Source organism: Micromys minutus, assembly GCF_963924665.1.
Source record: "Micromys minutus genome assembly, chromosome: 17".
In the NCBI taxonomy this organism is placed as follows: domain Eukaryota; kingdom Metazoa; phylum Chordata; class Mammalia; order Rodentia; family Muridae; genus Micromys; species Micromys minutus.
The window spans coordinates 11,532,962-11,605,050 of NC_137952.1; the positions used below are offsets into that span (position 1 = coordinate 11,532,962).

General features: G+C 43.4%; 1 protein-coding gene across 1 annotated transcript; it reads left to right on the plus strand.

The window, feature by feature from the left end:
- Positions 1–12,927: 12,927 nt before the first annotated feature.
- SLC1A2 (solute carrier family 1 member 2) lies at positions 12,928–52,968 on the plus strand (the record flags this gene model as incomplete). The annotated part of the gene is made up of 10 exons (XM_080931229.1): positions 12,928–13,063; positions 14,468–14,620; positions 16,330–16,580; positions 20,123–20,288; positions 24,731–24,857; positions 32,144–32,377; positions 37,149–37,343; positions 42,982–43,116; positions 50,644–50,875; positions 52,897–52,968. The coding sequence occupies exons 1-10, from the start codon at positions 12,934–12,936 to the stop codon at positions 52,966–52,968; spliced, it is 1,695 nt and encodes a 564-aa protein (XP_080787355.1). The 5' UTR covers positions 12,928–12,933.
- Between the last annotated feature and the right edge of the window lie 19,121 nt (positions 52,969–72,089).

Below are 72,089 nucleotides of genomic sequence, written 5' to 3' on the forward strand. Positions count from 1 at the left end.
AGTGACTCTTGTCATTGTTCTGTATGAGTCCAGAGTGCCACTTTGGAGTTGGTAGCTTTATTTAGGAAGTCGGTGCATTCCCTTTAACTGACTTTTATGTTGTCTGTCAGTCAGGGGCTGTTCAAGGAGCATCCCCTTAATTCCTAGACGGCCATAGGAATGGAGAAGAGAAGAGAAGATGGTGCTGATGACTGCTGTGCAGCACACACTTACTAATAACCTACCCTACTCAACGGACCGCCACACTCCTATAGTGGATAAAAAGCAGGCTCTTGGGGATTAGAGTGATTTACTAAGAACTATACAGCTAGTAAGTTGTAAAACAGTCAAAGGTTGTGTGAGGGGGAAGTAGTGTATGCATGGTGTGTGTACATGGGGTGTGTGTGTGCATGTGTGCAGTTGTGTGTGAGGTGTCTGTGTGTGGATGGCATGTGTGTGTGCGTGTGTGTGTGCAAGAGAGAGAGAAACAGAGAGAGAGAGAGAGAGAGAGAGAGAGAGAGAGAGAGAGAGAGAGAGAGAGAGCGCACATATGTCAGATGGAAGACTAGTGCCTAGTTGAGCCAGACATGTGTGATATATTTCATTCTCTTGAAGTCTAAACTTTGTCCACTGACTTCAGCAAAGCAGACATGGAGATCAGGCCTTTCTGAGTACACTAGGTACACCAGAGGCCAGACTGAGGGCCAGAACTTTGATCTCTGTGCCAAGGATGCTCTGTGTTGGACCTGCTGTGCTGAGATGGACAGAGGTGGGGTCTCTGTGGCTGGACTTTTGGACTCTCATGTCATTTTTTCTCATTTGCTGCTTTGCACTGTGCTGGAATATTTTCTAAAAGAGCAGGTCACGTGTGACATGTGCCTGGCGTGAGCTGGGTCCCGTGATTCCTTCTCTCTGCTCAGGGACATGACACACAAACAGAAAGCTTGCACCAATATGAGCATCAACAATCGTGGATATCACCAAATGAATAAGGTAGAAAAGGACGCCTACCCAGATAATCTGAGGCAATGCGTTATGGTTATATAACATTTTGGACCATCGAGCAATGGTTAACCCCCAAGAAGGGTGTTTCATTAAATATATTTATGATAATTTCCTCTGAATTTTTAATCATAACATTGCAACATAATAAGCTTACATGTTAAAATGTTAGAAGCATGTGAAAGTGTAGACAGTGATCAGTGAGACCCTCTCCTCACATGTAATAACCCTGATGTTCTCCCTGACAGACAACTATCAGCTGTTCCATGACTGTCTCAGAATTAATGATCTTTGTATAGGTACAATAAGTATACCCATTATTTATTCCTTTGAATCCAGTCAGACATCCTGCCTACCAGCCATCCATCCCTCTTAAGCCTAACTCTTTGTGATAAAAAATAATGCAAGAATGCTTGAATTTAATCTCTTGCTTGGGGTTGTGTCAGGACCAGTACATTCTAATAGAGGATCTTGGATTCCTGGGATGCTTGTCTGAGGCCCTGACTTCATTATGAAGTCCTTCAGCTATGGAAGGAGTAACATAGACCCACACACCAAAGATGCCCCTGATGGTTTTTGTTTACATAAACTACACTATTCATTTCCTGAGTCCTAGCTTTTTCAATGTAGCACATAAGAAGTTACCCTTTGTCAATGATAGTTCCAGTTTGAGTGCAAGTCCATGGAGCCTGAGCTTCTGGAAGTCTGCCTTTTAGAAAATGTCAGTATATAATGCTGGTCTTCACAGGGATACAGCCTGATTGCCTATGTTAACTTGCTGGATAACCAACCACTCTACAAACAAGGAAATGAGGTTTGTCTGCTGCAGCGTTTTCCACAGTTAAGTGGCAAGAGTGAAGGACCGAAAGATAATCTGACCCCACTCTTCATAATTAACTCCAATTGCCTGCAGGAGAAGCTAGTAAGCTGCTGGGCATGATGGCCAAAGAATGCCCTCTAGAGAGTAGTTCTGTGTTTCTGAAAGGCTTTCTCTTCAAAGGCATGAAATGGCCTGTTGTATCTGTTCCTGATTCTATCTTGCTCTTCTAGAGATCTCTGAACTTGCCCCGTTGGTAGGTTCTAGCTTCTGAGACTTGATTTGATTTTTTTACAGTTAGGTCTTTATGGGGACATAATTAAATAATTATGTTTCTATCAAATGATTGTTTTACTTTAGTTTTAGCAGATGCCTAACCTCACCTGGCTTAAATGAAGGAGACTAGGTTACCAGCTGAATATTTTAGAGGTAACTTCAGGCTTCATTAGGTACAGAGTCTAACTTATCTAGAACACTGTTTATGTCATGTCTCTCTGTCTTCAAAAAGAAGCAGATGACTCCCATATGGGCTCTAGATGTTCACAACAATCTGATTTTTGCATTCTAGCAACTCAGAAACCTTATCAAAAAGCTTCTGATCCCATCCCCCACTACTTATATAAAAAAGTTGTATGACTGAATCTCTCTGGATCAACTTAATTCTAGTACTCACCTTATGCAGCTAGTTTTATGTCAACTTGATACAAGCTAGAGTAATCGAAAAGAATGGAGCCTCAGTTGAGGAAAAGTCTTTGTAAGATCCTTCTCGGAGCTCTTTTCTTAATTAGTGATCAATGGATGTGGGCCCAGCTCATTGTGGGTGGTACCATCCTTGGGCTGGTGGTTTGGGGTTCTATAAGAAAACTGTCTGAACAAGTCATGATGAGCAAGCCAGTAAGCAGCACTCCTCCCTGGCCTCTGCACCACCTCCCGCCATGGTTCCTGCCATGTTTGAGTTTCTGCCCTCACAGTTTTCATGATGAACTGTTACATGGAACTGTAGGTGAGATAAATCCTTTCTTCTCCATGTTGATTTTGATCACAGTGTTTCAGCAATAATATTCCTGAGACACTATCTTTGTATCTTTGAAGTCATGGATGGAGCATCCTAATACTCCAGGGCTGAGATGGACAGAACCTCAGCTCCTCCCAAACCACAAGAACAGGAGTGGAAGAAGGAGGGTCAAGAAGCTATAAACAAAAGTAGCATCAAGCCTTAGACAGGTTAAAGCAATAAATTTGTAATGTGAAGTCCAAGTATTTTTTCACAAAGTGCCAGTTAGCGTGTATTTTAATATTTATATTCAAACTACATAATTCTATTCATGGAATAAAACATCCAGAAGCAGTAGCTAAAGTTTGGTCTTAGGTGTATCTTAATGAAACCTTGTTTATGAGAACTGTCTGTGACTGTAGTTTACTGATACTGGTCTGTGAAATGTATAAAATCCTTTTTCCTATATAATCTAGAAAGTTCAGCAAATCCTATATGACATGTAGAAAATATTCAATGGATGTTGGTTATCAACATTATACAGAAGTTAGGATAACAATGATAGCATTGGTGGTAATTCCAACAGCACTGAACTACAAGATACGGTGTAGTTTGTAAGCGTGAGTCATATGTCAGGAATGTATGCCAGGATGCTTTCTTCTTGCTGGTTGAGCTTCTCTACCATACACAAAAGAACTGGAAGCCAGTGCCCATGTATGCTACACAAATACTGTACTTTATAGTTGAGCCCTAAAACCTGGGGAGGTGGCTCAATATGGTAAGAGTGCTTGCTGCGCAGACATGAGGATCCACGTTCAGATTCCACATATCCACCTGTCCATCTGTAATCACAGCACACAGGAGGGGAAACAGAAAGATCACTAGAGATCACTAACCAGCCAGCTTAGTTGAACAAAAATGATGAAAGTCAAGTTCAGTGAGAGACCCTGTCTCATGAGACTCAAATGCGGAATAGGAGAACAGGATGCTCAGATTCCTCCCTTGTCCTGCACATAAGCACATACAGGCATGCACCCTCACATCACCTCTAAAAAATAGATGATCCCAAGGCTCAGATAAAAATGTCACATGCACAAGTTCACATAACAAATTGGGGGGTGGCTTTGGAATTTGTGTGTTTCCTCCAGCTCCTCTGGCAGTCTTGAAGGACTCTCTTTCAGGCATCTGGTATGCTTAGTATATCAAAACACAGTATACACAGATGGATATTCTTTGATGTCTAGATTCATACAGGGAAATGTAGAAGTATTGTTAAGATTCTTGTCATGTCCTTGAGCTAGTAGAAAGTGCTTATTTGGGTTCAGGGGTTGTTCCATGACTTTGGGAAACTCCTTAGTGGTAACATGACTCAGATGTTCATCCCACACAAAGCTCATAAAATGTCCCTCAAAGAACTGAATAGAGGTCTGGTCACTGCATTAATGCCTACCCACTTTGCTGCTGTTTGAACTGGCTAAGCAGACAGGAACTGCTTAAACCACTAGTCCTCAGGTTGGCTGGTGAAAAGATTCCCCTCAAATTCCCCATGGCCAGAGAGAGAGGCCTGTGGGAACTTCTGTGTGTCCTGAAATTTACTCATCAGATTCTCTACAACTCTAGAAAACTCTCCGTGGATTTTGGTTAACCAGACACTCTACAGTGGTCATGGGAGGTTGACAACTCTTCAGCTCCAACTTCCCACCTTTTAAGTTTTTCCCCACTCTCATCACCCAAATCCACCTTAAACCCATTGCAAAAATGATTTTCATGAATCGAGAAAACAAACCCAAGAACCTTTGATCTCTAAATACTATAGAGAACTAATTAGGGTTAGGAATTTGGCTTACTCTTTCTCCAAGCCAGAGGCGAGCAAACATTTCCATGATGAGCCATGATATGCAACTCCCTCTGAGGTGAGAGTAGGGTTTAAATATAGGACCAGAGGACAGTGGAGTGTTTGAGTAGGCTGCCCAGATACTTGAGTATAGTATCAAAAGCTGAGCTCTTGAAGCTGGAGAAACATGAGTTTCTCCTGTGGTTGTGCTGTTCGGTATGTGATTTTAGGCAAGCTAAACGTTCTCAGTTTCTTCATTATAACTTGAAGGTTATAATAGCGTGTGTGACACAGTCCTGTCCCGCCAGCCCATAGAGCTCTTAGGAGGATGAAGCAGAAAATAGTCATTGTCCCCCAAAGCACTTACATGTAAATGACATCACCAGGATCACTTAACCTGCTGACTGAGTGTAGAGGTATCTGTTAAACCGCTCTGATCTCCTGGAGGACGATCAAACTTCTCACCACCCACCAGAGTTCTCTAGATTAGTGAATGAAAACACACACACACACACACACACACACACACACACACACAGCCTTTCTATTTTGATATGCCTTAACTAGCTCAATGGCTGGGCCATTCCTGAGCCTCCAGGTGGCTAACACACTCCTAACATTTCTGAGTCAAACTTGCTAAATCTATATTTCATCTCTGCTACCCCAGACCAAATTGGGGAAGTGGCCCCTGGAGTTGCTTCCCTGACTCTTCCATGGCTGGATGATTTCTCTCCTGCAGCTCTTAAGTCTCCTCTCTCTGCTTCCCTGGCATGGAGAGTCTGCTCCTTCTCGTGCTACAGTGAAAAGAATTGGGCTTTGATGGAGACAGACAGGAGATATGATTCCCAGCTCTATCCTCTCTCAGCTACTTGACAACGAGCAAGTTAGTTAACACTGCTTCTAGGAAATGACCAACAGCCGTTCCTCATAGTGTACAAAACGTAAGCCCCTGCTGTCAAGCCAGCCCTTATAGGCTGTGAGCACAGCACACAGTCTGCAGCACCTACTCCCACTATAGACTTGTAAAGAAAAGGCTGAAGTCATGGCTGTGTGTCTTAGCACACACTGAGTCATTACTCTTGAGAGATCTAATCTTAGGTCATTGATAATGAGGAGACAACAGAGAAGAAGATGAAGACCTATAACGTGCCAGTCACATGTTGGTTTTTCTTTCTGCATTGCCTCAGAAGTGAGATCAATTCTGTTTTCACATTTGTCCCTAGAGATTCTACTCAGAGTTATAAATTATGTGACATCCTTGGTAAAATCAAAGCCATTCACTCTTAAACTACCCGATACTTACTTTTGAGGATGGTCTCATCTGTACAATGATGGAACCAATTTCAGAGGAGTCAGGAAAGAGGCAATTTTTATTCTTTTAGAAAAGTAGCACAAAGTGATTGTTGATGGCGTTAACTGATACTTTGTGTTTTTATGAGGAAGGCAATAGGGACTGGTGGAGACTATGGTAGTGTACTCATCAAAAGTATTTTTTCTCATTTCTAACTGACAGCTACCACCCAGGGGTGCATTATGTAATGATTATGTTTTTCAAGTTTTAACAAATGTAAAATATAGATTTTGAAATGAAATCAATCTGCCTTTATGCATGGTTAATTCAAACATAAAATCAGCAGCCTTGGGCCAACCAGGTAAGCTACTGATTGGAGACAAAACTTTGCTGAACATCAGAAACAAAGCTTTTCCAAAGACTCTTGGGGGAAAGAAAGGCCTTTAACCTGGATACTCAGGAGTAAGTATTGATGATCCAGTGGCCAGCACAGAACCTTTACCTCTTCCAGATGGAAGTTTCTGACTTGTTAGCACAATGGAACAAGAATAGACCAAAAAGTTCTTCAAATGAAAATGTACCACATAAGTTTTCTGGGTAGGTTATGATGTAAACCTCATCTCTTTCTCCCCATAAAATACAGTATCTGCCTCTTACTAATAGACTGCAGGGTTAGGTTTGGTCCCAAGTAAGGTACAAAAGGCTGAGTGTGTGCTGAATATAGCCTCGGAGAGATTGGGAGAGTGTGGGTGGAGGAAGAAGGCAAGAATGTGGACGACACAAAAAGCTGACATTTCTGGCTTAACTCAAAGCCCCGCTCTGTTTTTGAGTCCAGAGGTCTTTTCTAAGAAACACTGCAGACCTCTTCTAACCCCATTACTGTATTTTGCCCTAATGTTTAATTCAATCTTCCTGTTTTACTCAATACCCAATAAACGCCTGCCGCTGTGCATGCCGCATTTCAGAGGATTCAACAAAGACAGATGTAATCTCTGTTTGGGTGTCATAATTTGAAGAGTTGGCCATGTAAATCATTGATGCAGGAAAAACATTTGCCACACCCCAAACTGACCATTTTATAAATTGAGCAGGACGGAAGCTTTTTCCTCAGGACACTTGGAATGAAAGCTTTTTAACCGAGATGCTCGGGAGTCAAGCACTGAAGGTTCAGTGGCCAATATGGTGCCCTTTTGCCACTTACAGCGCTGCTGGTGTGCTGTTCTCCTGGAATGACTCCATGATGTGCATAAAAGGTGGTGCCAGGACCTCCTGCTACACATAAAAGACCTAGTTGCCTTTGGCAGCATCCTTAGGTGCTACCAGGGAATCCTGATGACTTGTGGGCCAAGGGACTTCAGATATCCTTTCTCATGCTTTCCTTATGCCTCGCTCTGAAGCTATTAGTTTGACGATAGAAGGTTTCTTCCCTTGCTTCTATGGGTATCTCACAGATTCCAGAGACATAGATCACTCTGGTACTCTATAATGTCTAGTAAATGATGATTTGTTCCTACCTCACCTTGTTGTAACTATGCACCTCATACCCAATACTGATTCTATAACCATGGATTCAGCCAGCCAGAAATATTTTAAACATCCAAACAAATATATATATGCGTGTATGTTTGTCAGTATTTCTCAGCCTTACAGAATAACAATAATCAACAATTCACAGTACAGTCATGTAAGAGGGTGAGCAGGGGAAATGTTTGCTGTAGGAGTGTTAGGTATTCTCACTACCACATGACGTATGGTGCTCAGATGGGACACCACTAGCAGAAACACAAAGGGAAAAGCTGGCAACCATACATTTCTGTTATTAAGGCTCAGCCACCCAAGAAGGTGATCTGGTGACATCTGTACCCCACTGTCTTTTCCAGGCCCGGAGGCCTGGGTTTGGAGTTGGGCAATGTGCTGTAGACTTCACCAACTCCAGGAAAAAATGCACCAGTTGATTCAGGCTTCCTAGGGGAATGTTCTCTTGCCACCTCACTGATGGCGAGGGAGGGGGAAAAAGGATCGGTGTCACATGAGGCGCTGTGAGAGTGTGCCGCAGGAAATTGGAACCCAACACCACATCTAATGAGCCTGTTATTAGAGGCTCTTGGCAAGGCGAGGAGAATAAAGCACTAATGAAAAGCAGATACAGAGCAAACTTAGCATCTCTCCACTCTGTGCTCCCTTTAAGTCATGGAGCACAGTTTGCACAATAGGCTGGATTTGCCATTGAAACAGGATTTGGATGCATGTGTGTGAGAAGGAGCTGGGTAATAATTGCCACACTAACAGCTCTTTAACTAATGCTCGGAGAAGCCAAGGTTAAAAGAAGTTGTATGCTCACAGTGACAGTTTAGTTATTCCCCCATCCACAGGGGTCTTCTCAGATGGCCTTACTTTGTTGGGCAATGGATACCATAAAAGAGGGTCTGGCTAAGCCAGCTTCCGGTGTTGAGAATTCAGCACCTGCTCCTTGATTCAGGATGTACCCGAGTAGGAACATTGGTGACTAACATTCTCTAGGGTGCAACTCAGGAGTTGGGGTAAGAGTGCTGAAGAACACCTGGCACTGTGGGGTTGTGATATCCCAGTTTCCGGCCTTAGTGTTTTATTTGTGCAGTGGGTGGACCTTAACGAAAGGATGCGCTCACAGACTTGAAGTGGCCATGTTGATTCAGGGGAACAGCATAGGTAAGATTCTGCCCCTTTGTGTTCATTGTCCTGGAAGCAAACGTTTATACTCTTGAGACCTTAGATCCTCCATCTGTCCATCTTCCCTCCTATGACTAGTCACGTGTCTCAGCAGGAGCTGGGACAGTCATTGGAACTCTGTCACATTCATGGTGGCATAGGCCCCAGCAGTTATTTGACAACCATCTGAATCAGAGCTCATTTAGATATGAGGGGTTATATTTGGTGCGAGTTTTGGGCTCTAGGATATCTGTACAGGTGGCCATATCATCTTTATTCTACTTGCCTGCTAAGCCGAGAACAAGTTTCAGAATTCAAAGAGACTCTGCATCTTCTCCAGGCTGATGCTCACAAATGCCCTAATCCTGAAGCCCGTCCCGGCCACTTGATACAGAATCGTACGTTGACACTGTCTTGACGCCCGCCAGGGTCGTTGCTATTGCAGTACATGAGAGCAAGCGCTTTCTGGTCTGGGCTGGTTTCGTTTACTGCGCTGCCTTCAGTAGCTCCTGCAGAGTTGGGACTGCACTGTGAACCCAGAAGAAATTCGAGGGCTGGAGGCCAAACGTTCTGAGAGTGCTAAGACAACATGTTGCCAACATCTGGAGAAAGGAGGGCATCCTAGGAGAAAGCCGAGCAACTCTTAGGGATGCTTCTCAATTCTCAGTTTGTCTTAGCAAGTGCTTAGATGGAGGGTCACAGGCTTGCTCTCTCGGGGCTCACGGACTGTAAAAGATGCAGGGATTTAAGCTAAGACAGACCTCTAAGATCCAGGTCAGGAATCTGGCCTGGATCCAAGAGACCTTTCCTAAACACCAGCTATGCCTTCCCAAACCTGAGTTAACGTAAGCCTTATGATTCCCAGAGGCAACCGTGCAGGACATTATCACAGCCTAGATGTGAAACAGATAATTAGAGTCCACACCACTTTCTCCCCCTTTCTAGGCAGAGCCTCTCATCACAGAGTATGTCTGATAGGAGAATCGTCAATAAGTCCATACGTGTTACTTGGTATTGCTGATGTTTGTTTTGGAACCAGCACATGCATATGTTCTAGAGAGATAGAGGCTCAGAAGCAGCTCTACACAATGGAATGTAACCAACTTTGACATTAATGTTTCACATTAATATTCTGGGATCTTCTCCTTCTTAGGCTCCCCCGTGGTCTGAGAAATGCCACAATTGACTAGACCTGCGAATTTTTGCAGATAGTTTGAGGAGCTCCCTGGATCCCTGGCTGCAACTGGGGCTCCGGTTCAGTTTACAGAACTACCCACTGTGTTGGCAAGGTTGTTTACCGGGTAAAAGAGTTGTAATTCCAGCCCAGCAACCTGAAATTAATCCCCAGAGCATGTTGAGGAAGATAAGAACTGACGCCTGACCAGCGTCCCCTGCCACATGAGTGAGGTAGAGCCCCCCAATAGTGGTAATAAATACAGTTGGAGCTTCCTTCCCACACGTATATGTCAGGAGTTCTCAGAAGCCAGGAGCATCTGCTAATTCTAAGAAAGCAAGTGGGAGACCTTCTGAGTAAGCACTGTGGACTCAGGCGATCTTGATGCTGCCACTTTGATGTGGCTGTTTTGATTCAGGGCTTCCGGGACATTTTTGCCAACCAAAAAAAAAAAAAAAAAAAAAAAAAGAAAAAAGCAAATGATTAAGCAAGCTGCCGTTTTGTATAGCAAAGAAATGTGTGCAACAGGCATGCCGAGCCTCCTGGGGCCGGTGCAGATGTGAATCTAATATCTGCGTGTTTCCACTTTACCGTGGCTGTTTTGATGCCTAACACTTTCATGACATCATGTGGGACTTGTCAGAATGTTTGTTTTCAGTACTCGCTAGCCTCATTTTAATGGCAGGAGTGAGTCGGGTTCTGATTTCAATGGCAGCCGGGTCCATGTGAAGCTGAAGGCAAGAAAGAGAGTTGCTGATCTGTGGGGAGATGTGCCAGAGTTTGGGGAGGGGCTGTCTAAGAAAGTGTGTTCACCTATCTCAGCACATGAACTACCTCTGTTTCTCTTGGTAATTTTCTAACTTTGAGCTTTATTTTACTGCACCTTTCTGTCTGGAGAGTTGTTTGAAGATGGAAAAAAGTCCTGGTGCGAAACTAGAAACGTGATCTGTCCGTGCTATAAAGACGGTCCCGATCATTTCCTCTTGCTCGCTGCACAAAATCCTTTGTGTGTGTTTCACTCGGCAGTGGAGGACGTGGCCCCGGCTACACCATGATCCTTGTGAACGTGGGGAGCAGCCACACTGAACTGCTTTCCTATTGTAGGTGGTCAGAATGTCCCTAAGTGCCCACCTGCGGCTTGAAGTCAGAGGTTGCCTGCAACAGCAATTTCGTAAGGAGATCACAGGGGACACTAAGACACTTTTAGGTTTGGGCTACTCTCACCTTAGTATCCTGGCAGGCTGTGAATTACTATGCCTAAGTTATAGGGCATTTTGATAGTAAACACATTGAAATGGCTTGCTATGAAAGAGTAAGCCATTGTGTTTTGGTCCAAAGTTTGAGCTCTGAGCTAAATTCTCAATGTCTTGGAATGCTGGGGCCACTGGATAGGGCCTTTAACTTGTTGTCATCTTTGCAAGGAACCTGATAAACCTCGCCTCTTTCTCCCATTCTCTAGAGAAAGAAGCTGCCTCTGACAGGCACCACAGCACCGTATTTTGTTGAGCATTTTGTTCACGTGTGTATGTGTGTTGTGCAGGTGGATGGGTGCACACGTGTGTGCAGCTGTGTGTGTACATGTCTGCATGTGCACGTGGAGGTGAAAAGTCATTCTTCAGGTGCCATCAAACATTCTTTTCTGAAGCAAGGCCTCTCATTTATCCTGGAGCTCACTGATAAGCTAGACTAGCTAGCCAACAAGCCCCAGGCTTCTACCTGTCTGTGCCTCCCCAGTGCTGGTATTATAAATGCGTTGTCACCATGACCGGATTTTTAATGAAATTTCTAAGAATCACGCTCATGTCTCCCTGCTTGCAGGGGAAGGATTTTACTTACGGAGTCATTTTTCTACTCTTCCTTTACTAAATGTTCATGAGGAAGTAGCCGACCCTCCCCTGCCCCATAGTGTAATCTGGTGATTACAATATAACCTGTCTCCTCTCAGATTATACGCCTTTAGAGCCCTGTTCTTACCTCTGGACTCCAGTTATAAAGGAAGACACACATTAACTACTGTATCACACAGCTAGCAAGCAAAGAGTGAGGACTTAGATGCTTGAAGCCCACACTCCTCCATCATCATGAGTGATGCTGCCAGGCCATTGCTCGGCAGGAAGATGTTGCTTCCATGAAGGCTTGCCTAGTCTGGGAAGAATACCTGTGCAAGGAAGGGTACCGCCCTCCTTCCTTGGAAGGCTGACATGTCGCCTGTCAACGATGCATCCCTCCAGGTGTTACTGTCTTTTTATCTGTATTTGTTTTCACCCATCAAATGATGATATTTGTAAATATAGACTGCCAAAAAAAAAACAAAACAAAAAAACAACAACAACAAAAAAAAAAAAACCCACCCTCAATTTATCAAAGTGAAAATGAACAAGCTTTGCTCTAAAAATCTTACTGGCCTGGAGCTGATATGGTGGGGGAGGGAGAAACAAGGTTCTCTCTTCTCCAGCAAGGGTTCTACTGAGCAGATCCCCCAAAATAGTGTGTGTTTACTTGGGGTGGGACATCTGGAAAATGGCTGAGTTGCATCCAAAGGCTGCCTGCAGCCACACTGCTTTGATTGGGGAACCTTTACCTGTAGCAGTTTACCAGAGTTCGGATTATAAAAGTGACATTCTAAAACCACAATAGACTGACTTTTTAAAAAAAGCTGTACACAGTGGTTTTTTTCAGAACAGAGGGAAAGTTTGAGTTACCGGCAGATGTGACTTTCACCTATGTGGCGTGTGGATGATTTGAACTCGGGAGCATTCAAATTTGGGTGCAAACTGGGCTGTGATTTTTCTGAAAAAAATATTACATACCTCGGCCTCTTGTTATTAAAAGGATGAAAAAGCTCAAATTTCAGAATCGGACGTATCTGGATTTGAAACCTTAATGTCCTGTTGATCTTAAAGCCTACCCCAGTAAAATAGAGTAGAGATACTCTCCAGAGTCAGTGTGGGAAGGTCTCCTGGGAAACCCTACTGATTTTTATGGTGCTTTTTTTCCTACTGTGGGAATCCAGGGTAATGAGGGTAAATGTGCCCTGCTATCAACTGGAATACAGTGTGACCTCATCACTCCTCTTTGTGTAAAAGAGACCCTGATTACCTCAGCTCAGGGAGTCACTAACCAGGAGCGTCATTTCTGTTGCAGTGCCAACAATATGCCCAAGCAGGTGGAAGTGCGCATGCACGACAGCCACCTCAGCTCCGAGGAGCCGAAACACCGAAGCCTGGGCATGCGCATGTGCGACAAGCTAGGGAAGAACCTCCTGCTCTCACTGACTGTGTTCGGTAGGTGCCTGGGGTCCCTATACTCCTTTCCCCAAGATCACCCCAAGCCTTTCTTTCCAGAGCGCTCCTGATGTGTAAGGGAACTAGCCTCTCAGAGTGTGTGCTCCCCGAGAAGAGGAAGCAAGTGACCTGGGCGGGGCGGTAATTAGGCACTACTGCCCCAGTGGCAAAAAAAAAATCTATCCCTAAACCAACTCTAGCCATCTGTGCTCCTCCACAATCTGTGAGTTCTCAACTATACCCATACACAGTTCCTGTGAGTGTGAACACGCAGGTTCCCACCCATACGTGTGAAGACCATATTGAGTTGTTGGGAGGAAGGCCAAAGAATCAGCAATGCAGCAAAACTTCTGAACGACTATCAGTAGACCTCATTCGGAGGCACGCTTGAATCAAGATAAGGACAGGACAGGAGGGCCAGGAAACCCCACTAAAAAGATCAGGCCTTTGCCAGAAACATCGTCGACTTTGACTGACTGGTCGAGTTGAGGAGGGGGGCATGGGAGAGACCCATTCTGATGCTCACATGCATTCCAAGTCATCTTGAAGGAGTGCCCCCTATGTCAAGCCATTCTGGGGGCGATTCTTGTGTCTGAGCCGTCAGCGCAGTCTTGGTCTTAGGTTTCCTACGGGGTGCATTGGAAGTAGAGTAAACGACAGTTTCTTGCAATGACAGCTGCATAGTTTCTATTCCCAATTGTCTCCCTCTGCTTCAACTCCCACCCAGACTACACAGAGAAGCAACCAAAGTTCACCCTTCCACTTCCTCACCATACGCACACCCACAACTTCCCCCCATACCCTGGGCCACCCTTTGGCATCTCAGCTGCCAGTGAACCAGAATCAACACCGGGGATTGCCTCGGCTCACTTAGAAACAGGGAACCACAGACATGGCTGAGTTTTTAAAGAATCATCTACTATGTAATCCAATCTCATTCATCCTAGGGCATCAAGAAGATATCAACAGTATAGTTTTGTTTTTAAACCTGTAGAGACAGGAAGATCTGCTCTTCAGCTTCAGCCCGCACTACATATCCCTAGAATTAACGCCATAACCCACATGCCTGACAACTACTCCCCCCATTACCTGTAACCTATCAGTCTGTAACCTAGACTGTAGGTTATGCTTTTGGGGGTTATGTTGGCCAGCCAGTTTCAAGCAGTCCAAAGTGTGTTTTTGTTTTTCTGGTGAAGTGTAGGAATCTGTAAAGCAAACAGCATCCCTGACAGCATCCTTACTCAAGATGTCACAGAAAGGTGTCTTGCTACTTGTTAAAATCAGCTTTCCTTGTGTAATGTCTTTATTTTGTGGTATTCATAATCTATTAGCCAAACACATGAAAAATACCATAATCACTCACAGGAATCTTTGGAGCTGAGTTTGTCTCTTTTCTGTCAACAGGTGTCATTCTGGGAGCAGTATGTGGTGGGTTGCTTCGCTTGGCGTCTCCCATCCACCCTGATGTGGTCATGTTGATAGCCTTCCCCGGGGACATACTCATGAGGATGCTGAAGATGCTCATCCTCCCTCTCATCATCTCCAGCTTAATCACAGGTGAGAGCTCCTCCCTAGTGCCTACTCACCTACGCATAGTCCTGCGCTGGCTTCGGGGATCAAAGTAGACATTCTCTTTGGCTGAGTCAGTGGATTTGACTCTATATCACTGCATCGCTGATCATTTTCCTGTCTCTGAAATAGGAATCACTGATCCTAAGAAGAAAGACAATGCATCTGCCGCTCCCTTTATCTTTCCCCCAACAGTCAAAGATGAAAAGGAGCAGCTTTGTATTAAAAGAGACGCTATCTTGTTACTTCATTTTTAATATTTTCAGTATATTCAGAAGCTGGTAGAGATCATAAGTGAAAAAGTACAATGCCTTCATTATTTCTTTGGCATATAGGAAGATATGTGTTGAAAAGCAATTAAATGTTAAGCATGATAGCTGAAGTTTTTTTTTATAGAAAGATATACTTAATATGTGATAATATGCTTTCTTATTCTGTTTTTTTTTTTGCCTAAAATAATTAATTGCTTTGAGTTTTTCCTGTGTTTGAACTCATACTGATAATTTTCATCCTACTAGACAATATTATTGAAACAGGGTATGATGTATTGCTTAGTGACTAGTTTGGGGTTAATAGTGGGATGCTCCAAGCTAGTTGCCAGTGAGCTTGGTAGCTTTCAGAGTTGTCTTCTGCAGTGACTCCAGCTGATTAAAACACTGGCCCAGTTATCCCAGCCTTATACCAGAAACACCAGCTTTCAGGTCCAAGTGATCAGGAACCTGAATTTCTCATCAATAAGCCCTAGGTTGAGTGAATCTGTGCTTCTCTCCAGACCAGAGATGGTTTTTCAGGCCTGTTCGTTAGATTATATGCAAGCCAGCCTGGTAGAGAGTTCCAGCTTCCTTTGTCCAGAATTAGACTTTGGGTTCTACAGAGAAATGGGTCATATTGACTCAGAGACATACACACCAGCTTCCTCCCCAGCATGAAAAAAGGACAGATCTCCAGAAACGAGTTCTATCTCTCTGTTTAGTAAGGGTAGGAACTGAAACTAGGAAGTGGGCACACTGAAGAAACAACTGGAGAAAAAACCCAGTGGAGGCTGAGGTCTGTATGACTTGACTTGGAGTTTCCTCTGACTGCCCTCAGTACAGATGCTGCTCATGGTGCTACTGGCAGCTGCTTCTTACACGTGTTCTTTGATAGCCACGTGAGGTTAGACACGAGAACCACCAGGCTTCAACACAGGGAGATGGGAGGACCATGCTGGCTCTCCATTTCAGTCTCTTGTAGTCTATTCTAGAGACATTTAACCATGACCTTAATGTCCCAGCTTTTGATTCTCCCAAATAAGGGCAATAAATAGTAATAATAACATACGAGTGAAACACTATCCTCAGCTCAACCATTGTTTCAGAGAAGACAACTGAAGGTCATGAAAATGGAAAAGACATTATCTTGGAATTAAAGGCGGAGAACTCTTCAATGTTATTTTCACATATATAATAGTGATTGACAGGTAGGTTGAGATCAGCCATCTGTAAACTGTGAGTCACCAACAATGAGGTTCTCAAGAATCTCAAAAACAACCTTAGAAAATAGAAATGTAAAATGTGGAATTGGTCAGATAGTTGGAGGAGTGTCAGTTGACCACTAATAGATTTGAGTAATAGGAAGCCAGGGGGTTGCGGGTGTAGAGATGGGGACATGAGTAGAAGAGAACAGAGCTGATCTTTGTGGATTTCTTTTAACCCCAGGGTTGTCAGGCCTGGATGCTAAAGCCAGCGGCCGCCTAGGCACAAGAGCCATGGTGTATTACATGTCCACGACCATCATTGCCGCCGTGCTGGGGGTCATCCTGGTGTTGGCCATCCACCCTGGCAACCCCAAACTCAAGAAGCAGCTGGGGCCTGGGAAGAAGAACGACGAGGTGTCTAGCCTGGATGCCTTCCTGGATCTCATTAGAAATCTCTTCCCGGAGAACCTGGTGCAAGCCTGTTTCCAACAGGTAACCCAGAGCCCCGGGGTCACCCCTGTCCAATCTCCCACCTAATCCGTGATAATTTAGAGGTAGTTTCAACTCTGAATGGCATTTTCCTGAATATGTTCTGATCTTTGTCGGGATTGAGTGTTGCATGTTTTCTGGAGTATTCTAGGGCTAGAATCAGATGGCGTCATTTCTGGAATGATTGTTGCCTGCAACCTTAATATTACTCTGAGATTCACCTTTTCCTTTAATCTTTTCATTCCTGTCTCTGAGTTGCACACAAACCCACTTTTACCAGTCTTGTCCACAACCCTCTAAATCATCCAATGGTTCTCAACATTATCCCAGAGCTCTGTGTAGCCTTTAAAGAAGAGTGCCTGACTTAATCTATCCTAAAAAAAAAAAAAAAAAAAAAAAGAGAGAGAGAGAGAGAGAAAGAGAATCTGTAATCCATCCTTAAGATGAGACAGGTGAGTGAGTGTAACTTTTTAACTGTGAAAATGTCACACATCTGTGATCCTAGCAGTGGAGAGGGAGAGTCAGGAGGATCCCTGGAGGTTGCTGACCAGACAGTGAATGAATCTGCAAATTCTAGGTTCACCGGGACACCCTGTCCAGAACCTAATGGGGAGAAAGATGGGTAGACGCTGATATCGACCACTGATTGGCCTTCACATACACTTGCACACATCTGCAAGCACAACCACAGATGGGCACACACATGTTTATAACCTTTCAAAACAGAAAATCCTGCTAATTTAAGCCACCTAATTTCCAGCCACGAACCACTGCTATTTGTCCGCAGAGCCACCTAAGGTTGTCACATACCTCAGTCCCCGTTAGCTCATGCAAAGACTACGCTGGAGCTTTGAAGGATGAAATTAGAAGACAGACAGCTTAGAAGAAAAAAAAAATCCGACTTCCAGCCCTTAAAATGCAGTGCCAACTCCCACTGAGCCCATATTGTATCAGGCTGGGATGGGCTTTTCTGAGATTTTAAAAAGAAATGATGAATATTTAAAATGAAAAATTTTCTCATCACCTTGACTTTTTTGATCAGTGACAGCATGTGTGGAAATATACCATTATACACCATAAATATGTATAATTGAGTCAATAAGGACCTACATTAAGAAAACGTTCCAGACTGGAAAAGTAGGAGGAAGAGTGACTAGAGGCTGGAGAAAGGAATCTTACTGAGGCCCCTGTTCATGTGCTTGCTAGCCTGGGAATCGAGACCAGAAGGCCCCGGGCACTGGGAGCCATTGCTCTGCTGTTGTTGGATTGAGTGTCTGTAGTGTCAGCCGTATTCACACGAGGGTATTCCATAGCTGATGGTGGTCTTTGCCCCATGGCCCAACATGCTGTCTGGACTCTAGGAGTTAGAAGACTACACCAGGGTGTGTTCCATCCCTGCCATGATCCTACATCTTCCTATGACAACCTAGTTTTGTTTCCCCAGCCAAGGCCAGGGTCAAATTGGGGCAGTTTGAGGATTAGCAGTGTACAATTCTTTACCCTGACTTTAAGAGCCTTGGCCAGAGACGACTAGTTGCTAGAATCCTTTCTGGATCCCTGTGACCTGGCAAGGAGTCTTTCAAAATTGCCTGTTTGAGTGAAGGGAGATTCCTGACCAGAGTTAGAAACTGGAGAAAAAGAGAAAGGATAATTATTCCCTTTAGAGGCAGCTAAAGGGTCTTAGCTTGCTAAGTTAGACCCTGAATGTTTAAAAGCAAAATGGCCTCCCATCTGTTTTTAGGGTCCAACGAGCAAAGAAAAGCTTCCACATGTTTCATGTAACACACAGGAAGGCTGAACTCAGCTCAAATAGTCACTAGTAAGCCTAGGCCAAATCCAGGTTCTTATTCTAAGAAAGCATAAGTTAGGGAAATAATTGGTTTTTATTGAAAAAACAAACATTGTGACAGCCATTCATATAAACAAAGCTACAAGTAGCTGAAGGCAGTAGGCTGGTAAGAAGGAAGGTGTGTAGGTCAAGTAGGAGACATTTGTGGTTTTCTGACAAAGGATGCTGGTAAGTTGGACTCAGGTACCACAGCAGGTATACAGATAACGTGGTTCAAACTCAACATGTATGTATTCATGTATGGAAATCTGAGCTGAGACCTGGACAGAAGTCCTGTCCAGTGTGCTCAGTGAACTGATCTCACCTTCAACTGAAACCCCTTCAGTGTGGAAGCTAGATTTTGATTCTTGTTGAATCTGGTTTCACAGACTAACTAGAATTGAGATCTTGGGTTACTTGTAGGACACAAAAGATAAGGCACCCTTAGCAACCATCCTCCCATTGGATGCTGTTAGTCATCCTTTACCTAGGTCCATGATAACCATCTCAAATTAGTCTATGCTTTGGCTTTTTTCACCTCTCTCAGGATGAGTCTCCATCTTTGTTGCCTAGAGTCTGGTAGCTACATCCAGAAGTCATTATGGTGGCTTCTCTTCATGTTTCTATTGTTCAGAGCTTGGATCATCCTCTGCTTATGTAGCCAACCTTGGGTCTCCTTTGACCCTGCACAAGTGTGTATGGCCAGGCTAACATGGAAGGCACTGCCTCCTCCTAGAGAAGTCTGCCCATCCTTCTTTCCTGTTCTGTTATCTCAGCTCAGCATTGCTAACTGTCAAACCAAGCCACAAAGGAATCAGGTCAGGATAACTTAGTATATGGTGCAGGTAGCTGGGCCATTTGAGGTCAAGTGTCAGCTCTGCCAGTAACTATGACATTTGAAAAGCCAGTTGACTTCTTCCTGCATCTATTCAAGGTTCAGCCATCTGTCACCTCTGATGTGCCAGCACAGACATTCTAGGATTTTGAATGGTTTCTATTTTAATGCCCTTGAAAGTGGTAAATTTTGAGGCTGAGATGTGAATTTTTGCATGCAGGATGCCTGACACCTCTAAAATTAGACCCACTTCCACGGATGTCGAGGAATAGCATGGGGGATGCTTGAGGACTATTAGGCAAAAGTGAGCTGGCTTAGTTGCCCGAAAGAAGTGTTTATTTCCCACCTTGTATATGATTTACACAGTCCCAGGAAAGTGGCTATTGGGTAGCTGTCGCCCCTGATGTCCAGTGGATAGTCTCAGCAGAGCCTAGTTTTGGAAGGACCCAGGGCCTAGGACAGGCTTCTGATGACTCTGTCCAGCAGAAAGAACATCTACCTGGGTCTCACACTTTGGAAGAGCAACTAAGTTGGACTCATGATGTCATGCCCAAATCACAGAGGTGTCATCATGAGGAGGACAAAACAGTCCCCCAGCTGTAGCAACTGTGTTACTTAGGGTACTTAGGGTACAAACGAATTTCATGAACTTTGTAATAATCCTGTTAGTAGGACAGTTACACCCTACTGCATATGCAGTGAGTTAATACTCTGTTAAGAACATAAACATTAAATATTTCCCAGTTTATTAGCCTTGTTTTTGCACTTCATAGTTATAGTTAACAGCTTGGGAAGCTCCAATTATAAGCTTGGCTGGCTGGGTTGTTGTTGACCTTTTAGACGAACCCTCACCTTTATTCTTTTTCCTCCCTGCTCCGTTAGATTCAGACAGTGACAAAGAAAGTAATGGTGGCACCTCCGTCCGAGGAGGGCAATACAACCAAGGCGGTCATCTCCATGTTGAATGAGACCATGAGTGAGGCCCCTGAAGAAACGAAGATCATTATCAAGAAGGGCCTGGAGTTCAAGGACGGGATGAATGTCTTAGGTAGGCATAGTTGTTGGTGTCTACCACCTTTGACTTCCGGTCAGTGGCCAGCCTTCTCAGCAGCCTTCCCTCAGTTCTCAGCCTCCAAAGGCTTCTGCTCAGAAAACCAAGTAAACTGTCCTCTAGGTGGCGCAGATGGTTCTCTCTGGAGTCACTGAAACAAAGCTGAGCAATGAAGGAAGAGAGACAGGATCAGGATCCTGGAAAGAAGAGCCCCTAGAGGGACAGGGCAGCTAGAGATCAGGGATGGGAAAAAAGAAAGGAGCTGACATTTGTCAGAAACATTATCTAACAAGCCATTTACTGAACTGGGATATCCTTTTCTTTTAATTATTGTAACTGTTTTAGCTGTCTCTTTGCAGAAGCACCAGGCTGGTTGCCCCATCCTAGCTTCGAGTCTATAACAAATGCAGAGCTACCAGTGTTGAACAGAATTAGATTAGGAAGCAAAGAGGTATGACAAAATACTGTATGACCCCTCTCCTCAAGCTTGATGCCTTCTCTGCATTCCGTCCAGAGGTTCTCTTTAGCTGCATAGGTATCTGTTGAGGGTACACTCACTGGTGTCTGCTCCTGGGCAGGTCTTTCTACTTCTCTGAGCCTCAGCAGTAAATTGGAAATGGGATTGGCCTGGGTTTGCAGACCCACCGTTGTAAGAGTGGAATGAGGCTGTGCCTATAAAGCACCCTGGCACATGCAGCGAGCTCTGTTCCGACAAGCTCTGGTCATTATTGAAAGTGGACGAAGAGCCAGGGAGCTTAATCAGAAAACATTCCATGAAGTGCGGGGGTGAGGTTTCCCTCACAGATCGGCTCCAGATTCGCCCAGACTTACTAATCACCCAGCTATCTTAGGGCTTTAGGGTGGGCCCATTCACCCCAGTTCCATTGTTCTTCAGTTTAATGGTGTCAAGAAAATGGGCGGTTTGCCTTCACATTGGGAAAAAATGGAGAAATAGGAATCTGTAAGCAAGATCTTGCAAAGAAGTTTCTAAGGACTCAGAGGAGAACTGTTTGGAGACGGTGAGCTAAGTGGTCCCGTCTCTTTGTCATCTAAGAGATCAAATGCCTTTGTCTCCTTGGACTGTCATCAGATAAGCTTGATCAATAACTTTTAGATCAATAACGAATAACAGTAATTTAGTGTAGTATGTCTCAAGTGCATAGGCTAGTCTAAAAAATAAAAATAAATAAAAATGTTCATATGTGAGTGACAGCGCTGTTTGATTGGTTTGTGCCTTGGTTGTACTCCATGGACATGGGGTGGGGGGTCAGAGGAGGAGGGCAGCCCTGTTAGTCCTGGAAGACAGCCGGTTGGGTGAAAGGGTGGGAGGAGATAAGCTGAGGGGGTTGCCAGGCAACAAGCGATCAGTAAACACAGTTGATAATCAGTGGCAAGCCAGAGGTAGCTGGGGGGAGGAGGAGGAAGTGAGAGAGTCCCCCTGAGGAGGAGGCTTTTCTGATAACCTATAAGCCTCTTTTTCCATTGCAAAGATATCCGCAGCCCTTTCACGGCCTTCTCAATTCCCCAGGGCCCTTCTGGTGGGTCATAACTTTGGATCCCAACCTCCTTGACAAAGTAACCGCTGATACTTTGGAGTGAATAATTCAGACTCTAGTCTTTCCAGAGTCTTGATGGATTCTAGAAAGTCACATGACCTTTGGCTGGGCCTGGGAGTTTCAAAATACTGGCAACTCGCTCAGCCCCAACAACCAAGTCTAAGAGAGCTTTGTTCAAGTGAAATACCCCTGTTCCAGTGAGCAGTTTCAATTAGGCAATGTTTACCCAGGGAAATGGCAGGCTGAATCCGGCATTCCATCCAAGTACACAGCAAGGCACTGTGAAGCCAAGGGAACTTAGATTGTTGAGAAACTTCCCATTTGCCAATCACAGCTGAAATAAGGTTCTTTTCATGGCCTTGGCAGGGCAGCGTTAGTGGCTTTGTTTTTTGTTTTATTTTTCTGTATTTTTGCTCCTCAGTTTTTGGAAAACCCCAAGGTCTGAGCATCGCAATACAGGCAGATACAGTCTTGGCCCAGCCTTCCACTTCTCCAAGCACATGCTTTCCTCCTAAGTGACCTGGAGAGCTAGTTTGTGGAACAGCACACTTATGATTCCAGCACTCAGAAAACTGAGACAGGAGGATGATTATTCAAAGACCAATTTGAGCTATAAATCAAGACTGCTCTCAAAAACTAGCAGAATAGAGGAACCCCCAAACCAATTCTTGATCCCCACCTTAACTTAAGCCAAGTGCTCTTTCTGTATGTATAAAATTTAATATGTAATGATTTGATTATTTTAGATATAAATTTCTTCTCTCTGAACCTCTGACTTTATTTACACACACACACACACACACACACACACACATATATAGACACACACACATACATACATATATATATACACACACACACATAGATACTCCAGTGTTTGTTGTTTTTGAGGGGAGTCTTCATTCTAATTATTTGGGACCCTAAGACATTGTACATTATCAAATAGCATTAACTAAGTAATACTTGGGCTTCTCAGCCTGAGTCCTCACAGATAGATTCTGAGTCACCATACCCAAAAAATTGCCCTCCATGATCCTAGAGAGAGGTGGAGGAGGATCTGAGACCAGATTTTCCATGTTACTGTAGAATTGATTCTGCCCTATACCCAATCTTCACCAAGACACATCTTTTGGAGGGGGCAGTAACTCAACTGTGATGTCATTTACCAGTCCCTCTTGTCAAGAGCTAAAAGGGGGGAGCAAATTAAATTCTAAACATCAATCTGAGTACATGGGATGTATTATTTTCACTAAATCGAGATGGGATCCTACCAAGTGTAGTTAACTAGGTTGAGGAATGCTAGATATAGAAAAGAAGGGTGGCTTTGGAGTGTGAGGCCCAAAGGGTAAGTGAAGTTAGAGGTTCAGAGAGAAGGAATTTATGTCTAAGACAATCAAATTACAATGCTGTAATTTATCTGATAAAAGCCAAAATCAGGCATAACTGGATAGCATAAGGAAAGACTGGAAAGTAGCCCTACTAACCAGAGCAGGGTAGGGAAGTAGCCCTACTAAACAGAGCAGGGAAGGGGAAAATGTGGGGAGAGACATAAAGAGAGGGGGTGGGGTAGGGAGGGAAAGAGAGACAGAGACAGAGACACAGAGACAGAGAGGGAGATTAGAAGTTGCCCAGTACTTCAGGATCAGAGAACAAACCAGATGGACTAGCAGTACTCTGTAGCTGGGAGATAAACCTGACTTATACTCCACGTATGTAGTCAAAGTTAGTCACCAAGACTGGGGGTTCAGGAGCACACAGTGATCACAACTGAAAGTCTAGACAGTTCCCAGGTGGTGCTGAGAATACTCATAGCCATGTAGTGAGCTCCTGTACCTGATGTATTAAGATAAGGTACTAAAGTTGGGGGTGTTTGGGAGTGAACCTTCTCAAAAGAGAAACCAGACATGGTCTTTGAGAATCTAAACTCCAAGGGTAGATCACCAGGTCCTTAGACATAGGTGAGAAGGGTTGAGTATCGAATTTGCCTCAGGATTATAGTCAAATGAAGCTGCCATTGAGAGGGTAGGGAGTGAGCTCCTCAGATCCTTCCTGCCTCGGATTAGGAATGACACTGGAGACGGATGTGTAGTTGAACTAAGATGTCAGGAAAAGAGAGAAGACCGATAGTGGGTTAGGTATTGGCAAAATCCAACAATGAACTTTACATTCGGGTTTTTCATCCTAAAAAAAAAAAGATAATAAAAGGGAGCATATCCACTTGAGTTCTGAAAGAGTAACTGGGGCTTCTTAGCTGATTGAATTTCTTTTTAGTTCGGGTTCTGTCATTCTTCTTCCACATTTGCTGTGTAGCTGGCAGGAGTTCCCCAGGTGAGGTGTACCCCAGAACAACACCTAAATGGTCTAGACATTTCTCCAGCAAGGGCCCTATGGACTAGTTGTTTCTGCTGCTCCAATAATGGCTCCAAAGTTTGCATGATAATCCTCAAGTCCTGACAGCTCCTTCCTGTTAATCTATGAGGTAATGGGAACCTCGCACACTAGGTTTGCCAATGTGAGAAGGAAGAGAAGATAGCACCTTTCATTTGGGAATGAAAATGAAGTAAAAAAAAAAAAAAAAACTCACACCTCAACTACTTAAGAGTTTAGCTTGCTCAAGTGAAAAATGTCAAGAGAAGCAATAATTATATTATAATTATATAATAATATATTTTATTATTATTATATTATTATAATTATAATTATAATAATAATAGGATGGTGGGGGAGCAGTGTTTAGGGTGAAATGTAATGTTTTCTTTTCCTTCTAATTTCTAATTTATCCAAGGGCAGAATTGGGCCTGTACATCAGTCATGTTAAAGTGTGAGGGGAAACAAAGCAAATACTTTGCCATTTGTCCTTCTGAGTAGTGTTGTTTCCCGTAGGTCTGATCGGATTCTTCATTGCTTTCGGCATTGCCATGGGGAAGATGGGTGAGCAGGCCAAGCTGATGGTAGAGTTCTTCAACATTCTGAATGAGATTGTAATGAAGTTAGTGATCATGATCATGTGGTAAGTCTATTCATTCTGACTTCCTTGTAATGGTTCTGGATAAAGCCTTGGGGTCCCCAGAGGACAGTGGAGCCCTCCCAGTATGAAGAGTGGGTACAGACAAAAAATATGAAGAAAGGGGTGGAAGGTTCTTCCTCCTTCCCTCTTCTTACTTCTCCTTCCTCCCACATTGGGAAGTGGTCACTGGGCCAAATCTGACATACCACCTAATTCTGTGTGGCCTTTGGCTTGAGAATGGATTGTATTGGCTCATAAGTCCAGACCAAGTTGCTGTAACAATGTACCATATGCAAAATGACTTGCACACCCCAGATATTTCTCCCAGTTCAGGAGACTGGAAGTCTGAAATCAAGGTTTTGGTATAATCGACATCTGGCATATGCATCTGAGTTGTAAGAGAAATAGCTCAGAGTGGGGACACAGAGGGAAAGAGCCTCCTGGGTCTTTTTTCTAGAACAGTCTTTAAGTCTTTGTCCAGTGCCATAACAACACACTGCAGGCTAGGTAAAATTATAGACAGAGGCATTATTATTTTTAGCCACAGGTTGGGAAGCTGGGAAATCATTAGCAGATTTAGTGTCTGGTGAGAGCCTGGTCTTTGTGGATGACTCTGTGTGCTCCCACATGGTGGGCAGAGCCAACTAGCTTCACTAAGGCTCTCCTATGGAAACACTAATCACATTGAAGAGGGCTCACTGCCAAGTGGCCCATCTCCCAAACCGCTGTACGGAGGCTATGACTCATCACAAAGGAATCTGAGGGGACAAAACCATTCAAACACCAGCAGACACTAGTCCCTTTCATCAGGGTGTTACCTAATCACCCCCATCCCCACCATGGTTGCTACATATCCAGTAGTAAAACTTAAACAGTTAAGTAAGGAGGGGGAGACATACGTTCCATTCATTGAAATGTCAGTGGAAAGAAAAGAAACTGAAGAACGAGAAAAGCAACAGGATAACAACATCCCATAACACAACACTTAAAAAAGTTCACGTCATCTCCATGGAACCAAATGTGGTGATGCCTTTGTGGTTGGTTCTCATTAAAACTTTAGGAATGAGAGGCTTTGATGTTTTGGTGCAATAAGATAACCAAAATGTTATTCCTGGCATGAGCTCATCACCTCACTGAACTTTTAAAATAAAAGAGAAAAGGGATTGAGGTATGCTGGTAAAAATGCCGTGTTCCCTGCTGTTACGGTTCTGGATTTTCAGTTCCTCCGGCAATGCTATTGTTTGGATGTTTCTTTTGTGCGTGAAACGTCACCTAGCATGGGAATGCCATTTCCTTCAGGTCCATCTGAGTTTTCTGGGGACCTGGTAGACGGACAGTGACTTACAATGCAGAATCTGCCCCTTGCCTGAACAGTGTACTTCCTGTCCGTGTTGCCTGGAGTCTCCAGCAGCCCGCATGTTGTCCCCACAATGGAATGCACTTCCTCTTTCTGCTTCTGATGCAGATGGCATGAGTGACTGGGTCTTCACAGTCTTCCCTCCTTCCTTCACACTGTGCCATTTCTACAGACTCGTTGCAGAAAATTAGCATCTTCTAGGAAAGCTGAGGAGGCATTGAAATGGATTAGGATGCTCCCCATCTGGTGAAACCTTCATCCCTAAAGGTTTAGCACCTTGTGCCCTTACCGGCGGGGTGGGTAAAGAAGGTTGTGAGTCAGGCCTAGAGAAGCATTCTTTTCATATTTCTACCACCTCATCTAGAAAGGCAGATGGACTTTTATGAGAAGCCCATTCCCATTGTTATTTAGGTACCAACCAGCATCACCATTGGACAACTCAAAGCCCATATAAAGAACCTGGGTAAATCGCTAAGCACTGTTAGTTGACCTCTAGAGGCTAAAATCATAGTCTTTATGTAGTAGTAAGAATAGCAAAAATAGCCAAACCTAGCATTGAGAGGATAAGGCAATATGCATTATTATTTTTTTTTTAGTTGTTTTGAGATAGGCTCTCAGGTAGCCCAAGCTAGCACAACCAAGAATGACCTAGATTTTAATCATTCTCCTGAACACTGGTACGTACCTCCATGTCTGTATTAAAAATTAGGATCATTAAAATAAATGCAAATCAGAAAGATTTCATCTTGCCATGTGCTCAAATTTAATTATTATATTATCAAACTAACTCATCTATTAAAGAAATCATCATCATTAGATCATAATCAAGACGTAACTAATTTTTTCAGTGTGTTTAGTATTAGTCTATAAGTTTCCATGTTCACATTCATTCTTTCCAATAATACCCGACGAAATAGATGCTTTCAGCAGCCCATTTTCCAGATAATAACTCCAAGCAGAAGGTCAAGTTGCCCAGTGCTGAAGAAGACCATTGTCCTGTCTCTAACTCGGTTTCTTCCTAAGTTTGAAGTCGATGAAATCTAGGGATGTCTGGTTACAAGCTATGCGACCTTAGGCAAGTTAGACACATTTAAACCCCAATATTCTGGTTAGTAAAACAAAATGACTGTAAACCCCCTGTCATGAAGTTGCTCAGAGAATTAGGTGAAGTGGGAACCCAGTCACTAAAACTGTTCAGAAGGACCACAGCATTTCTGTCAATGGGTCTGTGGTTATGACCATCATTTCAATTCATGTCCTTGGCATCTCTGTGTACATTAGCTCCTTAAGAAGTCTGAAAACCCCATAGTTTTGCTGTGTGTTTCATATCCTCATTTAAAAAAAAATTCTTAAAACTGTGGGGTTTTTTCAAACTCTGTGAAACTTAAATAGAAAGCAAAACTTCCCACAGTCTTTCTCTATCAGAAAAAAGAAGCCTCTGCCCTTCCTTTGCTTCTATCTTTGACTACTGCCCGTCCACCATCCGTGCTATTTAAAGAAATGGCATTTAATGATATTTAGTAAAGCAAGGAAGGAAGGCTTCTGCAGGGCTGCCTCAAAGCATAAAGGGAACATAGAAACATGTTTTTACAGTGGTCAAGAGGGGCGAGGCTCATACCCAGAAGTACTGGGAAGGTGGGAATTTATAACCAACGGAGTGGGGGCACATCCAGAGTCAGGGAATTGTACTAGACCCTAGCAGGGTTCTTGTTGAAGCCAGGCCAGGGGGGCCAGATACCTCTTGGGGATGGTAAACTGTGAGGAGGGCTGGTCAGAGATGGAGAGACACACACTGAGGGTGGGCACTCTTGCTAAGCTGACTCAGTGAGATTCTTTTCTGAAACATATTTCAGAGGGGGCAAACAGAGCCTACAGAAGGAGAGATCTAACTGAAGTTTGGTAAAGCAAAAGAAAAAAATCCCCAACCACCCATTTGCTCTTTCACTCGGTAAATCAGCCCTTTTAAAGTGACCATGATGAAAAAATACCCCACAAGATTTCTGCCCTCATGAGTCTCACATTCTAGTGAAAGAAGGAAAGGGAAGACAGACAAAAGGAACCAAATATGAATTCAGGTAGTCTTTCAGACAAGAGCAGGGCTGTGGGGTAGAGAGCGGGGGAGGTAAACCCAGAGTGGCCAGGATGAGCTGTGGAGAATGAGGTGTGGTAAGGACCTGACAGAAAGGTGAAAAGTGGAGAGGAGTCATCCCAGGAAAGGAAGCAGGAAGTGAAAGGCTATTGAGGGTCTCAGAGAAGATCTGGAGCCAATGCCACGAGGGAGGTTAAAAATGGTGGAAAGGGTGGAGGTGGAGAGGCAGGCAGTAGGGGTGGGGGGTTGGGGTAGGGTGGGGATAGGGTGGGGGTTTCAGAGCCTTCAGGGCTCTCTGGATCCGTGGAGGGTTAGATTGCATTGAAGTGTGATAGGCATCCCCTGGGGGACAGCAGAACTGGAGGCCTGTGAACTGATTGTCACTGCTTCCTATCTGTCCTAATTCTCAATAGCTGAAGTAACAACTGCATCTCTAGAGCCTGGACTGGGTCAGTGTCTCTAGAAACACTTGAGAGCAAACCAGTGCAGCACTGAGAAGGTGTTGGCTTAGCTCCACCTCACACGTTCCTTTAACCATCTGCACCAAGGCTGAAAGCCCCAAGCTAGTGAGTCTGGACCTTACTGGTCTGACATCAGTGAGAGCCAAGGGAAATGATTTCCAAAGGCTTAACCAAGGAATATCTGCATTTTATCACTTGCAAATGGGAATCAGGAAAGATCAACTCTCTGTCAGGTCAGAATTATCTGGGGACACATTTAAAACATAGAAGTCCTTGTGCCAGCCTTTGGTAGGAGCGCGGGGCACACACCTTTGATGTCAGGCAGTTCAGGGCATCATGAAGCAGCAGGCTGTGGGCACAGAGACCTTGACTGGGTTCTGGGTTCTTAACTGCTGAGGGAGAGGTTGTGCTTGTGACCTGGAGAGCAGCCCTGCACAGGTCACCTTCATGGGACCCTTTGACAAAGGAGGGACGAGATTCACAGTGGGCAGAGGCTGGAACGACACATGGATGCACGAATAGTGGCCTTGTAATCAGGGCAAGGAGCTGAGAATACAGCCTACCTGTGGTGGAGACATTCCCTACTTCTGTTCCAGTCTTTCTGATTAGAAATGGATCCAATAATTACTGAATGCCATGTGGCTTTAGAACTCTTGGGTGGAGCCGTAAGCCTCTATTTATACTAACCTGTGGTCTTGTTTGTTTCATCTCACTTTTGAGTGGTAACTTTGACTTTGGGTATTTCCCTATTCTTTCCCATGGAGTCTTATCTCCAATGAGTTCATTTATTGATATAGAAGCCCAGGAATACACTCAAGTCCAGTCAAACGGCAAAGGCTCATTTATGCCCCATCAACACTCACCCATTAGGGATGGACAGTGCATTATTACTTAATATTATTTTAGATGTTCGAGTGCTACTAGGAGTAGCATTCCACATTCCCTAGCTCCTATGACTCACCTCATGGCCTTTGGCTAACTATCAACAGTGGGAAGGATGCTCTTCCCCACTGCCAAAACCCTGGTGCTCCTAAGGTAAACCCTTTATTCACCCTAGTTCATCTGGCTCTGGCTCAAATGTACCCACCTTGGGGGACTTTATAGCATATTTTCTTGGCAAATTACCTTGACAACATGTTTTGTTCATTTCAAAAATTACCTGACCTGGGGAGAGGAGGAGGGGAAATGAAGGAAAATTGAATAGCATCCTACATAGCACATAACTGTGTTTGTGGGCAGCCGGGAAGGATGACTGGTGTTTGGGAAAGAATTGATCTCTTGGTTTATGAAGATGAATCCTTCTGGGCTTTATAGGAAGGTACATTTTCTTCAGTTAGTGTACAGTCTCAACAACAAAGTGCTGGCCCCTGAGACTCCATAGCTGATTTATGAGATGTTGTGACTATGGGTACAATTGAAGGACATTGAATGGCAAGAAGTTGGCTTGGCGCCATGACAAAAAGCTTGTTTCACAGTCTTATTAATGTGTAGAGAAGTAGTCTCAGACATGGGCAGCTTGCACCCCAGGAGAGAGACAAGTGAGATCAGGGTAGGAGTCCTAGAGGAAAGAGCAGAGCCACACTAATGCTCTGCGCTGAGGTTCCGAATCAGCTCCTTCTGAACAGGCTTTGCTCACAAAAGCACCTGCCTTTGGGTAGCCAGTGAGAGGTTTTAGAAAGTCTCATTAACACAGGCTTGGATAAAAAGTCATGGACCAGGAGAGGACTTGGGGCCCAGGTATGTGCAAGCGGAAACTGTCATGAAACCCTTTAACAAGTAAGGGTTCAAGCTGAGGAGGATGGAACGGAGATTCAGCGGTGTACGCAGGTGCACACGCGAAGGCTTGACCCTCACTGCTGCCTGGTGATGTTGGCCTCAGCCTCTTTTAGCCTTGATAAAAAATGAGAATATGTCACCAAGTCGAGGTCCTGTAGCCGGGATAAAGGCTGGACAAAGTCTGTCTTTTCTGCATTTAAGAACTTGCATCTGTTGTCTGTAGCCTTTGTTTAGCTCAGGAAAGGACTGGGGCCAGTCCTGATTGCCAAAAGGAAGGAGAGAAGGAAGGAAAGAAGGAAGGGAGGGAAGGAAAGGGGAGGGAGGAGGGGCAGGAAAAGAGAAGCAGGGAAGGAGGATGAAGGAAAGGAAGGAGGGAGTAAGGGAATTTCTTTCCTGATACCCCCACCCCTCTTGGGAGCCATGCCTGGGGATTTTATTTCCTTCTTCATTATCCTCAAAATTATGTCTATATTTGCTAATGAGATGTTAAGTCTTCCTACAAATATTTCATTTCAGTCAGACACTGTGACAGTGTGAACAAATTCATACCTAGCAACACCTCCACTAGTTTCTGCTGCTGCTGGTGGTGATAAAATTATAATTAAGAATGACCCCAGACAAGCAAAAAGATAAAGTTGAGATGAGAGATTTTTCCCACAAGTGGGAGCAGGACAGTTTCCAAGGCCCTCCATAACATAACAACAGCATACAAATGCCAGTATAGGTAAACTGGTGTATAGTGATTGCTTGCTTCCAAGGAACAGGGACAGTGCACTAAAGGGAGAAAGTTTGGCTTGGTCAGGAAAGCCCCCAGCTTTTGGGCTTTTCACCAAGTGCCGTCCATGGTTCTCCTGGCTCTGTGGACTGGGGCTAGTGGCTGAACTTTTCCAAATGATGGTTTCCTTAATTACTGAGTAATTATACTGATGTTCAGCTTCACAGGCTGTGGTAGGGCTTCGTGAGGCTCTGGGTACCTGAAATACAAAGAACAGGAGCCAGTGTTTTTGTTGTTGCAGCAGGAGAAAGACTCTCAGGCTCAAGTCACAAAAGCACTTTTCTCTAAGTGTACTCCGTGACACAGATGCTTTAATGTTGTCAGCCACCTCTCTCTTATTCCTTCCCTGTCTTCCTCCCCCATCCCCCATCATTTTAAAGACACTCCTCAACTTCCAGAATTAAAAACAACGGACATTGACAAGTCTCAGTTATGTCCTAAATTCTAGGAAGGACTTAAAGAACAAGGACGTCAAAGGAGATTACAGAAACACAATCTGTGTCTCACAGACTTTAACTCGGTGTTTGCAGAAAGATAAATGAAAAGATGTCAAGGCACACCTGCTTTATTCCTAAAATTTACCTTAGCAATAAAGCTTCCCTTTGGACTTAATCATCAGAACATGCGTCACTAGATCCATAAAACAGCTAAGCCGGTCAATTCAAAGTATTGGATCTTGTGTTTTCTCAGCAAAACAGAGTGTGTGTGTGTGTGTGTGTGTGTGTGTGTGTGTGTGTGTGTGTGTGTATAGAAAAATAAATGACTGAATAAAAGGAGGGTTTTCCTCCAGGTGCAGGACCTTAAAGTTACTGTTGTCTTTGTGTTTTTCAGGTACTCCCCCCTGGGTATCGCTTGCTTGATCTGTGGGAAGATCATCGCCATCAAGGACTTAGAAGTGGTTGCTAGGCAGCTGGGGATGTACATGATCACTGTGATCGTGGGCCTCATCATTCATGGGGGCATCTTTCTCCCCTTGATTTACTTTGTAGTGACCAGAAAAAACCCGTTCTCCTTTTTTGCTGGCATTTTCCAAGCCTGGATCACCGCCCTGGGAACCGCTTCCAGGTAGAGAGCAGGAGAAAAATCCCTTTCTCCATGTTGGTGCTTTTGTTCCATTTGCTGCTTCCTGTTTATCCCCCAAATCGTCTCTACACCCGCAGCTTTTCACTACGTATGGGAATGTTGTCTACGAGGTGAACACGTTGAACCTTTGGCTTCTCCTGAACACAGCGAAGCTCCCTGTTAGCCCGTGGGTGGTCTCTAACTGTCCTAGAAACACGACTGCTTATAAAGTGTTCAGACGTTGCATGCTGTGGATTTGCACGTACAACTATAGCACAGTCATAAGTACTATCCAGAGGGTGGAGTATGATGTTGTGTTGTTGACTTAATGCCTCACCTGTGATTTAGAATTCTCCTTTTCTTAAAGAAAAACCTCTTGAGGTTTTGGTTAATAAGTTTTCAAAAGTAGGACAATCAACTTATATTTTAAAAGATATGTCTATTTTTATCTTGTGTGTGTGAATGTCTGCACGTGGATGGACTCTGTGTGCATGACTGGTGCCCTCAAAGGCTGGAGGAGAGAGTTATAAGCAATTGTGTGCTGTGTGATCTGGATGCTGAGATCCGAACCCAGGTCCTCTGTGGAACTGCTGAGCTCTCACCAGCACCAGGAGAAACAGCTTCCAGAGGGTTAATGGTGATTTCTTTCCTCCCAACAATTAGAAACCAGTTCATTCTTTGACTTGAACATAAACCCCTTAATGAACAATTCTACCCTAACCCTGCCCACCTCAGATCCAGCTTAAATGCCCTGACCCTGATAGAAGCTAGTTCCTGCTTCTTCATACATTTCCAGTGCCTAGCGAATCAAATACAGGAAACAAATATAGGGACCTCAAATATAGGAAACAAAAATACTTTTAAATATAATCTTGGACAAATGTTAGGCAAAACACAACAAAACCAAGGAAAAAATGCATCTAGATTTCTAGAATTTCTAAGACTGAAGAGTTTTTCTCTTTCATTATGTGTCTTCATGCCATGAAATTGAGCTGAGATCATAAGGCTCCAGATCAGAGCCCAGCAAATGCTAAAACCCACAGTGGGAAACCACCAGGTCCAGCTGCTGAGCCCATGACTGTTTCCTGCCAGTGACTTCTCCACTCAGTGGCACAGCATGGCTGGATGTTCCAAGGCCCCGTGCAGGCTGTCAGAGTCTTCTCAGAGTGACCTAAAAGCCAAGTGGGAAGACAAATTGTATTTGTGTATTGCAAGCCAGTGAGAATTCAATATGGATAGAATGTGAGCTTTCGGCAAAAGGCTGAAATGTGTGTAATACTGGGGACCGGATTTAATATCCTGTTTCTGGAGATTGGGAAAACACTTCAAAATTTCCCCTTTACTTCCTGATGCTTTAATTCTCTATAGATAAATGTCTATATCCATGATAATGCTTCTTTTCAGAGAAGTTAACCATATCCCTGCAAATAAAAGCCCACCTTAATTTGCTATCTGACCATAAGTGCGGTATGTCACAGTAGTGACAAGGGTCAGACAGTGAGTACAGTTTTGAGTAGGACAATGACCCTCACCAGATAAGTATTTCTTCAGCTAATAGCAGTAGACAATAATCGTGTAGTTAATCTCCATATTTACAATCTTCCATTTCTTACTATGCTACTCTGGAAGCTTCTTTTTATTTTTCTGGCTCAAGAGTCCAAGAAAACCAGAGCTATTAATATAGATCTTTGCTAATATTTTGTGAACCTCACTATAATATACAGGGCATAAAAGGCTAGAGAAATGGCTTAACAGTTAAGAGCACTTGCTGCTTTTGCAAAAGACCTGGGTTCAGTTCCCAGTACTTGAATGGCAGCTCACAACCAAATGTAACTCCAATTCCAAGGGGATCCAGCACCCTCTTTTGGCTTTCATGGGCATGAGGCATACACAAACATACACGTAGGCCAAGCATTCAAATGTGTAAAATAAAATGAAATGATAATACACTATGCTGTGCTATGCTCTGTACACAGAGGTAGGAATCTAAAGCATGTTGGTTAAATGGGACTCTGACAAATATCTGTACCAGGCTCTCTGATGATCGCCTCAGGACACATTCTAGACCTGGACTTTCTGAGTCACGGAGTGCACACTGGCTGTTTTGAAATGCACTGCCAGTTAACACTTCAGAAAGTCCAGAATGTCTTGTTCCCACCAACTGTGTTTGAGTGTCCTTTCCCACCCACTCGCCAGAGCTGGGTATTCCACATCTGTGTTTCTTTGATGGATTCCAGTCTTATTGGTGGGAAAACTACTCAGCAAATTTGCATGTATTTGATTACAGATGAGGGAAGACATGTTTTTATTTCTTACTGCCTTTTCCTCCCCATTCCTTGCCTCTTGAATCATGTGTGAGCCAGCTCATTTTCTCTTTGTGGGTACTCATTCTTTCCTGGATGGTTTTCAAGCTCGCATTATGTATATGTATTTTTAACTCTTACATCACATGCTACAGATAAGAAACTTCCCTCCTAGGGGATAAATACTATTTTTTTGGCACTGGAAGTATTTTATTTGTATATATTAAAAGCTGTGAATACTTTTTTGTTAGAAATTCAGTTTCGCTCAAATGTTTTTCTATCCACAATTATAACATAATGCTTCATGTTTTTCTAATGCTTTCATGAATTTGTCCTTAAATTTATTCAAAAATTATTAATTTCTTTCTTTTGAATAACTAGTTATTCTAGTAACTTTAAAAGATGGGACAACTTCTTCTCCATTCTTCCTAGGGAGAGGAAGAGGTGGAAATGTTAACAGGCCTCTTCACAGCCCTGGGAGCTTATGATGTTTACATCTCATGGTGACAATCAAGTAGCAGAGATGGGATTAGAAGCTGAGTCAAGGCTTAAGAGCCTCAAGGTCCATCCAAATGGCCTAGATCCTTTTAAACTGTACATCAAAAAGGTTCCAAATAGGGCTACTGTAACAACAGTAACACTGAGGGTGGCTGACTGGCTCTTCTTGATGGATGTGAAAACCACCATCAGAGAGGAATGTGTTCAAGATCTCTGGCTTCAGAGCATGCTGGGGGATGTATTATTTCATAGGAAGAATTTCAATATTGGATATTATCATTAGCAACATATTATTAGTACCATCCTTGGGCCTCGCATCTGGGAGCCAAAAAGCAATGCCAGAGTGTAAGCCTGTCGGCACAGGAAAGTACTGACGTTCTCAAGTGCTACTTTGGGTCAGTTGAGTCTATAAACATAAAACCTGGTCAGAAGAAGAATAGGGACTGTCTTCATGTTTCACAAACAGTTTTCTCAGTCTCTCTGTCCAAAGACCCTTTGATGACATTTTAGAAAAAATAGACACAACAAGAAAAATGAATACATTTTAGTGATCCTGGGAGTATGCGTTGAGCAATATGGTTGAGAATCCCAGCCACCGCCAATGACTAGGTAGCCATTTGGATCAGTTATGGTATCTAGGGAACCCTCTGAAACAGTCCCAGGAAGTGAGGGGAGGGAACAAGGGGAACACAAGGACACCAGCTCCTAATTGAAACAGCCGAGGCAGCAAGCCAGGACCACGATAGCTTCTGCAGGCAAATGCGAACAAAGCCTCTCCTTTTACTTGGAGTTAATAAGACTTTTGTAAAGGGCACCCTTCCCAACACACATAGCACCGGATCAGTTGACTTCCACTGTAAGACCAACAGGAGGTATTACAGAGCCCAGACCTGTAATCACAAAAGATGTTCTGTCTGGTAAGATAACTCCTCAGTCAGTTTAAGACACCTGGGTGTCTCTAATTTTATAGCTTCCAGATTTACTGGTCCTGAGTAGGCCCTAGAATTGGCACATCTCTAAGCTGATCTTTATCTCCCCCTCTGAGAAACTGAGACCCTTAAGAATGTGATCAGTCTTGTTGACACCCCAGTTATAACCAGTGTGAGGGAGTAACTATGACCAGGACTTACCTCCAAATGGAAACTTTCCAGTTCACACAAATAGGATAAAAGCAATCAAAGCCAGACAAACCATGAAGCAACCAGTACTGCTTGGTTCCTTTGCTTTGGGTTAACATTCTTTGAACTCTATTGTCTAAAAGGATGCAATAGTCTGACAGTGAGGAAGCCTTGTTCTGTTAGGCATCCTATGATCTGGACTCTAAGGGTGGGCCATGTGGGTGGATCACCAGCCCACTCCTGGAAGGACTGAGAGGGAAATCATTCCACACCATCTTTAGCAACAGAGCACATGATTTTCAGCCCTGTCATTGTAGAGACTTAGGATTGGCTGATGGCCATGTGTCTGGAAGTTTGACTGTATTTCAGGTTCCCCCGTGGATTGTTCAAAGCTTGGGTTCATGCTAAAGGGCGCACAGCATGTTTGTCCAGCATTTCCAAGTTAGTAAACCTCACTCACAACAATTCCCAGGGGCTGGATGCAGTCCTTGCAGTCATTTTGTTGGAATAGCATTTCTGGCATGAAACTGTGGGTCATTCAAACATCCCTCATTATGTTTTGCTGTTGACAGCTGACATAATTTTTTTGCAGCCTAATTCGTGTGCACAATCAGATGTGCTTCAAGATTTATCCTAAGATGGAAACAGGGACTGAAGGACAGAGGACTTGGCAGGCACTGAGTGGCTTTGAGAAACCTGAACCAACTAAATATTTTGTTGCCTATCAGCAGCTTAATTAAAATTGTTCCTAGTTACTGCTAATTTTGCACTGTCATTCTGGTTTGTGCTTTGTCCTGTTTTTAAAGCAGAGTCTCTCTCTCTCTCTCTCTCCCCTCCCAACCACCCCCCACCCAGTGCGGGAACTTTGCCTGTCACCTTCCGTTGCTTGGAGGATAATCTAGGGATTGACAAGCGCGTGACCAGATTTGTCCTCCCAGTCGGAGCAACCATTAACATGGATGGTACAGCCCTTTATGAAGCCGTGGCAGCCATTTTCATAGCCCAGATGAATGGAGTCATCCTGGATGGAGGTCAGATTGTTACTGTAAGGTGGGTAACATGCATGCAGAGGAAATGGAGACAACCATCTCCCTTGTTCCCACTCCACACTAGTCTCCTGTGACAGAAGCTCCTTGAGATTCAGCTTGAGTCCACAGTGAAGGGATCACTGGCAAACTTCAAAGGGAGAAGGCTGTGGCAGGGAGGAGGGAGGCTCAGTCCCGGCTGTATGTAGTGCACGTGTCCACTGGAGCCCGGGTCCCACCTGACGGTTGAGAGTCCCAAAAAGTTGACCATGCAGTTATTTCTATGCCCATTCGACACACAAGGTCGGAAGCACTGTGGTTTGTTCAAGGCTACAATGCTACGCAGGAACTGGCATGGCTGTAGCTAGAGTAACTTTTACTGATTCTGGGTCCAGTTATTCTGTTATTAAAATAGGTTCCCTTCTTAGGTAGGTGAGATAGTTCAGTGGAGAGTGCTTGCCACCACCAGACATTAATCCTGAGACATGATGGGAAAAGACAACGAACTCCTTTAAGTCGTCCTCTGATGTCCACACATGAACTGTGTCTGCACCGAAACAGGCCAAATTAAGCAAACTATGCTTCTCTCACTCTTCCAAGGCACAAGGCGAACTACAAAGATTCCTCAGTACAACAGTGTGTTTGAGTGCAAAGGGCCAAGGGTCCTGCTTCCACAACAGCTTACTTACTCTCTCTTTCTTTGTTTTTTAAATTGAGAACATTGTCCTGAGAGTTCATCTAAAATGAGCTGCTTCTCCACCAACTCAGATCTCATTCGTAGGCCGAGCCAGTGAAAGCTTCTGACTACTCAGTGTCCTGCAGACTCTATACCATGACGTCATTTTAAGCATCACCACGTCTGCTCCACCGAGGAGCAGACAGTTTCCGCCTTTAATTAAAGTAGGGGAAACAAAGAAAAACCAACAAAGAAAAACCAGTGAACTACCTTCTGGTCCCACTTATGTCTTATCCCCACTCTCAGTGTCTCAAAGTCCTCACAGACTGGCAGTTGGTGGGCTGAACCAAGCATGGGCAGAGCCTTGCTGTCTGCTTTGTAATATGCTGTAAAATAAGTAGATTGTTAATGTCCTTTAGGACAGGTGTCTCCAATTTGCTGGCCACCCCCGCTCCTTACCATCCAGAGCTGTCCTGGTCACTTACTATCTACTGCCTGCCGACTTAAAATGTTATAGCTTGGGGTGTTGTGGATTACTTTTTCTTTCTCAGATTCTATGAGATCAGCAAATACATCTAGGACTGTGATCCTATCAGGGGATCACAGTCTGTGTCATCAATGTACTCTCTGGCAAAAGAAAATCCCAAAGGACTATAATAGTCCCAACCCCACTGATTCATCCAGAGAGCAGATTAGGCTGACAGGGAATTACCTTTCAGCTTCTCCAGTGGGACCAGTTCCAGTCCGGTGGCGCCCCTGAGCTAGTATTCTCCCTAGCTCCCCTCAGACATTCCCAGGGGTCTGAAAAAGAAGGATGATCGCTGTCCCTATTTCAAGGAACAGTCATAAAAGCCTAGGAGTGTTTATAGACAAGACTTAGTTTTCAGGGTTGTTGATGCCATAGACAGGAGTCACATGATGACTCCTTCGAAGTATCTTTCCATTCTGTACTCTTTCCTTCCTGACTTTTGCTCAGAGGAAGCTCTTAGAATAGCAGTTTGTTCATCTTATCTTCAGTTCCCATGAAGAGGAGGCCATATCCTCTGTGTCCAGATTCATATAGTGACCTTTTCCTCCCATCAAACCCTCAACAACATGGTCTTTCTAGAAACCCTGGTGACAGCTGGTGTCTGTTAGACCCACAGCTTAGGTGGAAGCTCATTGTCAGGAAGGTCTTAGCTGGTCCTGGGCCACCTAAGGTACTACTCATCTGAGGTGCAGATCATTTCTTTCTGGCTACTCTACTTGTTGAGGTTATTGGAACGCTGCACTTGGAATTGGCACTGGTCACTGAGTCTTGTCCCCGTACTTTACGAGTTAATACCCCAGAGGGTCTGTCCTGTCAGGGCCGTACCTCATTTGTCCACCTGGGAGCCTTTTAAGTCAGCTTGGAGCTGGGTTACCAGTTCCTTCCTGATAGCCATTCCAGAAGATTTTAATGAGCATTCCATCCATGTCACAGCTTGGCTGAACAACTAAGTAAGAAAACAAAACAAAACAAACAAAACAAAAAAAATGAAGCCTGGCCAGATTTAACACATGATCTGGAAGTACAAATAAAGGCCCATGAAGCCACATCACCTGGTAAATGAGGAAACCGAGGCCAGCTATTTAGAGCCCAGCTATTTAGAGGCTGGCTAAAATTCAGGTTCCTAAATTTTGGTATATTCTTCTGCTTATCGAGGATCTTAATTTGTGATCTTTGGAGTGGCTTTAGGAAAATGGCTATTTCATTCCGTCTGTCTCAGCTGGTGACCAAAAGGGGGAAAAAAAGTCTTGCCCATGATCACGTCTATTAGTGGTGCAGTAGGATTCAAACCCAGGCCACCTGAATATGGACCACAGCGCCTCCACTATAGCACTATTGGCTGCTTTTGTATATTGATTTATCTGACCTTCACACACCCATCTCGTATTGTATATGCGAGAGTAGGACCTCCATCTCCCCATCTGTACCATGAGGACAGCAGTCACAGAATCAGGGTGGTTAGAAGCATCATACACGGTACACATCACATACCAGTAGATGGGGGCTATTGGACTTGTTCCCACTAGTGATATTCAATAAGAATATAACCACTGGCCTGTAATATGACATGAGAAAGCAGCCATGACACAGTTTTCCACACGTTACTCAGGGTGGAAAACTTGCTTCATATCTGTGTATGAAGCATAAATCTTATCCAAAGATCATGAGAATTCTAACTTCCCACGAGTTAAAAGTCTTGACTTTCTTGGCCAGACAATGATTGCTTTACCTCCTTTCGTTCTTGGCCTTGACAGCAACCAGTCACGTCCTCCAGGGTACACTGTGGAACTAGAATCAGAGCAGTGACTGGGGGACCGGGATTTCACTGGTATTCAATAATCTCATCTACTTGGAATTTATTTAAGATTAACAATGCTACTGTTGGGAAATTTCACTGAGCAGAGGATAAGGCTGGATATATATGTTGAAGTCTTTGCCTCTGGGCAAATTTAGCCAAATTCTCTTTGATTGTAGGCATCTGAAGGTTCTGCCTTTGTTGGCACCTACATGGCATATATACAGTTATCTGCCTGCAATGTATTTGGGGAAAACTAGCCAAGTCTAGCTGTATGTTGTGCTATTGTGTGGGTCACCATTCTCTCTTCTCCTTCATGTAATAATGTAATGACCAAGAACTTTCTGTGCATTTACTAAGTTATAGAAAGTTCAGGGTCATCCCGAGCCGCCATGTGGTAGAATCAAATCCCAGAAGACCACATTGAATTTGTGTGACCCTAAGTTACCTGGCCCATCGAATCTCTGGTTGTCTCATGGTGAAAGAAACTGTTTATATGCCTTGCATGGTTACTGTGAGGTTCTGCTTTGATGTTGTGTACATAGAACTTGGCACAGCCTCCACCAGCTTGCCTCTAGAGAAGCCAGCCAGGGGAGTGGAATACCAGACAGAAGAACGGGTCAAGGAACCAGGAGCAGCCTGAGAATCTTTCCAGATAATACTGTCCACGGGGGGGGGGGCAAAGTTATTAATATTTGACTCCCAAGAAGAATTTTCACAGTGCTTGTAAGAGTGACTCATGACCATAACAATCTATGTTGCAAACCAAACAGCCAAGGGTTAGGATGACTGGAACCTGGGAATCCCCTCTTCCTTCTGTTCTGTCAATATTGGGAAAGGGCTGAAGAGTCTCAGCTGTCTGGGACTTTAGGGTAGTTTCACTCCCGTGGCTGTCTCACCTTGTCCTTATGTTCCCGATAAGAATGACAGTTTACTTGGCTTGGGGGCTGTAATGTGCCCTATCTCTCTTAAGTGCTTTTGTACTTATTGGTTCTGAAAAGCTGCTGGCCACCACATGAAAGAGAAGCCCTCATCTATCTGTTTCACAGACAGGAAGTCAAGATACAAAGCCCAGAGTCGTAGTTGACAAGTGGTAGAGCTAGAATTTGAACCTAGGTTGTATAAGTTAAAAGAGCTGCTACACACTTTATCTTCTGTCTCAAATGGGGTTCTCTGAAGTACACCAGCTCCAGACTGCTGTGGCAGTGAGAGGGAACAGGTGTGTTCCGTGTTGCAGGTACCCTGGCATGGAATAAACCTGAAAGGGGTGCCAAAATAAACAAGCAGGCCAATCCCTTGGAGCTCTAGGGACTTTCAAGTTGTTCTCACTTATAGGCCTTGGGATTCTAGGCTGGGTCACACTGGTGGCCTGACTTGGTCAAAACCTCCTGAGAGCCTGGAGTTTGGTGTCTGAGTGCCTGCTCTAGAAATATTTTAATGTCTTAACTACAGAGTAGGCAATTCTCATTGTTTCCATAAACAAAAAGTCACATGGGAACCCAATTTTCAGAAAAAGGTTCTATTCAAAAGGCAGAGCTCCAGGTCTGAGGATATGGCTTGCTTGTCAAATACAAGAGCCCTGAGCTAGATTCCCAAAAACTCACATAAAAACACCAGGTATGGAGGCAAGTATATTTAATGCTAACATGGAGAGTGGAGAGACAGGCAGAAGCCTAAGACACAGCTGCTAGCTGGTGAACTCTAACCCACTGAGAAACCCTGCCTCAAAAGGGGTGGATGGTATCTAAAGATGGCATCAGAGATTGTCCTCTGACCTCTAAATGTGTACACTAATATGTACAGGAGCACCCCAACATACACACTCACAAATAATTAACAAGTAAAAAGAAGAAATGATTGCTTCTGGAAAATAACATGTACAAAGATGAAAAAAGTCACTGCCAGTTGGTGAGCTTCAGAAACCTCTGGTATGTTGACAGGACACTTGAACCCAAGATTAGACTCTAAACTCTGGAAAAAGAGTTCAGAATGGTACCAGATGTGCTCCTGATGTTTCTTGAAATGTTAAAAAGAGAGAAAAATTGAGGAATTTCCCTTTGTTTTATTACCATTATGTGGCATTCTCCTTCTGAGTAAAGCATTTTCCAGCCTCAAGAGAAATGTCCAGGCAAGAGAAACTAATATATCTTGGAATATGTTGTTCGCTTCTCCATGATGAGTTGGATATGGATATTTTCTATTCCAACTTCCCATATTAACATTGGAAATGACACCCTCAGACTCTTGCTATATAGTTTGAAGAACTGTGGCACCCACAGACATGGAGGCATAACCAGAAATTAATGCAGTTGTGTTCCCATAGGAGGGGTAAGGGTGATTTATTTCTTCATTTTTCAATACTTCCATGCCTCCTTTTGGAACTTCGCCAGTTTTAGTCCTGTGTTCATTAGACTAACTGGGTATCATGCCAAGGGTATGACTCCAATCTGTGAATTTATAAGTTTCCCATCATTGCTGACCTCAGTTCCTGGGTACTATTATTTCATATTTCTTTATTCCCTGGAGGAAACAAGGAAGGGATTTGTATTGACTGAAGGAAAATTGGAAGGTTTTGCTATTGTTGTTGCTGTTTTCTTATAAACATCTCTAAGATTGCCAAGACTCTTTCTCTTCCTGTGACCTGGGCTTCTCTGTCTTTGCAGCCTTACAGCCACCCTGGCGAGCATTGGTGCAGCCAGCATCCCCAGCGCCGGCTTGGTCACTATGCTTCTCATTCTAACGGCTGTGGGCCTGCCGACGGAGGATATCAGTCTGCTGGTGGCAGTGGACTGGCTGCTGTAAGTGCCTGTGGGTTGGGTTCTTCTGGGGATTGTGAGTGGGGATCCCCAGTTCTGGGGATTCCAGGGATGAACAGTTGGTAGGATTGCAATAAGACGTTAGCCAGTTCTCCCTGTGCCCCTCCTCTACCTTCCCCTACAAAGGTTACTATGTCTACCCAAGAGAACCAACAAATCCAAAAGTAATTTGAGGGCATTGTAGGCTAGTAGAGGAATCAGATAAATCATAATGCAATGATAAAATATAGCAAAGAGAAGGGTCTTGGGATACAGCTCTGTTGGTAGAGCATTTGCATAGCACTGCATAAACCAGGCAGCATGACTCATGTGTGTAATCCCAGCATTGGAGAAGTGCACTTTGACAATGAGGAACTCAAGATCCTCCTTGGCTGCACAGTGAGCATTAGGCTAGCTCTTAGGCTAGCCTGGGCTATGTGAGACCCTGTCTCAAAAAGAAATGATCCAACTAATAATACATGCAAAGAGTCTCAAAACATCCTTACTGAGTGAATGGAGCCAGATACAAAAGAATGTGTGTAAAGAGCGGTGTCTGCATGAAGTGCTAGAGAAGGACGCTATAGCCCAGCAGTAGAAATCGATCAGGGCTTCCCTGGCATCACGGTACAATGAAAACTGAGAAATGGCAGAAATGCCCCAAATTCACAGGTGTTTACAGTTGTCACATCGTGTTGCACCAGGTGTTTAAGCAAATGGGTCCATTCTAACGTACACGAACTTCCGTGAAGTAAGGTTTATTTTAAGAGAACATACAATTAATTAGAAGCACACGATGGAAAGATTGCTCTGTGTCAGCAGAAGATGAAAGGAAAAACAGGGACCATGTGACCAAGGAGGAAAGGAGGAAGCGTGGGGGCTCTTGGGTAGACAGGCAGCAGGGTTGGGTTAGGTCTGCATTGAATCGGTACTGAAGCCATTTTCTTCCCTAGAATGCTTGTTCTAGAAACAAGCATTTTCACGTGCTAAGCTCCATGACTCCGGATGCCCACTGGTGTGTATGTGGGAGTAGGGGATGGATTGAGATGTGGGTGCAAGGCGAGGCTGGCTGTTCTCTAGAAAAGTAGTTGATAATGGGAGAGCAGAGAGAAAGAGAAAGGGGTAAGCTTTTTCTTCTTCAGGCAAAGCCTGGAAGCTTTTTTATAATGCTAGCAATTTTTCTATTTTAACCCAAACAGAGGCTGCGTTGACATTTTCTTTTTTTGAGCAGGCACCTTTCACCAATGTGCCATTTTTTAACTTTATTTACAAAAAAAAAAAAAAAACCAGATACATATACAAATTAAATACATAAAAGCATTTTAGTGTAAATATATGAATATATTTTTCACAGTACTTGATTTTTTAAAGGTTTGATAATATGCATTGAAATCTTACTATTTACAAAGATCATAAAGTATATGTAAAACAAAACATAACTTAAAAATTGTCTAAGTTTTTGGTGTATAAAGATTAAATATAATGATTTTTAACTACCAAATATTTCCACAAGGCTATCTTTTTAGCTCTTGAGTTATTAATGGTTTAAGGTCTAGGTGTACCCCACTCTGAGAGGGTGCTATACACTTATTATTATTATTATTATTATAAGAAGGACTAAGGCTTCCACTTTTTGACCCCCCCCCCTTTTGAGCTTCATATAGTCTGTGAGTTGTTTTCTTGGGTATTCATTTAGCATGTCACTGTATTTACCTCATTACAGCCCGCTAAGCCCTAGATGCCCATCTGTGGGCAGACTTGTCGTGCTCTGTAAATAGCATGGTGAAAACCTAGGTTCTAGAGCGTTTCATAATGCCCAGGTCCTAAATTATGGGAAATGCAGGCCTAGCCTGTCTCCTGATGGGTTTTTCCAACAAACCCTTTGTATCAAAACTGATAAGGAGGGGAGACAAAAGGAGAACTTAAAAGCTCATACCAGAGTCAGACAATCAGCTCTTGGGCCTGTCAAGATCTAGAAAGCAAAAGCCACATACAGTGCTGCCAACATGGATGTGTGGTCTACTTCTCATATGATACTCTTAGGGAGATCTTTTCTGGACTCATGTTTGCCAAGCAAGAGTAGGTAAGATTGAGATGACATCTTAAAGGGATATGCCCAGTCCTCTCCACCCTGCAGCCACTGTGTTAGTGCCCCTTTCTGGAGGGAGCAGAGCCTTGATCCTCAAACTGAGTCTGCAAACAATCTGATGTGGATCCAGGATCCAAGTTCCCAGCTAGTGTTGGTGACAGAGTCCAGGGATCTTAATTCTGGAAAAATGAGCTGGAGAGAGTGCAGAAGGAGTTTGATCAGCCAGGATCTCCCTGGGTACGGTTATCTATTGAGTGACTATTGCCAGTTTCTACGCCCATTCAATGAAATCACCTTGTCAGTGACTTAAGTATTAGACATTGTTCTGATCACTTAGCATTGATACATTTAAAAGTTACAGCAAATTATGAGGAATCTAACAGTACATGCCCTGCGTAGTTGAAGTAAATGAGAGATGTAATTTATCATTTTGATGGCTACTAAATGACCAATATACAATTAAAATAGAGTCAACTTGGATATTTCTTAGGTACTGTAGGCGTGAGAAGATAGCTTCGCTGATCTGTATATTCTTATTTAATCCATGTGCAGAATGTTTTAAATTCTCTCTCTCTCTCTCTCTCTCTCTCTCTCTCTCTCTCTCTCTCTCTCTTCACCACCACCACCACCACCTCCACCATCACCACACCACTCCATACAAAACTTAACTTCTTTTTTACTGATGGAAAAGAAAACCAACTCCTACACACCCTCTCCCCTTCTTCCCCCCTCAAGACTCTGAAAGCTTTATGTTTCTGTCTTTCTTTGAATTTTGTTCTCCATGAGCCACGTTTCTCCTCAGATCCTTTTGACATGATTTCCAACAATGGTCAACTTCACTGTAGAATGTGATCCAAACTCCACCAAACCCTCTCTTTCCAACCCAGGGACATCTGGCCCAGGGCAAGACAATCACAGATCCAGGGGCTAGATGGATGCCTCACTCTGAATAGCAACACTGTCACAAGAGCTAAAGAGTATCAGAAAATAAAATGGAAAGTGTCTTTCACCCACAATTGAGTCTCTGAACCCTGAAATTACAGCTATGTTATATCACCATAGAAATTTAATTTTTAGAAAGGTTTTGTTTTATTTTTATTTATGTGTATGTGTCTCTGTGTAAGGAAACAGTGTGGTTTCCTGGTCTGGAATAGGGCTTCAGTTGTGAGCTACCCCATATGGATGCTGAGACTCAAACTCAGGTCCTTTGCAAAGAACAGGACAGGCAGGTAAAGGCTGAGATTGCCCCAGCAATGAAAACTTTAATCCTGAGGATATCTTTCCCTAAAACCAACTCTGTAATGTTTGATGATCACCTCTTGACATCTTTCCTGATTCAACTTGACCATTTTCAGTCTTTTTTGTGCTGCCAAGTCCTCTTGTTCTTCTCGTTGAGTCTTTTCCCAGCTCTTGGTCCATCTCTTTCAGCCTGGGTTCTGAGCCTCTGCCTCCTCTTGCATCCTTGCTCTGCACTGTGCAAGTCCTACACGGTATTTTGCTAAACAAACAACCCTTTCTTTCTCTTCAGTTTGTCTGCTTCTAATCCAAATGAAGGATCCCTTCTGTTCTTGCTCCTGTTCCCCAAGTCTCCCAGCCTGCCCCAGGCCTTGCTGAATGCTCACAACTCTCTGGTTTCTGTGTTCGCAGACTTAATCAAGTGTGATAAAAAAAATCATTTAAAAAATTGCACCTGAACCATTCATGTACAGACATTTTTTTGTGAGCCTTTTCAAAACAATACAGCACAGGTGCTTATGTAGGGCAACCCTTCCTGGCTGTATTGGGGACTGCAAGTGATCTAGAGGTGATTTAGCGAATGGGGAAATGTCTGCAGGTTCTAAGCAAATGTTAGGACATTAGATGTAAGCGACCTCAGCATCTGTGAGAAGTTCTAGAGCCAATTCTTCCATAGAAACTATAAAACATGATCTCAGTATTCAGAGAGCTTACATACAAGGAAAGAACTTTCAAAACAACAACCAGATGTGGTGTGCTCAAAAAAATCCCAGTAGTGCTAGGTGGAAAATAAGGAGTGTGCATCTGGTGGGGTAAATGAAGGAGTGAACTCCCCACTTGACTAAAAATAACAAACCCATGAGCAGCTAAGGAGATGGCACTTGTTTTGTGCCTCATCAGCCTTTCATGTGCAAAGGGTTTGGTGGAGAGCCTCTCCAGTGGTTTCAGCAGTGGTGGTTTTGGCAGCGATTATCTTCCTCATGTTGAGTATTGCTCTGATTCTGACAAATGAGAAATCCTGAATAGGAAGAGCTAATTAACTTGCCCGTTAGAGCCATGATAGCATCTGAGGCTGGAATTCAATCATATGGTAACCAGCAGTCAGGTGATTCTAGTCCTCTAATACCAGCCGGTCCCAGGTCAGGAACCCTAGGTGACCAGTTGCTTCTATGAAGAGCTCCTAAAAGACAGTCCTTCACTTTGGCACCCTGTCCTCTGAGTGATGCTTTGATTCTATTCAGCTAGGTTCTGATTCTCTGAGCATTGGGTTCCTTCACATCTGCTACAGTGATCATCTCATAGAATTCAGCACACAACAAAGACGCAGATGAGCTGTGAGTGTCCCAGACCTTCTGTGAGAACTCAGGCTAGTAGACAGTCTCATGCTTCCTTGCCAGAGGACTTGGACCAAGAGAATAAAAGAGCCAGGCTACCTTGGCAGTTAGTTTTCTTCAAAGAAGCCAGGCCCAGTGATTGGTTTGAAGGATTGTTCACTCCCCTCTTGGTTTTGGTTCCTTCCAGCCCAGAAAGAAAAGTTGAACCATTTATAGGGGATTCATTACATGCAAGATTCTGCTTCCAACTCCTTTACTTTCTTGCCATCCTGGCAGACAGAACCCAGAGGTAGCATCAGCAAGTCCATTCCTTTTTTTTTTTTTTTTTTTTTTTTTTTTTATCATTTCTTCTTTCACCTCTTTCCTTCCTTCTCCCTTCCTCTTCTTTTTCTTCCTTTTCCTCTATTCTCAATCTCCACTGCTCCCCTCCCCCACAACTCCCTGTCTCTCTCTCTCTCTTTCTCTACTACTCAGGTCATCATGAAAGTTAGACTTTCCCAAGAGGTCAGGGGTGACCATGATTGAAAGTTATTTGCTTGTGGAAAAGTTTTTACATATGAACCAGAAATTCTCATATTATTCTTGGGGTCAAAGTTGTACTTCCTTAGAGTCAGTAAGGCATTTTCCTGGTGGTTTAGAAGTTTCTCACCTTTGCAGTATTTTCTGGGGGCGGGGGAAAAAAGATACAACTAGAATAGCCATGATTGCTCTCCTGACTGTGCAACTTGGGAATTTTCTCAGGAAGCACAACGGCAGAGGAGGGCGGCAGGATGGGACTTGATCTCAGAGTCTGGCTGTTTAACCCATGTCCTTTAATTCTTGCCAACTCCTCAAGGAACCCACTTACCCTCTGTCCCTTCTCTTCTATAATGGTAGAATTGAGTCCCCCTGCTGTCACTGCACTTCAGGTGGCATCCTCTTAAATCTGTCCAGGAGACATTGCCGAAGATGATCTTTTCCTTGCCTTTTTCACCTCGTCTTCTCAATAAGCGTTTTTTCCTAGTTAATAACCTTCACAATTTCACTTTCAAAATAAATGCAACCCAGAAATCTTTTCCATATCCTCTGCCTTCATCATCAACCCTCCTTTTTCTTCGATTTTGTCCTTTGTGCTTTTCCTTCTAGAAAGAAGTGGTTTCTATCAATATCCATAGTGTTTTCCTGTTTCTTCACAACGTTTACACAACTTGCAAGACCCAGGTTCTGTTTTATCTGCTCTTAGTGGGTCAGTAACAGCCTCTTTGTTACTAAAACCTACAGTTAGATCTCTTTGTCCTATGGACTCGAGGGGATAATTGGCATTGTCTGCCGTACTGTGCCTATTATAGGAGTTGGAGTAAAAATAGAGGAGTGTTTTCAGAGAAAGACAGTAGCTTAGCCAGTCATGTTTGGATGTGTTGCCTAGAAACTGCCAAAAATACATTTGAATTGGCTGAATAAAACTCACAGTAATAGTATATATACCTCATAATCAGGTTAAATACCTTTTCAAAATGGTTTTTAGCAAATTCCTGAAACTGGGATAAGCGTTTTTGTTTATATTGTGTTACTGTCATAACAACCCTATAACCTGGCCATTTTTTGTTACTTCATTTTTGAGAAGGCCTACAAATATTAAGATGCTCAGAGCTTCCAGTAGGTAAGAAACAAGACTCAAATTTGAATCTGAGCCAGGAAAGCTCGGGAGTCCATTCCTGGATTTTCTTTTTCCTATGGTGCCAAGGGTAAAACCCAAGTCCTTGCATATTCTAGGTAAGTCCCTTTTCTCTGACCTACATCCCAGCCATTTATTTTAGCTGGTGTATATAAAATTATATATATATATATATATATATATATATATATATATATATATATATATATATATGGTACCCCATAATATCTTAATGCATGTGCAGTATCTTAATCTAGTTAAATTAGTATGTATTCTCAGAAATAATTTTTTATGATAGAAACTCCCCACATCCTTCTTTTATCTTTGAGGTGTACAGTACATTTCTTCTGTCCTGGCGATCATGATGTGCTTTCTTACTCCCATCTGACTGCTAAGGCCTTGTTTGAATGCCTGTCCTGTGCTCCTTTTGTAAACTTATGCTGGGGGTTCTTAACCATCAGCTCCAAGTCATGTGGATGTCCTCAAGCCTAATTCTTCCTCAGGTGGAGGCTCCACCACTCCTCCCCTGCCAGATTCTCAAGAGCAGAAGAGGAACCAGTGCATTCAAAATCAGTGGCACACTCAAGAGTTCAAGTTCAGCTTGGCACCCTGCCCCCCAACACCATGGGTCTGGTCTTACATGGGAGCCATACTAGGTTCCTCCTAGCGCAGCTTCAATATTCCCACTTCCTAATGTTTTATTAAAACAACTAGGCTTTATTGTTGGTCATTGTTGCAATTTTAAAATTAATGTTTCCACTTTGTTTGTGACTTAATCATAGAATTTGAATGGAAGGGCAGTGTCCTCAAGTAAGGCTTTCTTGGGGATAGCATTACCTCATCTCCTGTCCTTTATTTTCACAGTTCCTTATTTGTTTACTAACTTACTTCTCTGGTGGCTTTCCAGAACATCTCTTGATAGAGCTTTGGAGGTATGGGAAATGTCATCAAAGGCTCTTCACACAAAGCCGCTTGTGCTTCCCAATGGGAGAACACAACTACCTTTAAGAGCTCAGTTAGCCTTCCTAGTGCTGATCTTCTAAGACAGGCTTTTTATCTTATTAACAACCACTCTTTTTCCCCCAATACAGAATTTGCAGCCTAAGTCAGGAGGAGGAAAGATACTCTGGACACTTGCTGGTTCTAGCAGCACTCTGAAGTACTCTTCTTAGGTTCATAGAAAGAGCAATTTCTCACCCAGGTTTTGTTTTCATCCCTAGGGATAGAATGAGAACTTCAGTCAATGTTGTTGGCGATTCTTTTGGGGCTGGGATTGTCTACCACCTTTCCAAGTCTGAGCTGGACACCATTGACTCACAACAACGAATGCACGAAGACATCGAGATGACCAAGACACAGTCCATTTACGATGACACCAAGAACCACAGGGAAAGCAACTCCAATCAGTGTGTCTATGCTGCACACAACTCTGTCGTAATAGATGAGTGCAAGGTACCTTTCCCATTCCTGGATATTGAGACCTGCATATGAATAATGCATGCTGGACTCTTTAAAAAAAGCACCACCCCCTGCACCCATTCTTACCATGCTTTGTAAGGAATCATGTCACCCAAGCTTCTGTGGGGCCCAGACCGTCTCACCCTGCATCCAGCATGGTGGGACATCAGCAAGTCTGACTCCCAAAGGACTAGTCCTTGCTTCTTTCAAGAGAGTCCCACATCTACCCCACTCATCTAATTTGGTCAATTTCCTTCACTCTTTGGGCCAAGATTTTGTGGTGGTCAGAACTTTGATGGCCTTCAGACATTCTCTTCCTCAAAGGAAGGGTCAGAAAAAACAATGTAGACAAAATATCATTAACTTTATATAGCATGAGTATTCCTCCCTACTCTGTATTACAAATTGCTTTTTAAAAAGCTCGTATAAAAGTTTAATTGGCTGTCTTCCTTTTATTTTTTTTATTTATATTTATTTATTTATTTATTGGTAAGAGGGAAATTTTAGTCCAGCTTTTATTTTGCATCCCAAATGGGCTTGCAGTTTCAAGGACAATTATCCTCCAAAACAGTTACTCGAAAAGATATTTTTTTTTTTAAATGCGAAATATCACACACTTCAGTTCTTCTGCAGTGTGGGTGTTCTGGGTCTTCCTTCAAGATGTTGGGTGCCAAGTCTTCAGGCTCGAATGGGTTCTAGCTGGCCTTCACTGTAACTAACCTGACATCAACAAAGACAGTGTCATGACCAGAGTGATGCAAACTTGGAGAAACCCTGGCAGATGGGAGAAGGGTTAGCTTGCTAAATGATCGAGTGGAGTGGCTGAGGCCAGTCTGTCTCTGTGAGATTTTCTTGACAGTTTATTGAAGGGGAAACCAGTTTGCTGTGGCTCTGGTCAAACTTTAACTACTCTGAAGCATTGTCTTGTCATACTGGTCTCTTCATAACTGTAGTTTGGAGTTTTGCAATAGCCCGTTAATTCTCCTCTGAGTAACAACAGCATGTGAGCCATCACTGCTAATTGCATGGACTTTTTAAGTGTATGGGCCGGGTGGGGAGCATGTACTAATGTAAATTGGATGAATTTTTTTTTTTTAAATTTTCATTGCATGATTCATGAAGGGCGCCTGATTCTCTGTTCCCAGCATGCTGCATGCTTGTGATGCATGCATTACATTTCCACTTGGGTAAAAAGGAGGTCCGATTTCTTTCAAACTTTGCTGCATTTGTCATGTCTCCATATCCTAATGCTTCCATAAATCCAGTCTCTTCATTATGTGGAATATCAATCGTGGGTTTAAGTTTGCACATGACCTTGAGGACAGACAGACAGAAGGTAAGCTAGGAAACCTGTTAGAAGTGGATGGGAGAACTTCCCTCCTGCATAGAGGTTCAGTTCTCTCTGGGCCAGAAAAACCAGAAGATAATTATAGGTTCCCAAATGTCTACATTAAAATGGTTTGGAATGCGTTGCTCCTGATACCCACTTTCAAACGTTTCCCCTTTTAATTTCTAAAGCCAAGAAGACTTACTCAGTAGAGCCAAAACATCATCATTTCAGTAATTAAGACTGAACACGTATGCAATTCCTCTGGCTTCACCATGACTGAACCTTTCACATGCATGAGTAGAAGTAGCTGCCTAATTCTGGATTGCTTTCTGTATGGTTGTATGGAGTAGCACATGACACTCACTGTATTTTAAGGACTACAGTGGTATATAGTCTTTGGGTGGTGAGATATCCCACAGTCCTGAGAATATTGTTGAAGTTGTCCCTATACTGGTGAGCATCTGTGATCCTGCAGTACCCCTCAGGCAAATATGGATAATTCAGCTCTCCATTCACTGATGAACACGAAGAGGGGTTCAAAACCAATTTTGAAGGAATGCATTTAAAACAATGGTTTCAGCATTTGCTGTAAGCTTGGATCTGGTGCTTCTCCACATGACCCCATGGGTGGTGTTTTTTGTGGTTCGTGGCCTGTAAGTTGGATGTTGATGGTAATTGTTTTCAGGTAACTCTGGCGGCCAATGGGAAGTCGGCTGACTGCAGTGTTGAGGAAGAGCCTTGGAAACGTGAAAAATAATGACCTGATTCTCAGCCAATTCTTGAATAAACTCCCCAGCGTATCTTATGGTAAAAGATGCTCTAAACAGGCTTCCTTTACAAAAGGAAAAAAAATGCATATATTTCTATGTTTACTTAATCTGTTAGCTGAGGCATAGAGGAGCTGTGTACACCCATGATGATAGGCACGTGCTGTGTTTTTGCCAAATAATGCTTCATAACTGTCTAATTTTCTTACTGTGTCACTGTCTGAATGGGTGCTGCCGGAGAAACCACTTTGGATGGAAGACATGTTCATGCCAGCTTCCCTTTGTCTCAGTGCAAAACTGTGGATGCTGTTTTTCAGCGGGGACGGGATGAAAGCAGTGTGGTACCCTCCAGGGACTTGAGACAACGAGCACACGTGGTGTGGTATTCCTTAAAGTGCTCATGGCTCACCTTGTTCTGCACAAAAGATTCTGCTTGAAGCTTTTAGAAGTACTTCCCCTCCAACCTGTCGAGTCGGCACCTACATTGATTGAAAGCGTCTGTCTTGGGGAACTCTGACAACTTACCTTTTTTGTATACCGTCTAAGTAAAATGCTTCAGAGTTTCACTGGGCAGCCATGTTCTGAAATGCAGGTGACCATAGAGGCCACAGCTCTGACTTCCCATGTGGTGTGTGTGTGTGTGTGTGTGTGTGTGTGTGTGTGTGTGAGAAATGGGAAATTTCAAATTTGAAAATTATCTAGGAATTGTTATCACTGTATACCTTAAGGAATGTGAAGGGTTATAGTCAGCCTGAATCTTAGCCAGAATTAGATATTCCAACTGACTTGTTTGACTTACGCTCATAGAGCATAGTAAAGTCAAGTGTGATGATCCTGACCTATGTCCCACCTATAGATTCCCCCTTGAGTTCCTCACCAAGAGATACTTTCAACATCCAGATCATGTCTACCACTTCTTGTCTGCTTACATGGCTGAGCATTTTAGCTTCCTCACATTAAGAAACACACGGTGGCGATGACTCTTTTTCCTATCATTTTGGTATATATCTAATGTGTAGAAAGTGTTTTTTAATATGAAAGCACATGAAAACTATCACAAAACACAGAAGCACCCTTCCTCTTTGCTGAGAAAGGAACAGAAAGCAAACATCTATATAACATCCTATAAAGGTTCCTATGATAGAGTCCAGGTAGCCTCAAACTATCAAATGGGGACCAAGAATGACTCTACACAACTTTCCAGATAGAATCCTTTCCAGGGGCTGTGAAAGTCTGAAGGAAGAAATGATATAATTGGCAGAGCATGGTGGTTTGCCTGTGGTAGGCAGCCAATGAATCCTTAATGATGGGTTGTGCAAGCTAAAATTGTGAATGCTTCTATTATTATCTTCTGTTGAAGAATGCACAGTATTTTCCTAAGATCCTAGGTTTAACAGTTAGCTGGGAACTTGAACCACTGAGAAACAAAACAAATTCAACTTGCAGGAGTGACGGAACCTGAGCAATCAGTCAGGGCGTGTGTGTCTTCTGAGTCAAGTGGAGCTGGGGAAACATTCATAAGCAGTGATAGGTTCCAGTGTCTCTGAGGAAGGGCGCGGAGCCAGCACCTCTCCTTTTAGTCTCTCTTGTGACTTCTCTCTTTCAAATCAGAAAGCTTGAAAAACATACAAAAGACAAAAGAGTCCTGTTGCTTTATCTCATAAACCCTAACTAGTTTCAAACAAGGATCGCGATTGAGCAGTATTAAATGATTTATTTTGTTCTGTTTCAGGCTGTGTTCTCAGCCTCAGTTCTAGGATCACAGGTGGGCACCACTACATCGGCTGGCAGAACACTGTCTCCTTTCGCTTACTTCCGAGGGGCAGGGTAGCAGGGGAAAGTCAGGTTTGCTGGCTACACCCATTGTTCTCAAGAGGATATGCTGAGGAAATCACATTCATCTGAAAACTTAATACATTATATTAAAAATAAATAATTTATTAAATTGGAGACTATTTTAAAAATCTGGGATGTGGTGAAGTTGACATAGTACCCTGTCTTGCTTTCGTGAGGCCTCATTAACCCTTCCCATGCCGTGCCCACTGGGGAGTCGCTTGCCTAGAAAAGGTGTGGGAAGCTGAAGAAAAAACAGATTCAGTGAGTTCTAGTAGCCTTAGTCTAAATAGGGTGCCTGTCACTGTGTATGTGTGTGTGTATTAATAGAGATATCATAGATCTGAACACCCATAATGATTAATCTTTTATGTATAGTTCTCTTTCTCTCTTGTCCCCCCTCTCTCTTTCTGCACACACACACACACACACACACACACATACACACACACCACAGAGGGTGTGTGTCACATAGACTAACTCGAGGTAGGTACCAGGGAGGCTTGTCTGTTGAGGCTTTGGCAGTTTTATTCCTTTAATGAATTTCGTTACTACTGTCAGGGAATCAAAAGGACTTCAGAAGAAACCAAGTGAGCAAACGTTCATGCTTCTCTTTCTCATCCTTTCCCTATGAGAAGCACAAGAGATCATCATTTCACTGTTGAGTTAAAGTCAACAGAGCCAATTCACTGTAGGCTTCTGAGGGTGTCAGAACACTAGAGAATCCAGGCAGCCATCAGGATCTAAGCACACAAAACCTCAGTAAAGGCCTGTAGGTGATTTTTAGGACCATGAGATCACTACCAGATTTTTTTTAACTTCCTGTTGGGTGTAACAAAAGCCTGTGGCCCCATTTTCTGTAGAAGATTTCATGCTCCACAAAATACAAAGAGCCGTTTCTCTTCAGTAATCGCTAGTTTGGACAGTCACAGAGCTAAGAAAGGGTGCCAAAATGTCCCTGGATGAAAATGAAGAAGTGGGTATGAGGAATTCAGTTTATGGGTCAGTTCCTGCTGAGGGATGCTGGGATCTCAGTGGTTCTCTGATGAGGGTTTCAGCTAATTTCCAACTATGGCTGGAAAACCATGGCACGTGGAAAGTGCACACAGTCAGAGGCCCTTCAGAGACAGCTGAGAGGCCTCAGACGAAAACCCAACCCTGTCTTGCTTTTCTCCAGGGTAGTCTTATTATGTTTTTCACTTTTGTCAGAATCTAGGCTCTTGCATATACATTATTTTCCTCATGTGGCTGAGCAATTAACCCAAATAGGTGTTCACATGCTTCTGGCTCTGGATAAACAACCTTGAGCAGCCCTGGCCTAAAATGGAGGCAGTGGTTACACCCCTGAGGGTAACCTTCCCTGTTTGCTGCTCTCTACTAGGGCCAATCTGTCTGCCCTGCATTTTCTGTTTTGCTTTGCTTATCCTGCAGTTAAGCTCATCATTAGCCAAGAATTAGGACCAGATGGGATTTTCCAGTATTGGGACCCTTGCAGGGCTTCAGAGCCCAAGGGTCAGAAGAAGATAAGGTTAAAGTCTGAAGCAAGGGTTTCCTAAACCAATTTGTCACTGGAGATTCATGGGTTTGGCATCTATTGTAGTCTCTGGCTAAACCCAAAAGAAAGATTACTGAGTGCCAACCCAGCCAGGTGGCAACTGTGACAGAGTTTTCCACAGCTGGAGTAAGATAAAATCTCATCAAGAGCACCAACCAGCTCAGGATTTTCCCTAAAACTCTCTTCTCAGTTCACTGTCCTCACCCTTCCCTCCCCTCCCGTTTCATTGCTCAACACACTGCTTAGTAAATGGCCGGATGGTTATGAGGGGGTTGTCTTGGAAGCAGATAACAGGAGATCTTAACTGAATAATAGCCTGTCTCACCGCCTAACACCTTAGTCAGGCAACGGCACAGAGATGCTTAAGAACAACGTGGCCTGGGAGAGGAAGCGTTTGATTAAGACACTTGTGTGAGGCTCACACAAGGCACCATGTGCCCAGGTTTCCTACGCTTCCGTCTGAAATGAGAAGGGATTGGAACAAATGCAGTTTCCCAGTCTCTGCTTTACTTCCTTCCATCTCACGGCTTTCAAGCATGGCTTATCTTATTTATATTGTAAGTTGGAAAGACACACGATAATAAATAATCAATTTAGATGTTTCCTCGTCCATCTGGGGAAAACTCCAACTCAAGCCTACATTCTTTACAAGTTTGAAGAGTGGCCATGGTAACCCGCCATTCTCCCAGTTTTGAGACATCAGTAAATATCCTTTGGTTAAAATCCCATTTCTAAACGCACCGTTCTCACGGAAGCGGTGATTCTGCTCAGGGAGCTGTTCCGCAGCATTGCCGTGAGGACCAGGTGCCTGGCGTCTGCATTCTGAGTTCTTGCATCATGCCTGTGTAGCAACAGAGCCCACTCCAAATCCTCAGCCCACACCATTTTCCCCAAACGGTCCTAATTGCCAACCCTGTGTGGGAATTTGGGAGCCTCTGGCAAACAAGCTTGAACACTCCTGGCATTTGGCGCAAGATTTACACAACAACAGCAACTGTCTCCACACACCTTTCCCTCCACGTGCACGCAGACATGCACATCCATCTGAGCCTCCCCGCTCGAGCCCCGGAAGGATGTGCAGAAGGAGTTGATTGATTCCATTAGAAAGTTTTCCTCTTGGTATCCGTGCATAGCAGACATCATCACGGGGAGAGATGCTGTCACTTAGAAGGATGGAGTTAGTTTTCCCATTTGCCCCCGTCTCTTTCCGTGCCCACAGAATAAGTCATTACAGCAGTGAGAGGTGGTTGCACCTTACCCTCTCTGGTTCCGAGATAAAAGGCCATAGCTTGCACTTTTTGCTCTCTGATCAAATCTCAGCCAGAGTTGAGCTGATATATTTAGTGTGGTGAACATCTTCATTGCCAGCAAAGATTTCAGCTCTTCAAATTTGGGGGAGCAAGGCAGACAGACAGGTTGGAAAGGGTTAATGTTTGTTGGTGGTGATGGTGGTCGGGTTTTTCTTTCCTTTCAAGGTGACAGAACATCTACAGGGATAGCAGAAAGATATTTCTAAATTGACCCACTTTAGGTCACTGCAGAAAACCAGAAGCCCAGAAGTTCCTGGGGGATTAGGTTTACACTAACACTGATTCATTTCTCATATTTTTTTTTTCTATGCCGAATCTTGTTTTATCCTGTGATCCAGTTACCAATTTTGGTATTTTTAAGTCTTTCTGATTGTATTTTGAGGAGCTTTTAGGCTGAGAATAAAGTCTACTATTGGGACAGACCTGTGCTTTGCAGAGGCATCATGAGACCCAGACAGTGGGTGCCAGAATATCTGGGTTCCTCTGGAGACATCCCCAATCCCTGGGTGAGCTTTGAAACCTAACAACCGACTGTTATCCTTATCACCATCCTCTGGGACATGAGGATGATGCAGTCAGAGCCTTGCTACTTCTGGGCTCTGCTTCTCCCCATGGCAACCATTTATCTGCCTGGAAAAGGCCTGCTGCCTTAGGTAGGGGACCGATATACTCCTGGGCCAAGGAAGGGGTCAAACAGATCCCTATGTTTTCTCCAAGCCGTAGCAAATTCCCTAATACACACAACCAGAAACTGAGCTCCTGGGTGGCCTAGTACTCACAAAGTCACTTTCTTGTTTTTAAGACCCTTTGGCATCCAGAGTCTTCTACAAACCACCTCAACTCGTTCCTCTTTCTTCCGTCCTCTGTAAAAATCTCAGCATCCGGTTCCCACATTGCACAAGGCAGATCAGATCAGCTGGTCTCTTTAGAGATTTGTATATATTAAAACAAACCTACTTTTTGGAGAACGTTTTGTATATTCTTTTTCTATTTGTTTTCTACAGATTGAGGAGAGAGCTGGCAAACTGTGAATCTAATTTTGTCTTGACGCCAGCAGATATATTTTGGCTTCCTGGTATGAATCCGTGTTACTAGGGACAGCACATCGCCCCTCATCAGTATTGCGCTTCCTGTCTACAGAGTTACTTTGGCCCAATCTTACATTCTTTCTTCCACAAATCCCCACATTTCTTTGCTATTATTTATACAGAGAACTATTTATAGCCCTGGATATTACACGTCTGATGTTAATTTAACTTTTAATAATGTTACACATTTATAACTATTCTTCAGAAATCATAAAGACTCAGAGTAGGCTGATATAGTCTCTTTGGTATCTGTAATTTTTTTCAGACAGATATTTTCTTATGATATTTTCTATACAACCACATAGGTAGAAGTAGAGCTGATTAGAGCACACATTTCTATAGCAATTTGGGGTATCAACTGTTTCCTGAGCATACAGACACATTTGAGAAATTTCAGAACTCAGTCCTTAGTGATGCAATGAGTGGCCCGGGCCAAACTCAGAACAAGGAATTGTTTAAGCCCCTTAGGTAGTTACGATATGCATCTGAACACTTAATCCTTCAACGTCAAGGAATGGTGCTGACTGCTTCTTTCCAACACCAGCCCTTGTTTTCCCAATTGACCCCTCTAATTTTTCTTTCCCGTAAGATGAATAAAGGCTGGTGCTAATAGCGAGACAGCTTCTATATCGGAACCTCCCAGACATTGCTAGATGTTTATGTGAAATTTGGCCTAATACAATATAGAGTAGCAAAGACTGAGGATGATTGGTAAGAAAATAATTCAGGACAGGTTTTGTGCAGGTTCATGCCAAGCAAAATGATAGCTAAACCTCACATTGTTATATGAATTGAGCATATATTTTTAAGAAGGAATTAAAGACAACATATTTTTAGTACCCATTCAGAATCCATGTTGTATCACTGGGGTGGGGGTGGGGGCTGGCTCTGGGAGTTAGAATCATTCTGAGATTATTTAGAATAAACCCAAATAGTTTTATCCTCAGGTAGGCAACAAACTTATGTAACCTTCCCACAAGGTAAACCAGTAGCTATGGAAAACACAAGGTGTCTTTTCTCCACCAAACACACTCTCTGCAATGGTGGGAGGCCTGGGATTTTACTGTGTTTGAAAGAATAGCCTGTTACATAAATGGCTTACTAGGATGTATTCAAACCTGCTCCTCATTAGGTGAACAGAGTAGATGTGCCCTCGACTGACTAAGATTGTATCTGTTTTCATAGCTAGCTATCAGAGCATGACTTTCTTGTGTGTACACACTGATACTTGGTTCACGCATGAAGACAGTGCCTATGCACTTTGTGTAGCTATAATGTAGATATTTGTGTGTAATTTCAGTGACACCGTGTATAGCTGTGATTTAATTTAACTGTTGTTCTTGGCTGTTTATCTAAACGCAATAGATATGTCCATGGCCATTTGGAACCCTTTCTTTGCAGTCTTGGGTATTACCTAAGAGTTATTTCTCAATGTGATCTGAGTTAAGAACTTACCTATGAAACCTCTGTACTGATGACTGTTTGCAAATCTCCAAGTCCAGCAGCTTTGTAAATAGAGCCCGGAGCAGGGATGGGGTTGAATGTGTTTCTTGTTACTCAGTGACATGTATATTCTCACTCAATGAACCTGTGGAACTTGTGGTTACCAAGTCTGAGAGATTTAGAATGAAGACCCTCATCTCTTCTTCCTTACCAGTAGACTGGACTTAAAGAGACAAACAAAACAAAACGTCTATCTCCTCCTCATACTCAAATCATGTGTTTGAGGAAGGGTCAACCTCTCTGGTTGTCAGAACTTCTTCATGATGCTCATGGCCTATGATCATAAAAAACCTGTTACCCTTGACTTCCTGAGTTGGAGTACAAGAGTGCATTACTGATTAGCAACCATGCAGATGAGACCCCTCCCCCCCCCCGAAAGCACAGTTATGGCAGCAAATTGCACACGTGTGAGAGAATGGCAGAGTTCTAGAAGCACACCAAGGCCGGGAGCCAGCAACAGCCAGGACCAGCCAAGGCCAACGGCCAACCTTGGCATTGGCAGAGGGCCGACCTCCGATGCACTGATCCTGAGTATGTGACAGGAGACAGATTTTCTCTACCCAGTATGCTCTGCTCGCATGTGTGGAGTGTGTGGGAATGAGATTAACAATGGCAATTAGATGTGATGTCCCAAACGGCATTCTCACTAAATACTGTACTGGGAGCTTTGTTGCCCCTGTAACCCCTCTCTTCCCCACAAAGACAGAAGAAACGGAAATGTGTGGGGGAGTAACCCTCCCTTTTCTCACAGATCGTGGAGATGGGAGGTACACTCATTTTCAGGGGCTTCTTCAGATGTGTGGAGTGAGGGTACGTGGTGGCCGTGTCCTTCAAATTCTGGATAAAAACAAAGTACAGAAAGCAAAGGAGACTTTAGGCAGGATTATTTTTGAATAAAAGATAAGATTAATGGTTTCCCTCCTGTTTACAGGCCCCATTGGTCTGATGTCATGGAACATAGTGCATCTATAGTACATGGTATTTAAAGACTAATGAATGCAAAGAGACTAATTTGGGGGCTGTTTCTTATATACGGTAGTAGGAAATGCCTTCCGGGCAAAGCACACCTTGGGTAGTTGAGATCTCCTATGTTTGTCTTTAGCTTTCCCTGTGATGTGGACTCATGATTGTAACATTTCATGTATAAAATAACTGGATATTCTTCATATGATGGAAATAACCCGTGAATTCAATCTTTCACTAAGTGTTTTAACTCCTGTGTATATATATCTCTCTCATCAATAAATGTGGATTCCAATTTCTCTTTGTAGTTGCCTATTCATTATTTCGTCATTTCTCATTGTTGTCTGTTAGTTACAGAGCGTTAGTTGTATCTTTAGTGGTACTTGTGGAAAAATTATGGACTGAGTCTATGATATTTCAAATAAACGTTTTCTGGAAAACCTCAGTATACGGTAAAGTCACAGTAAAGCAAAGCTAGTGGAATGTGTGTCACGGTTATTCATCAATAAGCCAGCCATTCCAGGGAGGATTCCAAACCCTGTTCATTCCTTATCCATGTAGCACATCAATCCCCACATAGCTAGAAACACTGTCCTTTCTGTCCTCATCCAGGGAGTGTCTTACTTAGTCCGCACTGGGGAGCATCTCCCAAACACCTGACATGAAGGTTTTGTGAGAAAATGAGGTTGGTTTGTAGTCATTTTCTAGGAGGTTGAAATGTCTGAGTTCTGGTGGCCATGGTCAGCAAGGACCTCATGATGTCATAGTAGGCAGGTAACATCACATGGAAGAAATGCATACAAGAGTGGCCAGCGTGGTGGTCAGAAGAGGACAAACACATAGGCTGAAGAATTACAACCCATTGCCAGGGTCAAGTTATATGAGACCTCACCCACTCCTAATGTCCCTGGAAGCAGGCATTAATCTCTGAGTAAGATAGCCGGAATGGCCTAGCCATCTCTCATCATATCCTAACTCTTAAAGGTCCCAGACCTCTCAACATTTGCACACTTAAGACCAAGCATTTAGCACATCAACCTTTGTAGGTAGGAGAGATCTACAAACAAACCACCACAGCAGGTATAATGGAGACTGTCTATATGTTTACCAATGCATGGTAAAAGGAACACAGCCGAACCTGTACTCACCCTCAGCACTCCCTCCTGAATGCTAGGCTACCTCAGTTCCACTCATGGTTCAATGGCCAAAGCATTGCTCTGCCTAACTTCAAGGGGGCAAGGAAGTGCAACTTCATCAACTACATGGCAAGAAAAGGGAAATAAAACATCCTCTTGAATTTCTTAAACAGTTCATAAAAGACAGTCAAACAGCTTCTTGGTATTCCAACAAAGCATTCTTTTTAGCCTTGCAAGAGGATTAGAACAATTATACCTGAGTAAGTGTATGGTAAACAGTAAAATGTCGTATTAGAGAGATTTAATTCATAGCCTTCGATGGGATGATCGATGGGATGATCACCATAAACATGTTGAGATGCTTATGCAGTGGATGTCTACCCTGATGTGCAACAGGCTCCCATTTTGCAGTACAGGGCACCCGCTGATAGGTGGGATGGATCAGTTCCTTTCCATTTCTGGGAGAGGAAAGAAGCACATACCTGGTACTGAATAAACAACATCTATAGATGTGACTGACACACACAGCATATCTCTGGTCACAAATGACAACGTGCTTGAGTGTGTGTGTGTGTGTGTGTGTGCGCGCGCGCATGTGTGTGTGTGTATGTGTGTGTGTGTGTGTGTGTGTGTGTGTGTGTGTGTGTGTAACTTCACATTACAATAGGATAAATATCCCCAAATCTGAGCCATAATGCTACATGGAATGCAAACCTATACGACACCTTTTTACCCTGTGTCCTCCATGATCCATACTGTGCTTCTTAATCAACAGTTTGGGGTTAGGATAAAATACCTGCATACAAGGGCCTGAGCCTGGATCCCCAGCACCTTCATAAAGAACAAATCGTGGTCTCACACACCTGGAATTCCAGTTTTGGGGCTTTAAATACCAGAAGATTCCTGGCAGTCATTTGTGAGCCAATCTAACTCAGTTTGGTGAGCCTCAGAGTCAGGAAGGAGATACCCTGTCTCAAAAAAATAAGAGAACCATAAAAATGATATTTGATATTGACCTATGGCCATGTGCATGTGAGAGGAGGCAGGGAGGAAGGGGGGGAAAGAGAGGAGGGAGATGGGGAGGGAGAGAGGAGAAAGAGACAGAGACAGAGAGACAGAAAGACACAGAGAGAATGATTATAGCATCATGGGATGGGAAGAGAGAGAAAAGCATACCCTAGTGACCAAGCCTAAACACCTAAGGTAGCTTTGGAGGATTATAACAAAGAAATAGAGAACACATGTAGTCGCATGTGCTTTTCCCCCCTCTGCTCGGCACAGCGTTTCTCAGTCCGTCCATGCTGTTTCAAATAGCTGGCCCTTGTAATCTGATGACATGGTGACATGAGACTGTGAATATGCTGCATGCTGCTCCTTGATTGTCAGTGGATGCTGGCCTCACTTCTAGGGATTTCTTCATGTCAAGTGGGACTGATGTGAACATCTGTGTGTGTCTCCAGGACAGAGTCCATGAACTCTGAGACCTACTAACAACAGTGATGATGATGATGATGACAACGATGGTGATAACACATGTGTGCGAAGCTGAGGAGCTCTTATTCAGACCCCCCCCATGACCTCCTTACTGTGGGCCACCCTCAATGAACCTAGGATCTAAACACTGCTGCCTATTTTAGGGAGTCAGAAACTCAGCAGAGACACTGAGGTGTGCGAAGACATTAACAGGAGAGGAGTTAAGTTTAAACGCAGGGGTCTTCTTTCCTCAGACTGCACAGGAGCCCAGATGAGATTATTAAAGGCTGTGCAAACCTGGCTCCTCCTCGTTCTCATCCTATTCAGAAAACTCTCATTTTCTTTGTCTCCCTCAGATATGATAATAGCTAGATAGACCCTTCTTGATTCTTGATGTCTCCATTGAGACGTAATATGTGGGGCCTCTTGGGCTCTGCTCATTAGCAGCAGTCTGTCCACTGTCATATGGACTGGCATTTACTAGGGGATGTCACTAAGGATTCTTCCCAAGAGTCGCCCATAGCTCCTTCAGCTACACTCCAACAGAGTACTATAAATTAGGCATTGAGAGACCCATGGCTCCAGGTGCATATGCAGCAGAGGACAGCACTGTCTGTCATCAGTGTGAGAAGAGGCCTTTGGTCCAGGGAGGGACTCTCCCGGTGTAGGGGAGTGCCAAGGCACTGAGGTGGAGAGGGTGATTGGGAGCTAGTGCACCTTTGTGAAGACAAGTAGAGGCAGCGGGATGTGAGTGGGGTGGACAAAGGGGATAACATTTCAAATGTAAATACAGAGAGTATCTAATAAAAAATTTTAAAAACAAAGACAAAAACAAAACAAAACAAAAAAAACCCTTGGGATTATAATGAAGTTACTTTTTTTTAGTTTCAGAAGTATCCTTGTTAGTAAGGCTTTGGGATGGTGGTTGGCAACATTCCATTCACTCCACATTTGAAAGCTGTAAGATGCGTATTCGCTGGCGTCATGGGACAAAGAGACCCTTACAAAGTGCATGCATTACTGATGTTCTTGTAAAATGAAAAAGTCAATACTAGAGGCTGGATGGAGTCTGAGTCCAGTGGACAGCAAAGGTTTGGGGAAGAATCCCTATCAAGCTTGAAAACTGTTGTCTTCTTTTGTGTTTTTATATGGAAGATAGAGGGCAAAAGAGATCCCTGGAGTCCCGTTAACAAGGGCACTGATCTTACTTTTAAGGGTTCTGTCCTCTTTCCATTTTCCAAAGGCCCCACTTGCTAATGCCATCAGTGTATATGTTGGGTTTTTGGGGAAAGCACAACCATTAGGTTTATTGTAGCCTTACTGCCGGAGGATAGAGGATGGTTAGCCATGGTGGACAGTGCCCTAGGAGAGGCTGCACTGTGAAGTGGCTGTCCCTGCAGCATGACCCTGTAGGTATCGGAGACATGAAGAAGTGAGGCTCTGCGCCCTGAAGAACAGAGCGACCTAGGACAATGTTCAGCTAGCTCAGGGGAGCTTGGACAGTCTCATCAAATTTCTCAGCCCAGGCAAGAAGGCTGGGAGGCTGTGCTGCCGGCACAGTTTACGTGTGTTAATCAAGAATAGAAGACTGGGGAGTCCCTGGCGGAAAGAAAGTTCTAGCTTTATAGTTTCTTTCTGGTAGCTTTTTAAACATCACTCGTTTTACATGAATTGGTGCTTTGCTAGCAGGTATATCTCTGTGCGAGGGAGTTACAGACAGTTATGAGCCACTTCATGGGTGCTGATAATTGAACTTAGGTCCCGTGGAAGAGGAGCGAGTGTTCTTACCTGCTGAGCCATCTCTCCAGCTCCCTTTCCAGACGTTTTTAAAGTTTCTTTAATTCATTTTGTCACAGAGGCATGCATGTGTGCGTGTGCGTGTGCGTGTGCGTGTGTGTGTGTGTGTGTGTGTGTGTGTCAGGGGGGGGGTCATAGCTTCCCAGTCCTTGGAAGGAAAACAGCTTAAGTCAGGATCAAGATCCGTGAAACTTGTCCAAATGGTATGAAAATGATGGAGATATTCATAAATGGACACATGCACATTTGAAATCAGAATGATGTATTCCGCAAAGCAGACAAATAAAATGCTTTCCACTACTACTTCCCCCTCCTCACTATTCTGTTGTTTAGGGTAACAAGATTGTAGGTTTCCAGAATTGTCTGCAGGAACAATCTATTTGTTTTCAGTTAAAGGGGAATGCAAATATAAAGTTGCCTGCATTGGTTGCAAACAAAGCTTTGCTGAGCTTTGCAATGGCACCGGCTCACAGGTGGAGCATCCACAGTTCCCCACTGGCCTCCAGATAAACTCTTTTTTGTGTTTTGGAACCTAGCCTTTTTTCCTCACCTGATAGCAGACCTTCTCCTCTTCTGTGAGGAGAAGACAGAGGTCATACCCCACTATGAGGTGATAAAGGACCTGGAGTATCTCAAGACTAGCTTGCGTCTTTTGCAGATGAGGATACCAACATCTTCATTTAAGTGAGCTAGCGGTAATGGCGAGACTATTCAAGGTTAAGTCCTGTTTCTTTTCACTGCTGTGGGCTCATTGAGTGTTCACTTAGCCTTGCTTTATTCCTTCATAGAATAGAATTTTATCAATGTATATAGCCTTAATAGTTTGTGTGTGTGTGTGTGTGTGTGTGTGTGTGTGTGTGTGTGTGTGTGCATGTTTTCATGTGTCCTGGGAGGAGGCAGATGAATATACATCCACATGTATGCGTGTAAGCACATGTAAGCCAGAGGTCAGCTTTGAATGTCTATCCTCAGGAGCCGTCCACCTTATTTATTGAGGAAGTTTCTCACTGGAATTTAGGGTTTACCAGTTTGGCCAGTGAGCCCATCCCTCCATCTCTGCCTTCCCAATCTGGGATTATAAACACGCAGCACCATGCCTAGTTTTTTATGTGGGTGGCAGGGTTGACCTGAGCTCGGCATGTTTATAAGGCAAGCACTCTGACAACTCAGCTATTCCTGTAGCCCTGAAGAGGAGGCGATGGCAGAATATCCCTAAGGTAGTCGCACATTACGTGGAACATGGCAGGGATTCAATCAATGATCACTGTTGTCACCATCTTCACCATCATCTTCATTATCTACAGCAGCAGCATCATGACCATCAACAGTACTTTGTGCTATCAATCCCAACTTCTTAGTGGATAAGCCAGAAGAAATCACCTCCTTTTCCCAGTTTGGCCCTTTTCCATCCATGTCATGCAGGAATTATTGTATGGTCTGCATCTCAGCTGCCCTCCCCCAAACCTGAGTTTTGCTGTCAGACCTTGACCTCTCCTGAACTAGTCAGGTATAACTCACCCTTTACTCTAAAGAAGTTTCATGGCCAACCCGAGGTCACAGTGTCTGCTACTCAGGATGCCCTCTGTGGCATGGCAAAGCTTTGTGCTGAGCAAGAAGGGAAGGCACAGGGTTTGTTCAAGGAAAAGTAGCAAGTCTCAGCATGGCCCAAAAGGCTGCTGAGTGGGATGAAATCATGAACTTCCCACCCTCCAAATGAAATAGGGATTTTGAGAGATGAAGCGTTTTGCTTCTTTACTGGAGAGTCCCTTGGGGAGTTCCCAACTCAACGTGCTCAAGTCCTCATAGAGACAAATGTCATGAGAAAAACCATTTCTGTGGAATGTACCCAACCCAGAAGAACCACTCAGAACACTTTTGCTCGGTCTTTTCCAGTAGCTCCCTTTCTCAAATTCTTTTCTCCTCTGCATCCTGTTCACACACAGATGATGTTCACACTTCTCTCCTAATCGCTGCAAAAAGCATAACTTGTAAGAAACATGAGCAAACATCTTGGTCATGAAGCTCATTGATTTATTCTGTCTGTCTTTGGTTCTTAGCAGTGTCTGGATCCCGTCACAGTCTTAGTCTGCTCTTTGGGAATCATAAAGTATTGATGAATATATTATTCCTAATTGCTTTCACTTGTATTATTTTTATTTAAATGTACATATGTGTAATTCTGTGTAAAATTATGCCATGTGTGGCATTATCTCCAGAGGCCAGGACAAGGCATGGGAGAGTTCATTAGTTGAGATCTATGGTTTCTTTGGCATACATTTCTTCTTTTGGAGGGGGGAGCAGGGTGTGTGTGTGTGTGTGTGTGTGTGTGTGTGTATGCATGTATGAATGTATATCAGTTCATGTCTCTACAGAGGGAAGATATTGTCTTCTTTATTTGGAGGCAAGTTCTCCCTGGGACTTGGGAATCTCTAGTTCACCTAGGTTGGCTGCCCATGAGCCCCAGAGATCCAACAGTCTCTGCTTCCCCAGTGCATAGATGATAAATGCACATCATCTCACCCAGCTTTTTATGTATGTGCTGTGGGTCAAACTCAGGTCCTCACAAAGCAATATGTTGACTAAGCCATCTCTTGATCCCAGAATTACTTATCTTAACATGTTCTCTGATATTAGATATTTTATTTATTTTTATTTTATGTGTATGAGTGCTGTCTGAATATATGTGTGTGAAACACCTATGGAGGCCAGAAGAGGGCATGGGATTCCCTGATACTGAAGTTACAGCCAATTGTGAGCCACCATGTGGGTTCTGGGGACTGATCCTTAGTCCTCTAGAAAAGCAACACATGCCCTTAACCACTGTGCCATTACTTTAGCCCCTATTAATATATTTAAACGAAAGACCCTCATATGCTAGCAGCTACAGCCAAAGGCCTTTAAAAACACACCTCTCCTAACAACTGGACAATGAGCAGAGGGAAAGAGAGACTTTGAAGCACTCATTTTTAACTGGGATGCCTTCATCAAAGCCATGCCCGCAAGGGTCCCAGAGCAACTGAGAAAAGCAAGAAAAATGATTATATGTACCCAGGGCAGAGGATGACTCTGACACAACAGGACAGATGCACATATGCACACACAGGCACTGTGGTGACACATTGAAGCTGCACAGTTCAAGTCAGAGGGAGAAGTGAACATGGGGTCTCACTCCTAAGCAATCAGAGATTTGCAAATGAGGTCTGCTGGCAAACAGGAAATCAGAGTTTTATTTTTGTTGTTGTTGCTGTTGTTTTGGTTTTGTTTTTTGCTTTGTTTTGTTTATTTCCTGTTACTGGGTATATCAAACAGACTATATGGCAGTGCCCTGCTCAGCAGGAGGTGGCCAACACGAAGTGAATGCCAGTATTTTTTTCTGTGAGTTTTTTTGTTGAGGATTATTTTTGTCTTTTTTAGGTTTTGTTTGTTTGCTTTTTGCTTTGTTTTTGAGAGTGAGAGAGAATGAGAACAAAAGAGGGGGGAGATAGACAGAGAGAGAGAGACCAAAAGAGACACACGGAGAGAAACTAGGAAGAGAGAAGAGAATATCACATGATATGACATGGCATGACATGGGGTATGTGTTATGTAGGGAAGTGGGGGAGGACTTGAGAGGAGTTGGGGGAGGGGAAAACTTGAGCAAAATATCATGTATAAAAACCAGTTTTTGTTTCACCTTAGAAACTTTTTTCTCTGCAGTCAGCGCATTAGAAAACAACACAAGAGACTTCTTATACACTGGTAACAAATGATGTCTAAGAAGATAAGCTATTTGATAGACTTGAAGACTTCTTTGCAGGACAGACCCAGGGGAAGGTGGGGGGATAGCTTCTGCTGAGATGAGACCTGTGGGTGTTTACCAAAGCTAGCAGAAGCTTCAAAATCACACGGACAAAAAAATTTTTTCTCATCAATTTCAAAGTAAAAGTAAGATCATTTTTAAAAATGAATCTGGGTGTGGTGTTGCACACTTTCAATTCCAGTACCCAGAAGGCAGAAGAAAGTGGATTTGTCTCTGCCGGTTCGAAGCTGGCCTGGTCTACATAAAAAGTTCCAAGCCAGATAGTGCTGAACAGTAAGATCATGTCTCAAAACAACAACAAATAAACAACAGAATTCATAAATAAAGCAACCACCCCTTCCAAAAAGCAACAAAACAAACCAATAGAATAATTAAAAATAAGCCATGTTATAAAAAACTAAAATGACAAATTGGTTGATTTCTGTAATTGCCACAATATAAGGATACACTTTCATTTCTTACTCTCAGGATTGCTATTCTCTGAAGAGATTAAGTCCTTTCTCCAGCTGGGATCTTGCTTTAGGAAAATGTGAAGTAGAACAGACATAGCATGCTTTTGTACAGCATTTACTGAGCATGTGTATACACAGTAGTCTAAGTATAAACATAAATATAGAGATATGTGATTGATTGGTGGTAGATGATAGAAATATATGAGATAGATACAAATAAATAATAGATAAAAAGAGGTAATAGAAATATATGAGGGACAAGAAAGGATAGAGGATAGATAGACAGACAGACAGACAGACAGACAGACAGACAGACAGGTAGATAGATAGACAGATAAATAGATAGATAGATAGACAGACAGACAGACAGACAGACAGATAGATAAGACAGACAGACAGATAAGACAGATGATAGATAGGTGGGCGCATGTCTATTAATTTAATTTTTAAACACTCAATGCCTAGGGACCTTCCTAGCTACTTTTAACAAGTTAAAAAAAAAAAAAAAACTCAGGCAAAAACCATCGAGATATCCTCAGGCACAGTGTCTGCTAAGTAAGATGACCAGAGATCCTCTACTGAGAAACTTGGAGTCTGATAAACAAATTAACTTTCCAGGACACAGCCACTGCAGCTTCTATCCACCAGTTCTGGTACTGGATGAAGTCTCAACATTGTTCCCCTGATGATTTTCCTACCTACTCTTTACTCTTGTTTAAGACTCCAAGTCCCAAGAAGAGAATGAATTGTATTTCCCACCCACTCCACACCCCAATCCTTGCTCCCTTGGTGCCTCTGGGACAGAAGCACCTGCAGTTTCTTCTGGGACACAGGACAGTTCTTTAGAAGCAAAGCCCCCAGAATTATTACTTTATCTTCTATTTCTGGTGTACATGCATGTGCCTGCATAAGTCTGTGTGACCACACACATGCAATACCTACAGAGGTGAGAAGAGGATGTTGGATCCTCTGGAACTAGAGTTACAGATGGTTGTGAGCTGTCTGAAGTAGGTCCTGGGAACTGAACCCAGGTCCTCTGGAAGAGCAGCAAGTGTTCCAACCACCGAGCCATCTTTCCAGCCCCAAAGCTATCTTAGAGGCCTTCACTCAGCCCACACCTTAAGTTGTAGTTTCCCACATGGACTTCAGACAGCTTCTTCTGCTGTGTGATCCCTACCTCCTAAGTTCTGCTCAAATCTTTCTCTCCTTCAGTCCCCTTTCCCAATGTCTTGTATTTGTGTGATTGCGTTCTTTTGACACATTGCCATAACTGGTGTTTTTCAATGGAAAATACACAAATAAGTGCATTCAAATGTGTGCAGTTTAACTAATAACTAAGGGACTAGGAAGGCAGTTTAGCTGGTGGAGTATTTGCCTAGCATGAAGAAAGCCTGGGCTCAGTAAATTCTCAACACTACATAAAACTGGTCTATGGTGGCACATTTTGTAATCCAAGCACTTGGAAGGTGGAGGCAGGAGGATCGGAGGTTCAAGTTCATCTTTGGTTACATAGCCAGTCTAGGCTACATGAGACCTTGACTTAGTAGAATGGAATGGAATGGATGGAATGGAATGGGATGGGATGGGATGGGATGGGATGGGATGGGATGGGATGGGATGGGATGGAATGGAATGGAATGGAATGGAATAGAATAGAATAGAATAGAATAGAATAGAATAGAATAATAGAATGGGAGACAGGAAGAAAGTGGAGAGGAAGAAAAGGAAAAGAAAAAATAAGAGAAGGAAAAAAATCACTGCAGCAGAACCACTCACCTCCTTTATAGTAGGAACAGCAAGCAGTACATTCTCCTTCCCAATAGCTCTAGATCAGGTGAGCTGCCTCTTCCCTAGAAGATACACATACATGTTATCACTCCACTAGGTAGGTCCACCTTGACAACCTGGTGACACCATGCTAACTAACCTGCAGAATATATCCTAGTTTAGCTCTAGGTCATAACGTAGTTTGGAAGCAACCAGACATTTAGGTAGCCCCGAAACACAACCAGGGAATAATTTTCTCCCTTCCTGCTATCCAGAGTGTCTCTGGCTGTCACTCACTTGTGTACTTATTGTGACAGTCATTTCTAGGTATGGGATCATTACAAAGGATGTAAAGCTAACTAATAGTGGAATACTCATCTGCTAGTTGATTGAAAGCTTTATGTAATTCTTGTAATGATTGATCAAGGAGTGAGA